Source organism: Oryctolagus cuniculus, chromosome 15 (genome assembly GCF_964237555.1).
Source record: "Oryctolagus cuniculus chromosome 15, mOryCun1.1, whole genome shotgun sequence".
Lineage (NCBI taxonomy): Eukaryota > Metazoa > Chordata > Mammalia > Lagomorpha > Leporidae > Oryctolagus > Oryctolagus cuniculus.
The window spans coordinates 79,383,675-79,453,594 of NC_091446.1; the positions used below are offsets into that span (position 1 = coordinate 79,383,675).

The 69,920-nt window shown below is 51.8% G+C and overlaps 2 protein-coding genes across 6 annotated transcripts; one reads left to right on the plus strand and one right to left on the minus strand.

Moving 5' to 3' along the window:
* Positions 1 to 19,552: 19,552 nt before the first annotated feature.
* Positions 19,553 to 38,758, minus strand: LOC138843058 (TBC1 domain family member 26-like). Of its 5 annotated transcripts, XM_070058078.1 has the most exons (12): positions 38,575 to 38,754; positions 38,003 to 38,072; positions 37,761 to 37,846; positions 36,246 to 36,288; positions 35,765 to 35,845; positions 35,243 to 35,350; positions 34,048 to 34,157; positions 32,054 to 32,163; positions 31,402 to 31,494; positions 30,957 to 31,022; positions 29,470 to 29,622; positions 19,553 to 19,833 (listed from the first exon to the last, which is right to left on the minus strand). In XM_070058078.1, exons 2-12 carry the CDS (start codon positions 38,063 to 38,065, stop codon positions 19,727 to 19,729), a joined length of 1,020 nt encoding a protein of 339 aa, XP_069914179.1. In that variant the 5' UTR covers positions 38,066 to 38,072; positions 38,575 to 38,754; the 3' UTR covers positions 19,553 to 19,726. The 5 variants fall into 5 exon arrangements, with proteins under 5 accessions (XP_069914179.1, XP_069914176.1, XP_069914178.1 ...); XM_070058075.1 differs by having other exon boundaries at positions 37,761 to 38,072; positions 38,575 to 38,758; XM_070058077.1 differs by having other exon boundaries at positions 19,553 to 28,307; positions 37,761 to 38,072; positions 38,575 to 38,757.
* Positions 28,117 to 55,340, plus strand: LOC138843167 (uncharacterized). The gene is made up of 14 exons (XM_070058074.1): positions 28,117 to 29,380; positions 30,232 to 30,350; positions 40,154 to 42,387; positions 42,553 to 42,638; positions 43,894 to 43,933; positions 44,372 to 44,446; positions 44,888 to 44,995; positions 45,126 to 46,306; positions 48,673 to 48,793; positions 49,377 to 49,520; positions 49,906 to 49,971; positions 50,622 to 50,720; positions 51,095 to 51,247; positions 52,782 to 55,340. The coding sequence occupies exons 8-14, from the start codon at positions 46,034 to 46,036 to the stop codon at positions 53,135 to 53,137; spliced, it is 1,212 nt and encodes a 403-aa protein (XP_069914175.1). The 5' UTR covers positions 28,117 to 29,380; positions 30,232 to 30,350; positions 40,154 to 42,387; positions 42,553 to 42,638; positions 43,894 to 43,933; positions 44,372 to 44,446; positions 44,888 to 44,995; positions 45,126 to 46,033; the 3' UTR covers positions 53,138 to 55,340.
* Positions 55,341 to 69,920: the final 14,580 nt, after the last annotated feature.

Here is a 69,920-nt window from a genome sequence, read left to right on the forward strand (position 1 = left end):
TGGAATGCTGGATTGAGTCCTGGCTACTCATCCAGCTTCCTGCTAATGTGCCAAGGGAGGCAGCAGCAGAAGGCGAAGATGGCCTAGGTGTTTGGGCCCCCCACCAGCCATGTGAGAGATCTGCATAGAGTTCCTGGCTCTCAGCTATACCCTGGCCCACACTTCACTTCTGTGGCCATTTGAGGAGTGAACCAGTGGATACAAGATCTCCCTCTCTCTCTCTCTCCCTGCCTTTCAAATAATTTTTTTTTTAAATAATCTTTAAAGAATAAAAATAGGCTGGTGCCGTGGCTCACTAGGCTAATCCTCTGCCTGTGGCGCCGGTACCCCGGGTTCTAGTCCAGTCGGGGTGCTGGATTCTGTCCCGGTTGCTCCTCTTCCAGTCCAGCTCTCTGCTGTGGCCCAGGAGGGCAGTGGAGGATGGCCCAAGTGCTTAGGCCTTGCACCCACATGGGAGACCAGGAGGAAGCACCTGGCTCCTGGCTTCGGATTGGTGCAGTGCGCCGGCCATAGCAGCCATTTGTGGGGTGAACCAAGGGAAGGAAGACCTTTCTCTCTGTCTCTCTCTCTCTAACTCTGCCTGTCAAAACAAACAAACAGAATAAAAATAAAGGATAGGCAGTCTTAGGACTTTCTGTTTTAAATCTACTCATTATCAGATCACTCCTAAAAAGGTTATGCTAACTTTGCCTCCTGCTAGGAGTAACCGATTCTGAATGACATTGATGACATTGATTATTGTTATTTTTAGCTTTGCTTTTTTTTTTGGATCAAAAGATACAATGTTTAACATTTAAATGTCTATATTTCTATTTTTTCTATATTATATTCCTTAACCTGTTGATAAATTTGGTATCTTTTGTTTACAAGCCATTAACATTGGTCTCCTTGGGGATTTCCTATATTTTTTTCTTCTTTTTTAACTCAGATTCTGTTTGGTTTGCTGTGTATACTATTAATATTGCATTAATAAGTATGTATTATGAATAATAGCACATATTAGTATATTGCTATGTATTAGATTATTTTTCATATGTATTTTAATTTCACGAGTTTTTCATGTGACTCTTACCTGTCCTTTAGATGCCAAGCTCAGAATGTTCTTATCTCTAGATTACAGTTTTTAAAATTGTATTTCCATTATTTGAATCTTGATTTTCTCTGGAATCATTTAGATGGAAGCTAGAGATCAGAACCTAATTTTGGGGGGCATTTAATTGACTAATTTTATTGAAATAAAGATGTGTCTGTTTATGTTGAAAAAAAAAGTTCTCGTTGGCACTTTGCTGGGGACAGCACCTTTGAAATTAAGGCCGTGGTGCTGCTACTCAAACAGGCAGATCACAGTGCCAGCCTCCTTCTCAGCACAGGCCATGAGGATGGCAGATGGGGAGTCCTCTGTGCTTCGCAGAAGCTCCCACTTGTGCTCTGGCTTCTCGATCCTCCTGGGAATGCCAACTCTACCCCTAGCTCTTCAAATCTGGAGGGACAGTTTCTTCATTCAACAGTTATTGAGGTTCTGACTGACTCTTTAGTGTTAAAAAGGAGTATCTCAGGTGCCCTGCCCTGAGATAGTTTACCACGGAGAAGGTATCATCTCCACCAGCTCACATCCCAGTGCAGGCAATAGGTATATGACTGACAGCACTGACTGGCACTTGTCATCAGGGCCAAACTAATAGCTGCACACAACTGTGGGGTGCATCAGTACAAACCCCCCAAAACAGGGAAGGAAGAAACTGTGTGATAAATGGAACATTCTTCCATTGGATGAATCTAGGTCTGCAGTGGAGACATGCTGAAAATGAGGGCAATCAGCAGGGCAGCATCGTGCAGAAGCACTCCGTAATTCCCTAGCTCCTTCGGTCCCTTCACTACAGTGAAGATATCATTCAGGAACACAAAATACAGCGTCCAGGTGAAAGGCACCAGCAGAGCCTCTCTGTGGCCCTGCCCCCACCCCCATTGTGTTGAATGGTTAATCAGAATCTAGTTTCATTTTGTCCAAATTTAGCCAGTTTTCCTGTCACCAATTATAATAAATAATACATTGTTTATACATATGAGATTTGCCTGTATCGTAGACTACGTTTCATTTTGTCTGCTTTAGAAATCTGAGCTCAGGATGGCCCAGGTGCTTGGGCCCTGCACCCCATGGGAGACCAGGAAAAGCACCTGGCTCCTGGCTCCTGCCATCGGATCAGCGCGGTGTGCTGGCTGCAGCGCGCCAGCCGCGGCGGCCATTGGAGGGTGAACCAACGGCAAAAGGAAGACCTTTCTCTCTGTCTCTCTCTCTCACTGTCCACTCTGCCTGTCAAAAAAAAAAATTATGATGAATTTATAGATTAATGTAGGAGAAAATGACATTTTTGCAATTGTGTCTTTCCTTCCAGGAACATGTGAGGTCCTAAAATTACATTCGTTAGACATGTGTCATTTCTTTCAGGTAAGTCTTGTTAAATTTATATTAGGCCATGCTATTTATTGCATAATATCAAAATAACTTGATTCTTAATAGCACCAGTTTGTGAGTATTGATATAAAAGCGTTTTCTTTTGTAAAGATTACTTTTGTAACCTAAAATGATTCTTAATTGTCGTCATACATTTTAACATGCTCTTTTCAATTTTTATTTCTTTTTTAAATTAAAAAAATGTTAAGGTAAACACATTTCATGTATTTCATGGATACAGATTTAGGAACACAGTGGTACTTTCCAAGCATGCTCCCACCCTTCTTCCTCCTTCTTTTTTTATTTCCTCTCTTAATTTTTATAATGATATATTTTCGATAAGTGAATAGTTCAGCAAAAATACGAATTACACAAACGCTATTCCTCAACAGTAGAGACAAGGGATGTAGACAATTATCAAATCTTAACATGTCAGTTTCACTCCTACACATTACATTTTTGGTACACAAATGTACACAGATCTGGTAAAATATATGATATTTGTCCTTTTGGGACTGGCTTATTTCACTAAGTATAATGGTTTCCAGTTGCATCCATTTTGTTACAAAAGGCAGGATATCATCCTTTTTATGGCTGAGTAGTATTTCCTAGTGTATATGTACAACAGTTTCTTTATCCAGTCATCAGTTGATAGACATCTGGGTTAATTCCTAGTAAGCAATCATACTTGCAAACCATGATGATTTGGGTCAATTTAGCTTCTAATTATACATTTTTCCCCTTTGAGGCATTAGGTAGAGGTTCTAGGACAAAAAAAATTCTGGTGATGCTAGGGTTCCTTCTTCCTTCTTGATTTATTAGCATGCTTCAAAATATGAACAACATTTTCTATGGATTCTGATTTTTTCATTGACATTTACCTAGTACTTTCCCAGAATCTACTAAGAGATTCATGCATTTTTTCTTCCTCTTATGTGATGAGTTAAATAACGTATATTTCTATTAAATTATTGTTGAATTTCCAGATAAAGTCTTTATTATTTTTTGACTCTGTTTTATATTATGCCACAGGATTCAATTTTATCAGACTTGGTTTATGATGTTACAATTTACAGCCATTTCAGCATTTTACTCCTCCTCTTCTTTCTCCTCCTCCTCATGCATGAATAAGCATGATCAGACATAAGCTGAATGCATAAAATATCTTAAAATGTACTTACATAATTTTTACCTTTAACATTATTCTTAAGGTATGTGTCATTATTTTACTTCAGGAAAATGATTTAGAACAGTTAAGTGTCCGAGTCATAAAATATTTCTTTGCAATAGAGCAAGAATTTTAATGTAATTCCAATTAATTTCTAAGCCTCTGATTTTAATCATTTCATGTATCCTTTATTTTTAGTGGAAAGATTGATACATAGATTATTTCTTAGTGCTCTCTTTGTCACATTTTATTATCAGGGTTGGGCTCATCTAGTAAAACAAGTTGAAATCTTTCAGTCTTTTGAAATGTTATTAAATATTTTAAATATTAAATTAAAAATTTCCCCTGTATCTGAAAATATGTTTACTTAATTGTTCCAGAAGTGTGTATTTTCATTTTTCCTGTATCAAACTTGCTTGTTTTTACACATTTTATTGGCTTTGTAAAAGAAAAAGTACTCTATATATCAGTTATAGTGTTTTTCTCAGTTTGATTTGGTTTAAGAATTATGTCTTAGCTTCTTGGATTAAATACCCATCTCAATAACTCTCTAATATGATCATGAGACCAAACAAAGCTCATGTTTTTATCCTTCTTCCAATGTCCTACTGAAAAGACCTTACTCCTGTAGCAGGGATAAATGCGCACAGTCAATAAAGCACAAAATATGTAAGAAATTCAGTAATCAAGGGAGCATGTGACAGTAGGGAAGGGTTAGTGAGTAGGAAGGAAAGCCCTCTAGGAGTTTAGAGGAAGGATTCTACCCTACCTTACACAACTGAGCATGGACTACAGAGTAAATGCATTAAGCCATGACAGAAATGTTCTCACAAGTACCACAAGATCTTTGACAATTCATCTGTCCAGCGAACAGTATAAACAATGAGAAAAGTGAACTCAAGAAAACAGAAATTGAAAAAAATACATTAGTAAATTTTAAAGATTAAAAATATTTGAGAACAACAAAAATCCCACGGATAAAACAATGATCACTAAACTAAATTAAAATTTCAGCAGAAGTAGTGGGTATTACATAACCAAACCAAACAAACAAGAAACAAAACACAAAGGATAGAACTACATATCTAGCCTAATGTTTTGTTACTCCTATGCCAAATATCCTCATTCCTCTCCCCTGGGCCCTCTGCAGATTACTTATGTAACTTGATAATACTTTGCCTGTCTGACGAATGCCTCTCTGACACAGACAGGCACTTGATGTACTTTGGTCAGCAAAAAGTGAGTGAGTGGACTTAATGAGTATGATGCTGAACCGGGACTTTGACCACCTGTTGGGCCCCACTCTCTTCTCTTTGCTTCTCTCTGAAGACAGTCATGGAAAACCATATGGGGCTGCTCATTCAGCCCAGGGCCTATCTACAAGTAACCTGGGGCAGGTGATGCCCACATAGCACAAGGGAAATAGAATCCTTTCTAATTAGAAGCACTGAAATGTCAGGATTGTTTGTTATCACAATGTTTGGTAGTCAGCTGGCTGATTCCACAAGCTTGAGTAATTATCCCAAATTCGGGGGGAAGCATAAGAATGAGTGAATATGAATTTTAAAGATAAAACTTGAAAGACAGGTGGAATAAGAATCCAGAACACATGGGGAAGGAGTTCAAAAGCATATTGTGATTAAATTGGAAGCACAAGAAGGGCATGAGTCGATCAGGGAATGATTACATTCTATAGAACAGTAAATATTTCTGTTGTGAAATGTGTCACTATTGTTCCCTTATTTTTTATTCAATGCAACTTTGCAGATTTCTTCTTTCAATTCCAGGACATTTTTTCTGATTACCTCTGATCCTGAAGTGTGTAGAACAATGAGTGATACCAAGTTAGTTCTTTTTGAAGCATCTAAAGGAAAATGACTATTTTTCATGATAATTCATCTCCTTTCTGTCTTATTGGTCCCTTGTTCCTGGCAGAAAACCAAAGGCCCCTGCTCTGTCCTGAATGTGCACCCCCCCTACACACAAGTTCCCCTCATGGTTCCCATGTTGGAAGTTAATTGCCGATGTTGTAGTGTGAAGAGGTGGGCCCTTAGGGTGTGGTTAAGTCCTGACAGTGAGGCCCTCACAGATGATGGACTGCAGGGGTTGAGGGAGTGGGCGCTGCCTTTCCCTCCGCTGAGGGCACAGCAGTGAGGCATCGTCCTGCAAGCCCGCGGCAGCCCTCACTGGACACGCCAAACCTGCACTGCCCTCACCGGTGCTCCCCACGCTCCAGCACTGGGAGGAGTGAATTTCTATTTTTTGTGAATCACCCACCTTCGGGCATTTTGTTAGACCAGCACAAGCAGACGAAGCCATCCTTGGTTTTCTGAGTTGGAAGGGGTATGGGAAGATAGCTTCAGAGCCTTGACTTTCTCCAGAGAAACAGGCAGGTTCTCTCTCTCTCTCTCTCTTTTTTGACAGGCAGAGTTAGACAGTAAGAGAGAGAGAGAGAGAGAGAGAGAAAGGTCTTCCTTTTGCTGTTGGTTCACCCTCCAATGGCCGCTGCGACTGGCGCGCTGAGTCCAGCGCACCACACTGATCTGAAAGCCAGGAGCCAGGTGCTTCTCCTGGTCTCCCATGGGATGTAGGGCCCAAACACTTGGGCCATCCTCCACTGCACTCTCGGGCCACAGCAGAGAGCTGGCCTGGAAGAGGGGCAACCGGGACAGAATCCAGTGCCCCGACCGGGACTAGAACCCGGTGTGATGGCGCCGCAAGGTGGAGGATTAGCCTATTGAGCCACGTCACCGTATGAAACAGGCAGGCTCTTCTTCACTCCCTGCTGTTGAGGCAGGAAAAGGGAAAGCTCATCCAGTGAACTGTGGCTGAGAAATCAGTTCTTTTGCTTTCTGTAGATCTGTTGTAATACATATTTAAAAACTAGTTATTTAAAAGTAAAATCCAAGGCATACTGGAGTTCTTGTTTCTCTTATTTCAAAGTGTAGCATGGTCTGTGCTGTGGTGTAGCAGCACCTCCTGCAGTGCTAGCATCCCACGTGGGCACCGGTTTGAGACCTGGCTGCTCCACTTCCAATTGATTTCCCTGTTAACATGCCTGGGAAAGCAGCAAAAGATGCCCCAAGTGCTTGGACCCCTGCCACCCACGTGGGAGACCTGGATGAAGCTCCTGGGTCCTGGCTTCCGACTGCCCCAGCTCCAGCCTTTGCGGCCATTTGGGGAATGAACAAGTGGATGGAAGACCCCCCTCTCTCTGTCTCTCTCTCTAACTCTGCTCTTCAAGTAAATAAATAAATCTTAAAAAAAAAAAAGACAATGTGTCATACACCATCATCTCTCAGTTGATAAGGAGAAAAAGAGCACTTGAGTTTTAAGATAAAAACACATTTTCTCCTAAGTAGCAAGCATTTGAGGGTGCTTCAAAAACTTCATTGAGGGCCCAGCACTGTGGCGTATTGGGCTAAGCCTCTACCTGCTGTGCCAGCATTCCATATGGGTGCCCATTCATGTCCCAGCTGTTCTTCTTCTGATACAGCTCTCTGCTGATAGCCTGGGAAAGCAGTGGAAGACAGCCTAAATGCTTGAGTGATCAGAAATCTGTGAGTGATCAGAACCTGTCACTCCAGCCTCTGCCTCACAGGCAACAGTTGATGACTTGGGGAGAGAGAGCTCCGACAGTGAAATGACAGTGAAATTGCAGACAATGCAGCAATGCCTGGTTAGCCACCCCCCAAATACCCGTAGGATGAACACAGATGACCTCAAGGTAATAACCCACATGAGGTCATCCCATCCGCACTCAGTGAGAATCCCCATGTTTGTGGCAGTCCCCAGGCACCCCAGACTCTCAGGGCAGGCACTAGACCCCATCCCACCTGCATGTTTGCCGTTAATATAGGAGCAGACACAGAATTCAGACCCTGGATTCCAACACCTGTAAAAAGTCTTCTGCTAACCAAGGGCCGAGGATATGCTTGTATCTTTCCAGAGAATGTGAGACAGCCCATTTGGGTCCCAGCCAGAAACATCAAGCCTGCAACTGACAGTCAACCAGAACCAGCTGAACAAGACTGAGAGCCCGCCTTGTTAGGGGACGCACCTCCCCTATCATCCTACGCTGAGGAACTGCCCATAGCCACATCCATTACTGTTTTATACCCACTAGCTCTGGTCAGCCACTCAAACGGCCCACAGCCTGTGTGCAGTCATGCTATTCCTGATTACCATTGTTCCTCATTCCTACCCCTTCTGAGCAAGCACTCCTGTGGTCTCCTGTTTTGAGCGCTGGTTAGTCAACGACGGGTAAGATCTCCTGGGGGACAACCTAAGACAGGCACAGCCGCATACGGAGACCACATCGAAACAGGGTCAACAATGGTATGGCCAAGATTCATGCCTCCCGTTGCTCAAAAATAAACGAAAAGGGGGGAATATTGTGGAATGAGGTGAGAAGGTCATGCCAAGATGGCTGCTGGCAAGTGAGCATCAGTTACTCAGGAATGGCTTTGAAATCCACCTGGCAAGGGAGCCTGCCTGGTAACAGGCTGTGATTGGATGGCTTTGGAAACCACATGGCAACAGGTTGTGATTGGTTAGGGCATAAACCGCCCCTTGACCAGATTGGCTGCCTTAGCTATTTAAGCTGCTGTACCAACTGAAATAAATGAGTCTGCAGGCTGCTCACCTCTGGCCTGCTTTCACCCATCTCTGGGGGTCTGTGTGGTGACTCCGTGCCTCTTGCCCCCACCATGCTCCTCCTCTCAGAACGAATCCAAAGCAACACCTTCCTACTGTTTACATGTCTCAGTTGGACATCGCTGTGCTTGAAATCAGACTCCTCCTTGATAAGGTGTTAAATGGAAGAATCTATGAGAAGAAAACTGAGAAGAAATTTGGGGAAATATCTAGCAAGCTAATGCTCTGGTTTTATTTTACTTTGTAAGATTTATTTTCTTTATTTGAAAGATTGCAATGGAGATCGGGAGAGACAGAGAAAGAGATCTTCCATCCACTGATTCAGTCCCTAAATGGCTACAATGGCAGGGGCTGTATGAGGCCAGAGCCAGGAACCCAGAAACAGAGCTTCATCTGGGTCTGACATCACAGCAGGTACCCAAACATTTGGGCCATCTTCCACTGCCTTCCCAGGGGCATTAGTAGGAAGCTGGATTGGAAGTGGAGCAGCTTCGTCATGAACTGGCACTCTGATATGGGATGCCCATGTCGCAAGTGGTGGCTTATCCCATTATACCACAGTGCCAGCACTAAACTAATGCTCTGTTAAGGGCAAGATTTTCCTTTCTGAAAATGAACTGAACTTTGATTTGATGTAGGATATATGATATTGAAATCTGAGGAATGGTCTCCAAAGATGATCAGGCCCTAATAGTTGGAACCTGTGAAGGCAGTCTTACATGGAAGAGGGAAATTCACACATGTGATTGAATTAAGGGTCTGGTGTTGGGCAGATTGTCCTGGATGTTCCTGGTGGGTCTTTGGAAGAGAAAGGTGGAAGGAAACTCTACAATAGATGAGGAGAAAACAATGCCATGCTAGAAGCAGAGATTGGAGTGGTGCATTTTGAAGGTGGAAGTTAGGGCCCAAACCAAGAAATACATGTGACCCTTAGGAGGAGCAGCAAAAGTCATTAGGGAGCATGTGGCCTCACCAGCACCTTGACTTCAATCCAGTGAGACTCAGTTCAGACCTCTGGTCTCTAGAACTGTAAGATAATACATTGCTGCTGCATTAAGCTACCAAATATATGCTGATTTCTTACAGTAGCCTTAGGAAGCTAATACTGATAGTACCTGGCAAAATTGTTGTAGTTTCTGAATTGCCCTACATATTGGAAGACTCTGCTCTGAAAAAAAAAAATCCACAAAATTTTGTTCAATGTGCAACATTTGGTTTATTAGATTTTTATTTATTTATTTACTTTGAGAGGCACATAGAAAAAGAGAAATCTTCCATCAGCTGGTTGACTCCCTAAATGTCCACAAGGTGCTGAGCAAGAGTTAAAGTCAGGAGCCAAGAACTCAATCCTGGTTCCCCATGGGTGGCAGGATATACAATTATTTAAGCCATCACTACTGCTTCCCAGGATCTCTATTTACAGGAAGCCGGAGTCAGGTGCTGGGGCCTGGGAATCCACCACAGGTATGTGATTGGAACCCCAGGTATGCTTACCCCTAGCCAAACATCCACCCCCAGTGAGTTTCTGTAGACCTAAATGTGCCCTAGGCACTATTCATTTGTGGAAATTATTTGGGATGAAGACTAGGAATGAAACCTTTCAGTTTTTTAAGGATTGAACTGTGGCCGCCTCGAGGTTGTTGATCTTTTAACCTGGAGTGGCTGTGAATGCAACCTTATTTGTGGTGGGGTCTGGTTAGATGATATAATTAAGATAATGCCAGAGTGGGCTCTAATCCAACTGGACTGGCATCTTTAGAAAAGGGGGATTTTTGGATATGGAGGCAGACACATACAGGGGAGGATGAGACAAAGACACAGGACGACACGGTCTGCAGACGGGGAGCACCTGAGGCTGCCCGAGCTAGGAGAGGGGCAAAGAACAAGTTCCCCTCACAGCTCTCCAGGATCCAGCCCTGCAGACACCTTGCTCTCCACCTCTTAGCCTCCAGAGCTGGGATAGTGCACATTACACCCCTGATGCTCCAGCCCGTGGTCTGTGGGACTTTGTTTGGGGAACCCTAGGAAATGAGTACACAGCTATCACCAAGGTTTGGGCATTGCTGCTTTTTTTTTTTTTTTTTTAAACAAAACTCCCATGTGCTACTGCATTCTCATGCCCTCTCATTCATTACTCCTATAGGCTACAGTCAAGCCTTCCCACTAGGAGTTGTTTTAATCAGGTTTTGTTTTATTTTTTTGAGTTTACATTTAAATTTTAAATGAATGAATTTCTAGGTAGCTAATTCTATGTTTACATTGGCAAACTGCCTTACTTACAAATCTGAGTAACTCTCTGTCCCTTGCTATGCTTCTTTTATTCTTTCTCAGCTACAATCATAAAGCCCACATTTCATGGAACATGGCGTGGACAGGATTGCTAAATGGATTGGGATGGTCTTGAGCTTCCAGGACCCAAGGAGAGCAGAGTTCTGCAGATAATCTGGAGATCAGGAAAGACTGGGTAGAGAGTGGGAAAGTTCTTCACCCCTACCCCCAGTTCCCATTCATCTGTAAATGAGTCCAGAGGCCAGAACCCAAGTGTGCTTTTCCACTTTAAGTGGCTGAGGGCTCCCTGAGGGTTAATGCTCTTTCTGTGCTTAAGCATAACAATGCAAACCAAAGATTTCACTCCTTGGAGGTCTTGAATACAGCTGCTTGCATAGTAGCTGAAGGGATGCAGGGTTCCTGATAGGGACTTCTCTCTGGGTTATGCATCTTGAGTCTGTTCACATGCCCTTTTCTCATCAGACACCTACCTTCTAGGGAACTGGGCAGGGCAAGAGAGTGGGTGTGAAAGCACAGTGCTCAGATCTGTTTCCTCCCTGTGCGGTGTTGAATGGAGTCAGGTCCCAGGACCACCAGTCAGGGCAAGGCTACCTGCAAGTGCTGGCTTTCCTTTAGTCCTAGGCTTGGAGAGTTTATTTCTGACATGGGAGCTGGTGAGATGATCATGGATGCAGTGGAGCTGAGCTAGCTGAGCTAGCGCGTGAAGGAGAGGTGCGTCTTAATTTGGACTTGGAGAATTGTAGATCGGAATATTGTAAAGTTATTGACACCAGTTTTAGTCACACCTATTGCTGAGAAGTGACATTTGGGTAGAGTTTTGTAAGGTGTCCAGCGCGTAACAAATCTTCCCAGGCAGACGAATCAATTAATTCACAGGCTTTTATTGGGGTTCCGCTCCCGGGCGAGGTTCCTGGGTCCCAATAGAGCAACAGAGCGGGGGTGGGGGGTGGGGGGGTGGGGAAGTCGTGCTTCAGAGATTGGGAGAGCTCCTTTTATAGATTCAGGGCATGGGGGTTAAAGGTTGAAGCAGGTCTGATCCTCATTGGTTGACCTTTAGGCACCAGCAGTGACCTTGACAAGGACTGTCTTCCCTGCAAGTACAGGTAGGAACTTTACATTCCTGGAAGTATAGGCCTTCCTTCCATGCGGATCCCAAAGCTACCAAGTTTCAAGACTAATTTGATGGGAATTTAGAACAGAGAAATAGTCACATCACCTTGCTAATTCTACCACTACTCAGAAGTCAGAAAATCATAATAGGTAATCATTCTCTAAAAGTTTACTGTGTGCAGATCCTATTCTATGCATTTTTTCCTGCAATAATTCATTTAATCCACAGAACCTTTTACAGTGAGAAATAGAGTGGAAGGTTCGAGTAATCACTGAGCCAGCACATCAGAAGCAAACATGTTTTAACAACTTGGCAAATAGGAAAATGATGTTCACTTGGCTTTAAATGCTGGGAACTGGTTTAGAATATGTTTAGAATATGCTGAGAAAGAAGCCTGCAGAGAGCGCTCTCCCTGCCTGCTGGGGAGAATACTCCCTAGAAGTTGCTTCAGGACCTGAAACACTGTTACATGTTTCCCACACCTAGAACTCTGAGTGTGTGTGTGTGTGTGTGTGTGTGTGTTTGAATCTATTCATGATTAGTATTATAACAAGTTTGTTTTGCTGTTTATGTTTTTTATATTGAACCTCTTTGTGTCAGTAGGACGATTGGTTGATTGATTAGTTCATTATTTGTTGATTGAACACACCTGCTCTGTACCAGACCCTGGGCTAGGCACTGAGGACACACAGAGAACCATGTTCTTTGCACTAAAAATATTTATGATCTAGCTCAATTTTGACTGTGCCTGCTACAATATTGAGGCAAAAACCAACATTTAAATTACCCAGAAAAAAACTAAAAAGGAAAGGTGGGACTAAAGGGGAAACAGAATCTTTTAGGTGAAGGGACTCCCTAAACCCCAGAAATTAGGGGTAGGTTTTGCATCCCAGTGGGTTAAGCCACCACTGGGGATGCCTGCATTCTATATCAGAGTACCAGTGGAAGTCCAGGCTACTACGCCTCTAATCCAGTTCCCTACTAATCCTTGGGAAGCAGTAGATGATAGCCCAAGTAACATGGGTCTCTGCCACCCAAGTGGGAGATCTGGATGGAATTCCTGGCTCCTGGCTTCAGCCTGGCTTAGCACTGGCTGTTGTAGCCATTTAAAGAGTGAACCAGCAGATGGAAGATCTCTCTCTCTCTCTCTCCACCCCCACTTTCTTTCTGGTATTCTGCCTTTCAAACAAATATTACAAAACAAACCCAGAATTCAGGACAAGGGGCTAACCTTGGTCTGTGCCAATCTCAACTGTTCTTTCTTCTATTTCCTTCTCCCTCTTCAGAACGAATAGGTGCCAGTAGTCCCCAGTTAGCCTGGCTGGAGGAATCCCCTAAAATCATGCTGGGGGGAGCAGAGGCTGTGCCTGTCCATTGGTCACACACTTCATCCTCAGCTGTAACCATTTGTTTGCATGAATGCAGTGGGGAGATTTGTCTTTGTTTTTTTTTAATTTTTTAAAAAGATTTTTGTCTCCGTCCTCCACTGAAATAAAAAGGTCAACCAAGGATCATGAACAAATCATGCCTGGAGTGGTGGAGAGAAAGCAAAGGGAGAGGCAGTGCTTTGTCTATGGATCAGCCTGTTTAGGACAGAGCTAAAAACATTTTGTTTCAAGCCAAGTTTTGTGCATTTGTCAATAAAACCAGGCTTGGAAAGGGCAGAAATCAGCCCTGCTTGTCACAAAGTCCCCCATGGGTAAGAATCCATGCCTAGCAAAGGGGCTTGCAGATGGCAGTGTTCTTCATCCTAATAATAGTCCTGCTCTGGCCACCTGGAGCTGGGCCTCAGCAGACCCGGTGGTGAGGACTTAAATACAAGGTATGGCCCCAGGATGCTGCAGTACGTGAGTGAGGAGTGCACAAGGACAGGAGGGAGTTGATGTAGGATGCGTTGGTGAGCAGGCTGCTTTCACGGGCAAGTGGAGAAGTCAGAGTTTCCCAGAAAGTGCGTGGAAACTTTCACATTAGTTTTCTTAGGGATGTGGGGAGCTCACAGCTGGGCAGTGCCAGGAATTTGTAGTTCAATAGTTTAGTTCTCAGAGTGGTTGGGAACATTGGTTATGGTGAGATCAGAATCTTTGCATACAGATATGCTTGCTGGAACCTTCAAACATAGAGCAAGTGAACTTCACGATGCAGCAGCCTCCCTTGCTTATGGAGAGCCTGGACTGTGTTTAGGCCCTGACAATGCTCTGCAGGGCTAAGCAAGGCCCTTGCAGCTCAAGGATGGAGGACAGGAGCAGCAAAAATAGAATGTTCCCTTCAGCCATTAGGACCCAATGGGGCCTCCAGATTCTCCCAGGCTTGGGGTATATCTTTTATCTTGTGCAGTGAAATAAAAGGAAAAGACTGAAGTGAACTGGGAGGAAAAAAGAGGACTCATTGGGTGTGAAGACAGTTGTGGAAGATGGAATTCTGTTCAGCTTAGCAGGTGAAGAAAGAGGTGCGATTGAGACCTGATGTGTCCAGGGCTCCGTGACTTGGGGCCTGCATGGTCTACTTGTGTAAAGCTGTTGTTGAAATACTGCTTATACTGCAAGATACAACAGCACCCCTGATTGTCAAATAGCCACATCCTAGGTGGGAGGGTGTGTGCTCAATGGGGCACATGTGGGAAGCTCTTTCCCCATCCTCTCCCACACTTTTAATATTTTCCCAAATTGCTTGATGTCAACCGTGCTGTAATTTTAATCTTCTTGAAATTAGCATGTTTCACTTTGTTTTCTTTGCTCACTGTTTTGAAGACAGCCTGGTTAAATCCTTCCCACTCATGAAATCGCTAGTCAAAATATTTTAGGAAGGAAGCAGAAGCATTCATTGTTTGCCTTATTAAAAATTAACACAGGCAGATGGAGAAAGACTACAATGAGTGTGCTTGTCTTAGTCCTACTTGTAGTCTGTCCCTGTCCTCATCTGGCACATGAAGTCTCAACTCATTATTCTCACCCCACAAGGTTGCAGGAATACAGGAATGAGACTGAGGTTAAGATATCTTAGGGACACACCAGGGAAGGAAGTGGAGTCAGAGCTGGAGCTGGAGATGTTTGGGCCAGACCCATGTTGCCCCTGAAGCACTGTAATAGGGCAAGAAGAAGGTGTCTGTGTTTCTTGTGCATAACATAGTGAGAAAACTTGCCTGCTCTGAACTCCAAGCAGCACTTCCCAAAGAGAGCAGAAACTGTTTCTGCATTTCTGGATACTCTGCCCTCCAGTTATTTTTGAGTCTCTTGCCTATGAACTCCCTTGGATTCTTTGAGTCAGCCAGGCATCCGTGTCTGTGAGCACTCTTTGAGTCATTCCCCTGTGCCAGATGCTCTCTTCGGTGGTGTAACAGAGAGAATAACTTGCCTCCTGCCCTCTTCGAGGCCGCGATCTTGTGGGGATGTGCTCCATAAGAATCTTCGGCAGTAGGGGAAGTCCTCTGATGAGGCCAGTGCCCAGTGTTCTGGGGATCCATGGGAGGGGCACCTGGTGGCCTAAATTATTCAGACAGCTATGTTTGGGAGCACAGCTTTCATCCTTACCTCTAGCAGTTTTCCACTCCAGGGACAAACAGCCCTAGGAAGGGGGAAAGCCTGGTGGTAAACAAACCTTCTTTCTCTAGCCAGGGTTGGGTAAGCTGCCTCGGGTCACTCCTCACTTAGAACAGCACAGTCTCAAAAGTGGGTCACAGCTGAGAGCCGTGAAGTGAAATGTTTTGTAGGGAGATCAATCATGAGAAGAAACAAGTGGTCCTTATGGTTTCACTGTAACCTACAACTTTTGATCAGAGGGGCCGTTCTCCATTTTTTATTATCTGAGACAGCATTTAAAATAATGTTTAATGTTTTTGTTCAAAAGCAGAGTGTTGGGGATAAAAGTAAGGGGAAGGGTGGGGTAGTGGAAAGATTATCCATTCTCTGGTTCACTTCTCAAATACATGCAACCTCCAGGGCTGGGATGGGCCAAGCCAAAGCCAGGAACCAGGCACTCCATCCAGGTCTCCTACTTGGTTTGCAGGTGTCCAGTTACTTAAGCTATCACCTGCCGCTTTCTAGGGTGTACCTTAGCAGGAAGCTGGATCAGAGTGGGGCTTGATCTTAGGCCCTCTGATATGTGAAATGGGCATCCCAAGTAGCAGTTTAACCCTGGGTTAACCCACTGTGCCCAAATGCCAACCTCAAGGACAACATTGCTTTTAGGTGCAGTATTATGTCAGGCATCTCAGCTCTGATTGGGTTGTAATGTGTTTCCACATTGCAGACAAAGAACTTGAGACAGCAATTTGTTGACTTACTCAAGGTCACACTGCTTACCAACGTCTTGACTGAGGGGTGGAAGAATGTGCAGGATCTCATGGGGCCAAGAGCAGGGTGAAACCTAAGACAAGCCAGAGCCCACTGAAATTGACTGCAGCTCAAACTGTATTGCCTATAAACACCAAGGAGGCACTGTGCTGCCATGGGTTGTAGTTGTTGAGCAGAGCATGATGCAGTTGTTATGAGCATAATAGCAGGATCCCTAGAGTGTGGGGAAAGGTGGCAAGAAGAGGTGGAGACTTGATCCCACAAAGTCTGCTTCCATCAGAGAAATATGGACTCAGGCTTGCCGTTCTGCTGGGTCAGCAGGATGGGGAGTGCAGTGAAACTCAACAGGACAAGGGGGCTTGGCCAAATATTCAGAGCAGGGAGTCAATACCAGGGCACAAACCTGGGGTGTCTGGTCCTTCTGTCTGCCACAGGCCCAGTAGGAATGAATCTAGCTCACCTGTTCACAGTGAGGAGTCTCTAAACAGACAGCCATGCCTGCCCAGAAATTCATTTTAATCTTTTAGATGTGAAGCAGAACTTGAACTTTCCATTCTGCCATGGAAGCAGGCTGGGGCAGATTACAGGTGCCGGGCCCTGAACTGTTGTGAGGCAGAGCTCAGCATCCCCTTGTAGGCAATGACCTTGGCTGGCCACTGCTTGATGGTTGGGATCCCTTGTGGCACAGTCTCCCATGGCAGGGGCTCTCCCTCTCTCAGACCCTCTGCTTTACCAGAGCCATGGCCTCAGTGCCCCTCTGGGTTCCTCACGGTGAGCCAGAAAACACAGATTTGCAGTTGGCTGTTTTATACCCTGTCAAGCTCCCCAACAAGTCTGCTCTACATCTCTAATCAATAGGCTGAGCTGTAGCACCACTTCCCAGCTGTGGTGGACCATGGGCTGTGAAAGGCTCACTCTAGGACTTGGAGTCTGTCACTCAGGTGTAGCCACATAGACCTAAAAATCAGGGAAAGACACTGAGAAATGATGAGAAACGGGGCTTTGAGCCTGCCTGAACCCCAAGGCTCTAGTTCTCTGCCTGCTCTGCCCCTCCTGTGTGTGGACACCAGGGAGGACCCCACAGACCCTAGTCCAGGGACATGCTGGACCTCCCAGCATTGCAGGGATGTCCCTGTGCCAAGCAGAGAATGCGCTCCAAGACTGCCTTGGAGAACTGGCCCCCCTGTCATTGGCTTATGTTGTCTTCAGATGAAATTCCTCTCTAGTCGCAGCTTTTCTCCACGCTCCTCTCCTCTGTGGCAGTGAGTCCCAAATACTCACTTACCCTGTGTGTGTCCTTCAGGCCCTTGCTGCCATTGCTCACATTGTCCCCACTGCTTGGAAGCCTACACATTGCCATTTCTTGAAATTGCCCTTCCTTCAGAGAGCAGCCTTCACAATAAAACTTTCTTCTATGCCTCCCAGGAGACCAGGAACTTATTGTCTTTCCTGCTCATAAATCTCTGCAATAGCTTTTATTATGCCCCTTCTGAGAGTTGGCTTTCTTTTCCCTCTAGGAGTCTCTCTCCTTAGATCAGGAGCTCCTGGAGGGCAGGGGCAACACTGATTTATTGTGCGTCCTGCCCAGGGCACTCATGGTGGCGTCCCCACACAGAAGGACCCAGTAGGTATCTCGAGACTGCAATGATAACCTACAGTCTGTTTTCCTCAAGCAACTTCCCAGGCTGCAGCCAGGGCATCACTAATTTCATGCTAGTGATCTCTCAAAACCTTCTTTTTCCTCACGTGGAAGGTAGGATTATAATTACTTGATGAAAGATAATGGCAGAATCTAGATGTCTGCCTACTTGATCCCAGTCCCCATATACTCCCCACTTGGACAAAAGAGCATAGGAAGGACCTACGTACCATAGGGAAAAACCCAGGATACAGTGTGCACTTTGCTTTTTTTTTAAGATTTATTTATTTATTTGAAAGAGTTACAGAGAGGCAGAGGTGAGAGAGAGAGGCAAAGAGAGACAGAGAGATCTTCCCTCCACTCGTTCACTCTCCAAATGGCCACAAAGGCCAGAGTTGGGCCAATCCAAAGCCAGGAGCCAGGAGCCTCCTCTGGGTCTCCCACATGGGTGCGGGGGCCCAAGGGCTTGGGCTGTCTTCTGCTGCTTTCCCAGGCCATAGCAGAGAGCTGGATCAGAAGTGGAGCAGCTGGGACTCAAACCAGCATCCATATGGGATGCTGGCACTGCAACACTCGCTATGCCATAGTGCTGGCCCCAGGAACACAGAATTTCAAGAGCTTGCTGATCAACAAGGAATTCTGCTGGTCCCTCCACTCTGTTTATATTGAGCCTCATTTGTGTGCTTTGCCCTGATGCTAACTAACCTCAATACTTTAGCCATCTATGTAGTATTCTGCTGTGTGATTATATCTGCATTTATTCAGCTCAATACTAATTAAGATGGCCCAAGCACTGGGACCGTCTTCTACTGCTTTCCCAGGCCATAGCAGAGAGCTTGATCAGAAGTGGAGCAGCTGGGACTCGAAACGGCACCCATATGGGATGTCAGCTCTGCAGGTGGCAGCTTTCCCTGCTATGCCAGCCCCTGTGGGCTTCTTGCAGAGGTTACACTTCCAGGTGCCCCTGTGGGTCCTACATATGGACTGAGCAGGGGAGCTGTCCTCTGTCCAAAATCAAGTTAGAGGCAGCCTTTAGAGGCTTATTGCAAAGGGTTTTTTTTCTTCAAAGTCTCTTGACTCTCCCTGGTCTTACCAAGACAAGGTGGGAGATTGTCACAGGTTCTACCTTGCTTACTAGATTCAGGGAACAAGACTCCTCTCTCCCCCACCAAAGGAGGCTTTTCTGAGTCTGGTTTTGTTAATGCACTGTTCAGTTGTTCCACCAGGTTTCCTTTCCTGCTGGACCAGCCTATTTCACTAATTCCATCTTCCTGAGTGTGCCCTTTTATCTTCCACACACTTCAGAGTTCCTCCATGCTGGTGAAATATTATGCATGCAGCTGTTTGGGGGGATTCCATCTTTGTAAACCCATTATTTGAATAACAACATCATGGCCTGAATTAGGCAGAAACAGAGTGGAAACATTATATACTGATGTTGGTATCAGACTTTTCCTTCTACCTGGGAGCCATTTTCCTTTGAGCATCAGTCATAAGATAGAGATGATCTTACCTACCCCAGATGGCTGCTTGAACATCAGATACCATGGGGTGTGTTCAGATCCTGCCACAGAGCCAGTGTTTGGCTCAATGGGTTAAGCTGCCTCCTACATCCATCAGAGTGCCTGGGATGGAATCCTGTTTCAGCTCCCAGTCCAGCTTCCTGCTAATGTGCCTGGGAGATAATTGATGATTCAAGGATTTGAATCCTTCCCAGCTATGTGGGAGACCTGGATGGATTCCTAGCTCCTTGATTTGGCCTGTCCCAGGCTCAGCTCTTGTGGACCTTTGGAGAGTGAACCAATGAATGGAAAATCTCAATTCTCTCTCTCCCTCTCCCTCCCTTTCTCCCTCCCTCTCTCTCCCTCCCTCTCCCCCCCTTTCACTATGCCTTTCAAATAAATAATGGTTTAAAAATCCTATCACAGTAAGTGGTTTAAAATAGGTCTTTGGTAGATGTTGGTACACTTTTAATTCTCTCTTGAAGGTTAACCCAAGATCCTTTCCCCATTTGACTACCTGAAACTTTTCCTAGGATGGAAGACTTGGGATTCAGGCTTGGCCAACATTACCTCATCACTTTTCTGTGAGCAAGAGAAGAACAGTGTCCAGTGCAGTGCAGTTATTGAGGATATGGGTTCTGGAGTCGGTTCTCCATAGCTGTGTTTCTGAATCTGCACAGATATATATCCAGGGTCCAGATGCCAAGCTTCTCCCTCATCCATTTGCCTATGGACATAATATTTCAGTGGTCATAATAGTATTCAGTCCACATAACTCTGCAGATTAAAGAAGAACATGTGTGTGAAATGGAAGTATAGATTTGATACTACACAATAAGTGCTGCAAACTACTTATACTTGAGTAAAAAACACTTTCAGTGGAAGTGAATAATGAAATTCATAGCAACCAACCATGGAGTGAATTTGCTTGTCATCAAGATAATCAAGAAGAAATAGTGACCAAAATACTCTGCTCCATTTGCAGACTTCTGGAATGCTAGGACTGGCAGGGCCTTTGGAATTCTAACACATCAGTATTTCCCACATTGTGATCCACAATGATTCATCAGTTTTCTAGGGAAAATAATACCCTGTGATCAAAAGAAGTCTGGCAGACATGACATTCAAATCCTTCCCATGCTTTGGAGTTTTAAGTCCACATTAGAATGTTAAAAGCTATGCAACTCCATAGTTTGATAAACTCATTTACAATTGTTTAGCCAGTCTTCACCCAACCTTACTTGACAATAAAACCGCATAGTTTACTGAGCACCATTTGAGTTATCTAATGCTACACAACAGATTGCCCCCACATTTAGTGGTTTCAGGTAACAGTGAAGATGTGTATTTCAAAATCCCATGTATTTCCTGTGCTGGAAGGTGGAAGATGCTGTCGCAGTTGGTGCTGTCTGGGGTGCCACTTCTCTCTCATATGATTTCTTGTTTCCAGATGGTTTTCTTACAAAGGTGTGCTCAAGACAGTGTTTCAGTAGGGCCAACAACAGAACCATTAGGCAGCCAAAGGCCTAACTCCTGAAAGTTGGACAACAGCACTTCTGTTGCATAATATCAGGTAAAACAAGTCACAAGGCCAGGCTGGAATCCAGGGATGTGAACACTTCTGTTCCTCTTGGTGGGAGGCCGAAGTCGCATTGCAGAAGGTCACTGAGAGTGGTACAAGGAAGTGCCATGGCCATCTTGGAGTACAATCTACTACTACACAAGGAACATTTTTTGAAACACAGTTTAGGAAATGCTAATATAGAACAAGTCCCACATTTTCTGGGTTTAGATACTGAGATTCTTGGGCATAGATTGGTTTTCCCAAGGATACATAGCTGGTAATCCACAGAGCTGAGGTTACGCTCTGGTCCTCAGACTCCAAGTTTTCTCACTTTACCATGTTGTTCCAGAGGATGACTGATTCTGAATGATTTCAGTGTTGTCCAAACACTTCCTCCCTAAATTTTCAGGGTCCAAGAACTTGTTGTTGGCCTTCTAAGCCAGTCTGGTTTGACTGTTAAAACAGGAATAACTCAATCCACCAGGGACTTGCTTCCTGTCTGTCCCTTCCATTTAGGATAGGTTCTGGTCAAACTTGGTGGTTTTGAATGGCATGTGCAAGGTGAGCTGTCTCTCAGAAACCTCTCGTGAGAACCACGTAAGCAGGTTTGCCAATACTTTTGCTGTGTTTCCTGGGTCTCTATTGAGTCCAGCATGTTTACAATCCACAGTCAGATCTTCACCTAATCCCCCATGTCTCTTAAACCACAATCCACCCCGGGCTAGTCACATCAGTGAATTTACTTAATGCTTATCTGAAATGGCAACTTATCCTAAACATGCCTTTCATGTTATTAAAATGTTTAAAAGCAAATCCAGAAATAATAACCCCTCTATGAATTTTCCCTGAACTGATCAAGACAAGCATGAAAACCTAACCTGATTTTTATGTCTACAAATTCTGTTCAAGCCCCTTCTACTTAATTTTTATGAAGACCCCTTATTTTGCATGCTCTGTGAGATTTTTATTGACTCTACTCAAAGCATGTTTGGGGCTTGGACATTTTCTACCTAAGTACAGTCTTCTGTTTATGTATAATGTGTTTGAATTTTATTTTATTTTATTTTAATGCCAGCACTATGACTTAGTCTTGGATTCTGTGCTTTCCAATGGAGGAAGACGCATCTGAATTGCTCTTTGCAGAAGCCCAAAGTCACATCTGCTGCCGCAGTGCCTGGGGAATACTTGGTGACAACAGCTTGGTCAATGTCTCCATGACACGGACCCCTAGCCACATTGCTTAAACATTTGCATGAACTTGACTTTAAATGTCCTAGCTTGCTTTGCTCAGGAAAAGACACATTAAACAAAGGCACGCTTTGCAGACAGGACACGAGACTGTGGCTTTGTATTCCTTTTGTATTAATGTTTATTGTGAACAGAACCCAGCCTCTCTCTAGATGGCATTTTCTGCTCATGTGTCACAGCGTGACAGGCTCTGAAGGCTGCATCTCCTTCCCATTCTTAGCTCATTACAAGGTGGGGTGAACAGAAGGATGAAGGGTTTTGTGGCTGTGATTTATACATGAGGAACAGAGGTAGATGTTAAGTCCCTCGCCTGATATTTAAATCTAAGGCTACCAGGGAACTAAACAGGAGAAAGAAAATAACAGGTGATGTTATAAACACAGCCAGTATCAAATAAACTTTGAAAGATCTCTCTGGAAATGCTGTTAAAATGCAGCTCAACTCTTTGTTTATTTGGTTGATTTTCTCTGAGGCTGAGGGTGCAAGAAGCAGGAAAATAAATACATCATGTGATGCCTGTGTTGGAGAACTACAGAGAGGCAGGTTAACTGATGAAGTTCAAGTGTCAAGGAGAAAATCCCCTTTGAGCCACTTTAGATCTCGGGAGATGCCAATCTTCCTGGGCCCTGATATTAAAGTCCTCTTAGTGTGAAACTAGGTCCAGTTGGCAGAAGAGAGCAGCAAATGACATTTTGGAGGCTGGCCTAATCTGATGAACAATTAAATCACATTTCCCTGAAATCTGCCTTTCCAAATATTGTCTGTGCTCATGTCAAGATGGAAAGTCACTTTGTGCAAGCATGTTGGTTTAGAAATGAAATGTCCTCTAACATAAATTGAAACAATTTCTCTGTTCATCAGGTCACCTTTCTAGAATTCTCCAAGAGTCACCTGCAGCCACAGTCTTCCATTTAAGCATCTGCCCTCACATCCATCCACTCCACTCCCTACCTTTCTTTCTACTTATTGACTCACCAGAATTAGTAACTCATTTTGGTGCTATTTCTGCTGTAGGGTTACCCAAGTTAATATGTGTGTAACTGTGGCTGACTCATCATTCACTGGAGTTTGAAACATCAGAAGCAAAGAGTTAAGGGAATGGAGAAGCAGGCAGCAAGGTCATTGCAGTCTCCTACCAAGCAAGCTTTCTTTTCCCTGGGGACTGGGACCAGTTTCCTGTGAAAATGTCAGGTATCATGGAAGCGAGTTCATGAAGGAACTAAGATCAAAATGCTCCAATGTGTTCTTTTAGAAAATGAGAACATTATAGGAGAGATGTGTGCAGTCCTCAGAGAGGAAGGGTTATTCAGAGGTGTGTGTGCGGTGGTGGTGGGGCAGGTAGATTGATGCAGGAGACTGTCACAGCCTAGGTATTCACTGTAGGGACAAGAGCCACTAAGCCAATTCATCTCAAGACAACCCTGGGAGCATTTGTGGGGAGGTCAGATAGTTAAAATGAGGGTTCATGAATCATTGATATAAGATTTTTTTAAAGTCAGCTTTGCTAACACTGAAATGGAACCATCCAACTTTGTCAATAGAGTGAGCAGTCTCTTAAAGGCCAGTTCCTCTGATGGACTGCATGCTGGGGAGATACCATAACTTGTATCTGAAGCTATATCATGCATATTTTCTCCCACCCAAGCAAAAGTAGAGTCAACTCCTCAGTAAGTAATAAAGTAGTACATGTTTTGTTTAAAAATATCTTTTTAGAGCTCCTGATTCTGGAATGTGGAATAGGTATTTCTCTATTGCTCCCACTAATGATCACTGAAAAAATTGGCTATTATTTAGAAAACAAGGATAAGAATACTGAAAGGTATAGAAATGAAGGCAGACCAACTAGGGACTTTAGCACCCAAGAAATCACACAGTGGTGAATTTCCTGGCTTTTCTGTGTTCTTACATATTTCAGACTGAGAACTCAAGAAGCCAGCATTTCAGAAGTCCCAACAAGTGTAGACAAAATAAGCCATAACCAAAGCCTGCTTTCTCTTGTCAAAGAATCAAGAAAAGTACAGCCAAGCAAGACAGAAATCACTTAGTCAACAGTCATTGGATTGCACATAAAGACCCTAGTTAGTCCCACCCTGTCACAAGACAAGGCCAAGTGTGGAGCCTACACTTCCAGCTTCTTGATTCAGAAACGAAGAACCGCAGCACCCTCCTTGGGATGGTGTCAAGGCCCAATAGGGAACTTAGATTTTTCATCTTCACTTGTCTTTAGAGAGACCTGGCTTGTTGTCAGTGGAGGCCATATGGAATTCCTGTGTGTTCACCCCAAAGCAAGCCACTCATTGCAGTAATGAGACACCTCTCCTCCTTTGTACTGGGGTAGTGTCCTAGGAAGCATACCAGAGCCTTCTAGGACACTTTTGTTTTGTTTTGTTTTGTTTTACTTACGATGCAGGGAGGCACCATGGTGAATCTAGAGGAAGGAAAGAGGATGTGTGTGTGTGTGTGTGTGTGTGTGTCGAGAAAAAGATGAGCAAGTGCATGAGCAAGACCAAGTCAGAACTAGAGATGTGTAGAGCAGCATGTAAGAAAAGAACTACACTAACATATGAGGGCTCTTGGAAAATGAATCTAATGAGAAAACTATGCATGGAAATTTAAAAAAAAAGTGTTCTGTAGCAAAACAAATGAAACATCTGGGTATACTTCCAACAAAATATGCAAAATCTCTATGTGGATCACCACAAAGCTCCTAAAAAAGTCTCAAGGAAGAACTAAACATTTGCAGACACATTCTATGGTCATGGATTGGAAGACTCAATCTAGCCCAGATATCTGTATTTCTTCACTGAATAGACCAACACAGTCTTAATAAAAATCCTATCAATGTGGCCAGCACTGTGGCGTAGCGGGTGCTGACATTCCATATAGACGTTGCTTTGAGTCCTGGCTGCTCCTCTTCCAATCTAGCTCTCTACTCTGGCCTGGGAAGCAGTAGATGGTGGCCCAAGTGCTTGGGCCCCTACCATCCGTATGGGAGAATCAGATGAAGGTCAGGGCTCCTGGCTTCAGATCAGCACAGTTCCAGCTGTTGTGGCCAATTGGGGAGTGAGTCAGCAGATGGAAGACCTCTCTCTTGCTCTCTCTCTCTTCCTCTTCTTCTCTGTGTAACTCTTTGAAATAAATAAATCTTCAAAAAATCCTATCAAGATGTTTTACAGTTACCAAACTGATTTTAAAATGTATGTGGGGATGAAGATACCCTGAAGATCCCACTGCCCATAATTGAAGATGAACACACTGGAGGACTGACGTGTCACAGCTTCACTAACTTATGAGACAGCCAATCATGGCAATGTGGGATTAGTGAGTGTCAGAATGGTAACCCCGGAAGAGACCTTCACGAATACAGTTATCAGACTTTTGACAAGAAAGCAAAGTGATACAATGGAGAAAGTCTTCTTAAGAAAGAGCACCAGGTTTGTGAAATCTCCATTCCAGGGAGGGCAAAGGACTGTCCAAAGGCAGGTGGCTTTCAATGGAGACAGATGCCTGCGGGTCACCCTGCACATGGCTGACCAGGGGTGGATGGTTCGAGGCCATAGGCACCAGGAAAGTCTCTAGGTGTGCGTTCCCATTAGTAACACTGTTTAGGGCATGCAGCTGGACAGGTGGACTGCCTGCACATCTCTGAGTACACTGCGGTCCACCCAGGAAGCCAGGGCAGAGCACAAAGCACAGCACAGGCTTGACCTGGACAGAGGCCTTCCCATCCACTTCACCTGCCCTGTAGCAACCTTGCCTGCAAGCTCATCATCGGGCTCACATCTTCCCCCAGATAAGGAGCAGAAGAAGCTGGTGAAGACTCCAAAATATGGCCTTATGGTTCCCAGGAACAAGAGGACCAGCCTCGAGCACTGGAGAACAGGAGCAGGCTCAGGACTGGCCCATGGCTGTGGCTCCCCAGCCTGGAGAGATGAGTCATCAGCACAGTAGCCACTTGTCACCCTCTATCTCGTCAGCTTCTGGCCTCAGCGTGATTCTGCAAAAAGCACCCTGTGGGGACCAGCGATTGTGAGCCCTTGGGGTCCTGCCACTGACACAGCCATGGCTCATTCAAGAATGGAGTACAGACTCAACAGCTAGAGAATCCTGGGCCTTCCAGACCCAGGGGAAAATGGCTATGGCCTAACCTGCCCCATTGTGATGACCCAGGTGGCTTCTGATGAACAGGGCCTAGTGGCCCTTTGGAGGTTGTATGGGTTGAGGAAGGGGCTACAAATGTCTGGGACCCTTGGAGAACTGGGATGCTCTCTCTGCCCAAGGTAGGGTTGCAGACTCCTTCCCTGTGGAGCCTCCAGGCCAGGAGCCTCTGAGCCAGGATTCTCTTCTCCCAACATCAGGGGACACATTCTCCATGCTAATGACCCCTAGTGACAGCATGACCTGGAGAAGCTGAACCCACTGTGACAGCAGCCCAGGAGGCCTGAGCTGCCAGAGGGCATGTGGGCATCTGGCCAGCCAGGTGTGCCACCAGGACTACCTGGACATTCTGGGGCTGCCTCCACCCACTGGCATCCTGGTGTGTGGTCAGAAGTGCCCTGGGGGTCCTCTCATGGGCTCAGGCCATGAGATGCTGGATTGTGAGAAGGGGCAGAGAGGATGGAAGCAAAGAGGGAAGAAGAGTGGGAACCTGGTGCCCACATACCCAGGACAGTGCACAGAGGTGATCGTGGGCCTGGTCCCTTGGCTGGACCCACACTCCTGAACTGTCCCAAAGGCCACATGTACCCAGCCACTGCTGCTCCTCCAGTGCTCCCCTGTCCATGCTGGGCACAGGTCAATCTCAGGAACTGATGGAGCACCCTGAGCCAGGTCTCTGCCTGCATCTGGTGGCTGTGGCACCTCCAGCCTCTTGCAAGGGACTCAGGGACCCTGTGTGGCAGCTCGGCTCCAGGGGTCACAAAATCAAATACATTCTGAAATAAACAATTTAGTATACAATCAACAAGGGGGCAGAAGTTCCCGGGTTCCCTCACAAAGGCCAGAGGGGTATGTGGCAGCCCACAGGAGCCTGGGTCTGTGTCCTATCTCATCTCCTGCTCTGAGGGTGCCCATAGCAACTGTGGCAGTGGGTTGGATCCTTGGCTGAGATAAGCTAGGGTGAGGCCACTCAGGGAGGGGGAGAGGAGCTCCAGAGAGGAACCTTGTCAATCAGGGAGTCCACTGGGCATAGAGAAGCTAGATTCTGGCCGAGTTGAGCTAGAGTGAGGCAGCTCAGGGAGGTGGAGAGGAGCTCCAGAGAGGAGCCTTGTCCATGGGGGAGGCCGCTGTGCTCAGACAGGCTAGGCTTCTGGCCCGTCTGAGCTGGACACCTGGTGGGCTCTTCTTCCCCTCCAGGTGCCCACACACATCCAGCTCCTCCATGGAATGGGCAGCAAGGAGGCCTCGAGCCAGGGAGGGCACACAGGCCTGGTCTCCCAGCACAGGGCTGGCTCCTGCAGGCTCCAGCCCATGAGTATCCCCAGAGTGCATGGGGCTCCCAAGCAGGGTAGGCGTCTTCAGCCCTGCTCCCAGGGCTGGCACAGCCTGCATGGGCCCAGGATCCAGGGGCTTTGAGGCAGGTGGGGGAGGGGCCCTGAGATCCTGCTGGCCACCCAGCTCCAGGGGCCAGAAATCAGCGCCTTTGACAGGCGGGCTGAGATGTGGGAGGCCCCCCCATTGGGACAGGTCTCCCCTGCTCTGCAAGCTCTGTGGGGCCAAGAGGCCCGGGCCACGCAGAGACTCTGAGGGCTTCACAGACAAGGCTGGGGATGAGGGCTCCGGGGAGGCACCCTCTTAACGGCCTCCCTCATCATGCTCTTCAAAAATCGTCGCCAGCAGGAGGAATCACAGGTTTCGCAGCAGCTTTGGCCAGGGAGATGCAGGGCACTCAGCAGCCTGGTCTTTCTCCTCTTCCTCCTCCTCCTCTTCCTCTTACTTCTCCTCCAGGCCGCTGTAGTACTCCTCGTCGTCAGAGTCGGAGTCATCATCTTTGAAGGTCACGTTGAGTTTGGTCAGGGAAGTCCAGCGCCGGAGGGGGCCTAGCTCATCTACCCAGGAGCACTGTGGGCCCGAGAGGCTGGTGGTGCCCCCTGACCCTGAGGCCCCCGTGGAGGAGCCTGGGACGTGGGGCTTGGTGCTGCTCTTGCCATGACTGCCCTTCTCCTTGGCGTGTTGCTTGAAGTCGGGCTGAACGGCAGATCCGAGAGGACTGGTCCCCTCAGGGACAGAAGCTGAAGCCCATGCTGGCTCCTGGGGAGTTGCAGCAGCGGGGTGGCACCCTTTACTCTCCTCAATGATGGTCTTGCGCTTGAGGGACAATGATGGGGGAGCGTGCTCCTGAGAGCCAGGTGGCACCTACAGGGCCAGGCTGCCATCTTCCATTGGTTTTGCTGGAAGAACAGATGGGTTTTGCTTCTGTATGGCCACCATCTGGCCTGCAGGGTGCCTGCCCTGACGTGACCCTTGGGGTCCCCATCACTTGGTGTGACGCTCAGGACACCTCCAGCCTTCTGGCCACAGAAGGAAAAGTGCTTGCAGCCTGGGCCATGGGAATGACGGGGACACTTCTGGTTCTTCCTGCAAGGCCCCACATGCTGGACACTCCTTGAGCCCCCCTCCTCACTCTCTCATCTCTGGGGACTGCTGGCACCAACTCAGGACCCCATCACCTACCCCACCTGAAATCCTGGGCCCTAACAGTGTATTGGCTGAGTTACCCGCATCTGAGTCCCTCCTGAATTGTAGGAAGGGAACTGAGCCTAAGATGATGGGGGTGAGAGCTGGGCTGTGGGGCAGACATGGAGTCTGGTTCAGGCCCTCAGGGACAGGGAATGCAGTTTCTAAAGAGGTGGCAGGAGTGCCCTGTGTTATCTGCCCCTGGGCCACTGTGCCTTTCCTGGTGAGATTGGGCTGTCACTGCTTCTGTCCCATGAGCACCAGGGTAGGCAGTACCTAGAAGCACAGTGGGGCCTCCCCAGTGCCTGAACAACCTGCACCTGGGCCCCCACTGCCAGCCTCTAGAGCTGGGACAGACCCATCTCTGCTCTTCATGGGGACCCAGGCGCTCAGGTCCTTGATGGCAGCAGCAGCAGGGACGAGTACGGGGACCCCTGCCCACCAGAGCCCAGAGGCCAGTGCTGCTCCGGATCCTGCTGACTTCTGTTTGCTCAAGGCTAAGACTGCAGAGCCCACACTCAGCTGCACTTGGCTTCTGCCGCGGGGGCCCCCAGCGCCTGCCTCTGCACCCACCCTGCTCACAGGAGTGGACTCAGCCCCCACAACTGGGCTCAGGGCACCTGGGCCTTCCAGGGGTCCTCAGATGGCTGAAGGAGATCCAGTGCCAGCTGGACCATCCCGCAGGAGGATCCAGGGAAGCTGCCCGAGGCCCCACCAGGCCATGCTGTCAGAAGCTCCTGAAAGCAGAACTGCTGAGCCTGGGGAGGTCAAGGAGGACTAGGAAGAGGTGAGACCCTGGGCAGGGCTGCCAGGGCTGGCACTCCCACTACTGACTCCCCCAAGGGAGCATGGGATGGGGCCGTGTGCTGGATTCACCTTCAGGAGGCAGGAGGCACTGGAGCTTCCCCAACTCACGCATGGAGGCCCGCAGCTGCCTGATGGCCGCATCCTCGCTCAGTGACCAAGCCTGCTTCAGGGTCACCTGCAGGAACTCCCGGATGTGGTCCCTGGACATCTTCAGCAGGCACTCTAGACATGGGGGCGGGCATCAGGCTAGGTGGAGCCCTAGGGATGGTGCAGCCACCATGGCTGCTCCAATCCTTGTTCCTGCTCCAAACCCTGACCCTGGCCCTGTCCCCCACTTGCTGGCCCTGAGGCTCAGCCTCAGCTTGGACCACCCTCAGCAGGACAGGGCCTGCCTGGTCTGCACAGCAGGCTCCCTCTTGTGTCTGCTGGGCCTGGGGAAGCTCAGCCCTGCTCAGAGTCACAGGCCACCAGGTCAAGAGAGCCAGGCACTGGGAAAGGAACACATGCAGGGACTCCTGAATGTGGTCCCGGGACATCTTCAACACAGGCTCTAGACATGGTGGTGGGTGTCAGGCTGGGAGGTGCCATAGGGATGGCACAGCCACCATGGCTGCTCCATCCCTGTCCCTGCACCAGACATGGGCTGCAGACCCCCTTGGACACCCATGAGTGTCAAGCACTAGATGAGACTGATCAGGGGCCACTTTTCCTGGGCAATGACCTTGGCCACTTCTCCCAGTGGACTTTTGAGTTTTTGGGGTTGGAAATGAAATGGGATTTGCAATGCCCCCTAAGCTGACCAAGAACTCAGAAAACTCGTCCCTCCCCCAGGTTCTGCTCACCCAGGCCAAGTATGAGACCCCCCCAAGTCCTCCATCCCCAGCACCATGGCCTCTGATGGCCCTGAGGACTTACTTCGATGGACCTTGAGGACAGTGTATACCATGATGGTGAGTACGTGCGTGCCCTCAAGGATGTAGATGTCCCACATCCTAAGTGCCAGGGGGAACAGCAACTGGGGACAGAGGCATTGAAGGACCCCGTGTGTCAGGGCCTCAGCAGGGCCCACAGTGGGTGGGTGTGCAGTGTCATAGGGCATCCTAGCTGTGCCCTAGAAGCCCAGAGAGAAAGAGCACCAAGACCTATCCAGGACCCCGGGGCCACCCAGACTGCTCTGCACACTTTGGAAGCCACACTGGAGATGCCAGACACACCAGGGACCTGGGGGATGGGTCAGCCCTTGGGCTGTGCTGACACCAGCCTCTGCCACTGGGGGTCCATGGATCTCCTGCCTCTCACTGTAGGGCTCTGGCCTTTGCCAGGCTCTCAGGATGGGTCCTGGTGGGACCTGTCCCCTCCTTGCTGTCCCTGAGGCTCAGCCTCAGCTTGGACCACCTTTAGCAGGGCAGGGCCTGCCTGGTCTGCACAGCAGGCTCCCTCCTATGTCTGCTGGGGCTGGGGGGGCTCAGCCCTGATCAGAGTCACAGGCCACCAGTACAAGAGAGCCAGATACTGGGCAGGAGCTTCCCTGGGCAAGGGGTCCCTGGGGCACTTACCCCATCCAGGAAACCCTGGATGCACCAGTGCACGGTGTAGTCCTCCAGGTACACACCCTTCTTCTCCTAAGAAGAGGCAGAGGGGGCTCAGGGCCCAGGGCCCAGGCCTGACTCCCTCTAATCTGTGCCCTGTTGCAGAGCCCCTGGGTGCAGGAAGCCCAGCAGCAGGTGCATCCCCTCTCCCAGCCATGCAGATTCCTGAAGGGACACAGGTCCCTCAGTCCACTCTGCCCTGGGGACAGCGTTTCCCTTCAATCTACGCAAACTCTGGGGGACCAAGTGCAGGAAATCAAACCAGCACCCAAGCTGCCGCAGTCTCCAGTAACCAAGAAAAGCCTTGGTGAGGATGTAGCCTCCCCTGGCCCAGGAAGCAGTCAGGACCCCTCTCTGTCCTCCCCTCCCTGAACGCAGAGCCCCCGAGAGGAGAAAGGAGATGTTTACTTACCAGGTGTTTCTCCAGGGAGGGCAGCACGCGATGCATGATATCTCTCAGGTGGTGCTTGAATCACTCCAGTTTTGGGGTCTGGTGTGTAGAAATCTGAGTAATAGCAACCCCCCAGTCCTCATTCAGGGTGTATTCCCAAGAAAGCTGGAGAGCCAAAGGCTTGGGGTGGGGTCTTTCTGAACACGGAGGGTCAGGGGAGGCTCTAACAGGCAGGGGAGCATCAGGGGAAGGGGGGTACAGTTGACAGCCCAGGGCAGTGTGCCTTAGTTGACTGCTGGGCTGACTGCAGTCACACTGGGTGCCTAAGGGCCATCTGGTCACTTGAGGTGTGGAGGGGTCACCATAGAATGGATGCTCCTTCTGCAGGTGTGTGGCTCACTGGGTGGAAGTCTCGGTAGAGAGATGTAAAGCAGTAAGGCCAGTACGGACCTAAGGGTCATTTGTCAAAGACAAGGCACAGGACCTTTGTGTGATGGCAAGTGAGGGGTATGGCTTGGTATTGGGCCCTCTGCCGGCCCTGGCTTCTAAGGAAGTATTCTGAGGGAGACTGCCCTATGCACGCAGCAGCCAGCGAGGGACAATGTCCCAGTCACTTGTCTGCATGCCCATCCCTGCACTTGCACGGTCCACGCCCACCACACCCATCACCCACCATGCATCGAGTGCTGGCTGTCCCCCATGAGCTGGACTAGGGCCCAGAAGGCATCCTCTTCACTCAGCCACATCAGCAGCAGGGCTGCCACATGGCTTCCAGCCCAATTCCTGGAAGAACACAAAACACATCAGAGGGACTTCTCCAGCTGGGATGATCTCACATGGCAAAGGTGACCTCTCCTGGGAGGGCTGAGCGTTACCACCAGGCCCCACTGCTGCCCCTTGGGTGTCAGGATCTCAGGGACTGGAGCACATGCCAGCTCTCAAAGTTCCTGGAGAGAATCCTGCAGGGTCTGAGCGCAGGCTGTGCAGGGTTAAGAAGAGGTATGAGCCCCACCCCAGATGTCAGGAAGGGGAAGACTGTTGTGGGAGTGCAGACTGCACACCCGTGATGGCCTCTGGAGCTCTCTGCTGCACAGGTGCCCTGCTGGGCCCCACTGCAGACGTGAGGAAGAAGCACCATAGTAAGGCCTGCCTGGGCCAGAACAGAGCCCAGCCCAGGAGAAGGCTTCCGTTCTGCCCCCAGAATTGAGGTTGGGGCCAAGGAGGCCATGAGCCTGAACTCTACCCCTCAGTCTCTGCCTTGTGGATTAGAGAGGCCCCCTCAACACAGGCTGGGATCTCTGTGACCAAGGGTGCCCTGCAGGGACTGCCGGGATAGCACCTGCGATATGATCCCAGAATATTCACGGGGTTGTACATCGAATATGTGAGGAGCACCTCGAATAAGGAGCGTTGTCTGGAAGAGAAAGGACAGAGGCTATCCGTGTGGCTCTGCCTAACACAGCCTGACAGCTACACGCAGGGCCCGTGATACTCTGCTCATGAGCAGTGACATCATCAGGGCACCTGCATGTTGTCCACCGTGTGGGTGAGTGCTGCCTGCAGGGACACCAACATCTCCCAGGGTGCAGTCATGTGCAGTTTCATTTCCCCAGGTGGGAGTTCATTGCACAGGTGAGCGTTCCACTGTGGGAGGTGCAGTCCCGTGGGTCTAAGCCATGGAGAGTCAGCCTCCCATGCACGTTCAGCCTGGTAGGGAGCAGCTCCTGTGGCCTATGTGTTCCCCATGAGCCTCTGTGGCCAAACTCCCCACCTCCCCCAGCCCGTGGCCACCACTGCCCTGTTGTGTGTCCCAGGGTTTGGCCTCTTGCAGATGTCCTGTGAGTGGATCATAGCGGGTGTAGCCTTTGAGGGACACATCCTCTCTTAGTAGAATGCACCTGAGATGCATCCAGGTGAGCCCAGGGCCGAGTCTCGTCCTGCTTCTCACTGAATCCCATTCTCGGATTCAGCTGTGACATGGGTTGCTTATCCGTGTCCCCATTGAGCATCATGCAGTCCAGTGACTGTGAACACAACCCTGAATCCTGGGTGAGGGTTTTCTGTGCGCTCAGCTGTTCTGGTGGTTGTGTAAATGTGCGTGTGTGCTGGGGGTTCGTGTGGAATGTGTGTGTTTCTCATTGTGAGAAATGGCCCTGGGTGCTGCCGGTGGCCTGGGCGCTGTGCTCTGTTCCTGCAATGAACCAGAGTGGTGCTCACCTCACATTGTCCCCAGCACCCGGGGTCCTCAGTGGTCTTAGTTCCCCCATTCTCACAGCTGTGCACTGGTGCCCCGTTGTGCTTTAGGTGCTAAGTGTGTGTTCATGCGTTGAGTAGAATTGTGTGTGCCATCATGCAGGGGCCCTCCTAAGCCTTGGCCCGTGTCAGGGTAGGGAACCCTGATTTGCTTTCTTGTTATTTAGATTTACAAACTTCATTTTATATATTTTGTAAATACTGTCTCCCCTTGTGTTCCTTTTCATTTCATTCCCACCAAAGTGTCTTTGGGAAAGCAAACTGTTCAGTATAAATAGAAGGCCATGGATCCATTTTTTTCTGTCCTAGAGCAATTACGCTTTAGGTTTGAGCCCAAGTCTCTCCTAGGACCCCATGTGTACCAGGACCCTTGTACCTCCCTCCCCCGGGACCCCTGCAGCCCAGAGGCCTCACTTGGCTCCGTATCTCTCTCGAAACATGATGTGACTTCTGAACGTGCGTGCTACCTCTTCATCGATCTGTTGGACTTGATCTGAGCACAACCTGGCCCGTTCCTTCATCTCCTGCAGGACAGGGCCGAGGGGGAGGGGCCAGCCTCAGGACGAGCCAACCCCCACTGTCACACAAGCACCCCAAAGCCACATCAGCTCTTCTGGTTGGCAGGGAGAGTTTTTCTGGGGGCAGCTCATTCCCCTGATCCAGGGAGGGTCAGGGGTTCCCCACTCACCTTAGGCCCCACGCCACCCCCAGTGCCCAGCAGAGGGGCCACTGCGGACCCGCTACAGTCAGCCTGAGGCCAGGGGCTCTGCCAATGTCCTTCTGTGCTACCTCTGCCTTCCCAGAGCAGGAGAGACCCAATCAGGCCTCCGAACCTCCTCACTGGGCTCTCAGGCCCCACAGGACAGGAGTCAGCCTCACCCTGACCAGCCTTCAGGGCTGCCCCCTGCAGGAGAGCCCCAGCTCCATCAAGAGAGTGGACACCCTTCTTGGACTTGGAGCTGGCCCCAGGGGCATCCCCCACTTGAAGACTTGGGCGAGGGCGGGGCTGGCGGCTCAGTTGCTCCTTGCTCCCTGATGTCAGCCAGGGAGGTGACAGTCAGCCCGGGGCCAGCCCTCTGATGGATCAGCCCTCATTCCCAGAAGCAGTTGAGAGCTGACTCTGACCGATGGAACCAGCAGGCCAGGTGGGGGCTGGGTGAGCTGAGGCCAGGCCAGGCATGAGAAGGCCCAGGTGAGGGCAGGGCCCGGTGAGCATAAGAAACACGCAAGCAGGTGTGGGGAGGGCCGTTAGGGACAGAGCCAGCTGAGGGCCCTAGCACACAGGACTTCCACCTCATTCCAGGCCTTCTCTATGCATTCAGAACCCAGCACAATGGCACTGGGCAGTCCTGGGCCTAGAGGCAAGGTGGAACCACAGGGATGAGGGCTGTGGCCCTGACCGGATCCTTGTGTCCAGGCCCATTTGTGTGTGGGGAGACATGGAGGAGGCCTCTGGGGAGACATGGATGAGGCAGAGGGGAGGGCCGGGTGGGGGCCCCAACCGAATGACCACTCCTCCTTGGCATTACTTGTCCACCACGCGGGAGCCTTGGGCTCCTGACCAGGCCTGAGCAGGCCGGGCTGCCTCGGGTTGCGTGCAGAGCCATACCTCGAATTTGCCAGGGTTCTGGGCCTTCCTGGTATCCACGGAGAGCATCATGGCCCACACCTTGCCGCGCACCTGGGTGGGGATGCCTTTCTCAATTCTCCAGTGGAACTACAGGAGAGAGGAGGCTCTGGTGAGACCCGCCCCAGGCCCTCTGTTCGGGGGGAGCGTAGGGTGAGGCAGCAGGAAGGGGAGCCCTGGGCTCTGTGCTGTGTCCCCAGATCTGCCTGGACCTGGGCCTCCTGACCCAACAGTGAGAGGAGGGCCGAGGGCTCAGTGCAGTCTCTGTTGTGTGCTCACTGCCCCCACAGGGCACCAGGAACTGTGCCTGCCCTGCATCTGGGAGTGGCCCCAGGGGAGACTTTGGATCTTCTACTGCGACAGTTTCTTGGGTGTAAGGGCATTGGGCTGAGATGACCTGTGTCCTTTCAGGGCAGGACAGTTGTGTCTGAGAGGCACAGCGATGGGCACCATCCATTGTAGCTCTGCCCCCAGTGGTCCCCAGGGGCCCTCAGGTCCAGGCACCTTCTCACTGCTGTGGTACTTGGTGAAATTTCGCAGCATCTTGTTCCATTTTTGCAGTCGGCGGCCCTCCTGATGTTTACGCTGGGAATGGAGACAGGATGGTGTGAGCCCAGCAGTGTCCTCTGGAGAGGCCACGGATGCAGCTCAGGAGGCTGTGGACAACTCAGCTGGGAGGAGCCAGCAAAGGGGCAGACCACGGCACCCAGACCTTCCAACTAGGGGAGCCTCAGGGGCTTGGGCTCTGCCTACAGGACAAGCCATCCTCAAGCTAGTCCCATCTCATCCAGCAAGTGGGCCATAGTGGCCCACAGGCGGGGACCCCAGAGCTGCAGGCCTACACTGGGGCATGTGGGCCTCAACAGATCTTCTGGGGACTGCTGTCCCTGGAGGACCATATGGCACTCCCCTAACCACTGCCCATACCCAGAGGCCTGCTAGTTCTGCCTCCTAGTTGAAGAGTCCATGGCCAAGGTCAGCTTACCCCTTGCATTGCCAGGCATCCAGGCCTGGGTGGCTTCTGCTTACTGAAAGGCAAGAGAGAGAACACCATGAGAATGGGCACTGAATCTCGCACGGTCCACTTCCCAGCAAGGCTGGGACAGGACCTGTGTCCTCCTCACCCTGCTGAGGCACAGCCCAGGGGACAGAGAAGGGCAGGGAGGGGGCAGCCATGCTGCAGGCAGACACCCAGCAGGGGCTGGACCGTGAGCACAGGGAGCCCAGGGCCAGGCAGGAGCCCTTGCTGCCAGTGCTGTGAGTGTGCAGCTGGGGCTCAAGGCACCTGGGACCACCACACCCCCAGGGTCCCCTGCACCCACCCTCCCCACCATGTACTGGCCACCTGAGTTGCCTGATTCCCACCTCACCCTCCTCTGTCAGCCGGAACTGTGGCCATCTCTCCACCACTCGGCTCCTGCTTTTTCTCCAGGTTCTGGCACAACATGGAGGCAGAAACCCCTATCCCCGAGCTAAGTTGGGCTACTGAGTCACGCCAGAGATGGCCTGAGACGGATCCATGCCTCTAGGTCACCGGAGCCCACCTTCCAGCCACGGGGCCTCTCTCTCTGACATCTGTGGGAACAGCCTCCAAGTCTGCCTCCTGCCCCCAGGCCCACTCCTCCCAGCATAGACCCAGGGGCCGGGCCCTCCGCTGCAAACCCCTCTGCCCCGGTCTGTACTGGGGAAGTCTGCAGGCAGGTTCGGAGCCTTGAGGTCACACCCCTGGCCGTCCCTCAGGCCAGTTCTTTAAGCCTTTAGCTTGGCTCCTGAGACCCAAGTACCTCCTGGACAACTGCCCACCTTCTAGGATGGTGCACCAACCCTGTGGACATAGCTCTGGAATGCTGATGGCCTGGTTGTGTCCCCTAGGAGCAGGGCAGGACCCTCAAGCCACCCCCTCTACTTAGCATGAACAGAGGCCTCAGAAGCAGAGTGCCCCGTGTTTGCCCCATGTCCAGCTCTGTCCCTGCCTACAGTTTTTTTTTTTTTTGACAGGCAGAGTGGACAGTGAGAGAGAGAGACAGAGAGAAAGGTCTTCCTTTTGCCGTTGGTTCACCCTCCAATGGCTGCTGTGGCCAGCGTGCTGCAGCCAGCGCACTGCGCTGATCCGATGGCAGGAGCCAGGTGCTTCTCCTGGTCTCCCATGGGGTGCAGGGCCCAAGGACTTGGGCCATCCTCCACTGCACTCCCTGGCCACAGCAGAGAGCTGGCCTGGAAGAGGGGCAACCGGGACAGAATCCGGTGCCCCGACTGGGACTAGAACCCAGTGTGCCGGCACCGCAAGGCAGAGGATTAGCCTAGTGAGCCGTGGCACCGGCCCCTGCCTTCAGTTTTGATTCACTCACTGGGTCATCAGCTCTGGCCACACGCTGACCAGTGCCTGTACTGTGACAACAGATTGGATCAAGGAGGGGGCCTGGGGACAGGTGTGCTACCTAATGGCAGGGTTTCTGACCCTGGTCCCTCCCCTGGGTGTATCATAGTGCAATGGACTCACTGCAGGAATCTAAGTTTGTCTGGGACGAGCGCTCCACTCTCATCATCCTCTTCTCCCAGATGAAACTGGGCCTCTTTATGGGGACCCTGCAGGGAGAGTGGACCCAGGTGAGAAGCCTGGGTCTCAGTCACTGGGGGACCTGAGCCACCCTCCCCATGTCCCCAGGGAGGCAGGGTCTGGCTCTCACAGGCACAGTGCTTGAGGCAGGGCCCCACCTCCTCCCCCAGCACCCTGGCCTGTACCTGCTCATGTTTCGTGATGATCGCTGCTTGCTCCTGGCCCCTGCCGGACCTCAGGGTGTCCATATCCAATCTGTAAGACACACACACTTGTGCGCTAGCACAGGGAGCCCACGGGAACTGCTGCCCTGAGGGCTGTCCCCCTGGTCAGAGGGGGGACAGTCACACAGCCAGGTGGGCGGGCACCTGGTGGTCAGGTCCCAGGAGGATGACTTATGCAGAGCACAGGGACTAGGGATGGTTGGGGAAGGACAGCCCCCACATTGTCTCCCCTGCCCTCAGAAAGGATGCTCCTCCCCCAGCCTGGCATCCATGTGTACTCCAGGGAGCCCAAGTCTAAGGGTCTCCCTGGCCTGCTCCCAGCCCCCGCATCTCTAGGGCTCTCAGAGGTGGACTCACTGCCCCACCTAACACCAGCTGATCTGACACAGACTCACACCAAGGCCCATTCGACACTGATGCCCAGCAGAGCGGGAGGAATGAGACGACTGTATACACGCTTTGCACACAGGGGCCCACTGAGAGCTCAGTCACATCACTCATGGAACCTGGCATGGGAGACCAGTGCCACCCACCTGGCGTGACCTTCCCCACGTCACAGCTCATGCAGAGAGCAAGTCCCACGCACCTCCATCGAGAATCCATTCAATTCTATCAAATGTGCCTCCTGCCTACACTACCAACACCTGGTCAGTTGGGCAGTAGATGCACTACTGACCACTGGTTGCCGACAACCCAGAGTGCACAGTTCTCACTGACTGTGACATAATGGGGCTGCCAGCCAATCCCAAGTGATGCACAGCTGTGGCATGGGTCAGGGTCCTCATATCGGCTTCATCAAAAGTCACCAAAAATGGAGCCTGTGTTCTCCCTAGGCCCGAGGTGAAGAGGGCAGGGCTCTGGCAGAACTGCCCCAGAACCAGGGGTGCCAGGGCCTTCTGCCACCTGCCATAACGGTCCCAAGTCCCAGGCAACCTGCACCTTCTGCCCCTCCTTTATTCCTCTGCAATGTTATTGCAGCACAACTGTGAAGGTCTCTATTTGAACACTAGGTGGCACAGCGAGCCTCACATAGACCTGTTCCACACTCGGGGGCTGCCCCTGCAATGACCTGAATGGAGACTCCCAGGGCTGCAGCCTCCTGTCCTACCACAGGCCCCACCCCAGCACTGCTAACCCCTGCTGACACCCCCTGCTCTGTTCCAGCCCCTCTTCCCAGGAGTTGTAGGAGGTGGACACAGGGGGTCCTCCTGGGATGGAGGGCAGGGAAGCCACCCGCTGAGCACCACCTGCATAGGACCTCAAGCCAGTGTGGCCGACTGTCCAGAGCAGGAGCCAGGGCCCTGTCCTGACACTGACCAGGGCTTCAGGCACAGAGCGCTGAGAACTCCTGGGCACCAGCTCCTGAGCCGCATGCTGGTAACACCTGGCTGTCTTCTACTGTGGGGTGCGCATGTATTTCTCTATGCATCATACATGTGTGCCCAAGATGGGTGTGCTCCAGGCCTCCCCTGGGACTAGAAGCTCCGTGCCTGAAGCACCCGGTCCTTGTCACTGTCACCTCATGGCATGCAGGCTACCCCTCATGGCATGCAGGCCCTCAACTCCACACCGAATGTATGAGAATGCCATGTTTTTCAATTTATTGGTATTTATTTGCATTCTACTGTTTGCTAGCAAGTCTGCAGGGCAGGGAGACTAAAGAGAAACTGCCCATGTCCGTGACCTTCAGGTGATGAGGCGAGCAAGGTTGCTGTGAGGACTAGAAAGAAACTGACAGGCAAGACAATGCCATGGCCACGTGGCTTTAAGGGGTGCAGGGAGGCCTCCTGCCCCCGTGTCTGGGGAGAAGTTTCTCCAGGGGTTGGTGAGTGCTGCGTCAAGGTAGGGCAGGACAGCAGAGGGGAACACTTGGGTGGGTTCCTGGGCACAAGAGGGGCCCCTTGCAATGAGGAAGTGGAACAGAGAGTGCTGTGGTGCATGTGCAGGGGATGGGGACGCTGGACTCTGTGGTACCGGGCAGGCTGCAGATGAGACTTGGGTTGTCACTGCCCTGACCATGATGGGGTGAGCAGGAGAGGCTGTCCTGGGGCCTGAGACAGGGCAGGGAGGGGCTGGAGACAGGTGTATCTTTTTTTCCTTATCCACCTCCAGGGTCCTGACAGAGGAGGAGATGGCCAACAGGTGGGATCGTCACCTGACAGTAGGGGACAGAAGCCACGTTGCAGAGGTGAGTTCATCCCTCCCCCCGGGCGTCCTCCATGCTGGGCCAGGTTGGCAGGGGCTGTGCAGCCAGCTGCCTTGTCACCCAGAGCAGGATTCATCCAGGAGCCTCCTAAACCCATCAGCCTGGGGCCATCGTCTCAGCCTCACCAGTGAGTACTGTACTGAGGGCAACAGGAGTTCTTGAAGGAGTGTAGATTCCTGCCTTGCCATGGGGCTGTGCCCACTGCAAGCCCACCTCCACTGAACCAAAGCAGCCCAGCAAGGCTTGGTGGGAAAATGGGGGGACACTTGGTGCCATCTCAGTGTAGCCTGCATGCCATGAGGTGACAGTGACAAGGACCGGGTACTTCAGGCGTGGAGCTTCTAGTCCTGGGGGAGGCCTGGAGCACACCCATCTTGGGCACACATGTGTGATGCACACAGAGAAATACATGCACACCCCACAGTAGAAGACAGCTCCCCCCCCCGGAGTAGGCAGTGAGGATGCAGCAGGAAGGCAGCCTAAGCTGGAACCCTTGAGGCTGGGCCAACCCTGCTGGGGTCCCTGGGCTCTGCAGAGCCCGTGGTGACCATGAGCAGCCCAGGGGCTGGAAGGGCTGAGCTGCTGCTGGCAGTGACCCCTGCATCCCTCAGGGGTGTGTGTCCCGGAGAACAGCACCCCGGGTAGCTGCGGGCCTGTGACTGTTCCTGCCCGATGCGTGCTGTCCCTGTCCTTATGGTCAGCAGCAGCTTGGTGTTACCAGCATGCGGCTCAGGAGCTGGTGCCCAGGAGTTCTCAGTGCTCTGTGCCTGAAGCCCTGGTCAGTGTCAGGACAGGGCCCTGGCTCCTGCTCTGGAAAGTCTGGGCCACACCGGCTTGAGGTCCTATGCAGGTGGTGCTCAGCGGGTGGCTTCCCTGCCCTCCATCCCAGGAGGACCCCCTGTGTCCACCTCCTACAACTCCTGGGAAGAGGGGCTGGAACAGAGCAGGGGGGGTTAGCAGGGGTTGGGAGTGCTGGGGTGGGGCCTGTGGTAGGACAGGAGGCTGCAGCCCTGGGAGTCTCCATTCAGGTCATTGCAGGGGCAGCCCCCGAGTGTGGGGACCTCAGGAAGAAGGACTGGCCATGATGGGGCTCCCTGTGCCACCTTGTGTTCATAGAAAAAGGCCTTCACAGTTGGGCTGTAATAAAATGGCAGAGGAAGAAATGAGGGGCAGGAAGTGCAGGTTGCCTGGGACTTGGGACCATTACGGCAGGTGGCAGAGGGCCCTGGCACCCCTGGTTCTGGGGCAGTTCTGCCAGAGCCCTGCCCTCTTCACCTGGGCCCTGGGGAGAACACAGGCCCCACTTCTGGTGACCTTTAATGAAGCCAGGGCTGAGGACCCTGACCCATGCCACAACAGAGCCACTTGGGATTGACTGGCCAGCTTCTGTGATGTTACGGTCACTGAGGATGCGCACTCTGGGCTGGGAGGCGACTAGTGTCCAGTAGTGCATCTACTGCCCAACTGACCAGCTGTTGGTAGCGTAGGCAGGAGGCACATTTGATAGAATTGAATGGATTCTCGACGGATGTGAGTGGGACTGGATCTCTGCATGACCTGTGATGCGGGGAAGGTCACGCCAGGTGGGTGGCACTGGTCTCCCATGCCAGGTTCCATGAGTGATGTGGCTGAGCTCTCAGTGGGCCCCTGTGTGCAAAGCATGTATACAGTCATCCCATTCCTCCCGCTGTGCTGGGCATCAGTGTCGAATGGGCCTTGGTGTGATTCTGTGTCAGACACGGGTTCAAGACTAGGTGTCAGATCAGCTGGTATTAGGTGGGGCAGTGAGTCCACCTCTGAGAGCCCCAGAGATGCGGGGACTGGGAGCGGGCCAGGGAGACCCTTAGACTTGGACTCCCTGGAGTACATATGGATGCCAGGCTGGGGGAGGAGCATCCTTTCTGAGGGCAGGGGAGACAATGTGGGGGCTGTCCTTCCCCAACCATCCCTAGTCCCTGTGCTCTGCATAAGTCATCCTCCTGGGACCCAGCTGACCAGGGGGACAGCCCTCAGGGCAGCAGTTCCCGAGGGCTCCCTGTGCTGGCTCACATGTGCATGTGTGTCTTACATATTGGATATGGACACCTTGAGGTCCGGCAGAGCCCCGGAGCGAGCAGTGATCATCATGAAGTATGAGAAGGTACGGGCCTGGGTGCTGGGGGAGGATGTGGGACCCTGCCTCAAGTACTGTGCCTGTGAGAGCCAGACCCCACCTCCCTGGGGACAAGGGGAGAGGGGGCAGGCTGCTCAGGTCCACCAGTGACTGACACCCGGGCTTCTCATCTGGGTCCCCTCTCGGCTGCAGGGACACCAAGGAGCGGCACTGTTGGAGCCTGAAGAAGAGGACAATGAAGGCGGCTGAATTGTCCCAGACAGGCTTCGGTTCCTGCAGTGAGTCCTCCACACCCCAGCCCACCCCACGGCAGGGACTGGGATCAGAAACCCCAACATGAGGTGCCACACCTGTCCCCAGGCCCCCATCTTGAGCCCAGCTGTGGTCACAGGCAGGCACTGGTCAGCAGTTAGCCAGAGCCTAGTGTCCCTGTGACTGAGGACTACAGGCAGGGACAGAGCTGGACGTGGGGCAACCACTGGGTACTCTTACTCTGAGGTCTCTGTTTCTGTTAGGTAGAGGGGGTGGTTTCAGGGTCCCCATGCTCCCAGGCAACACAGCCTGGCCATCAGCATTCCAGAGCTGCGGCCACAGGGTTGGGGCACCAGCCTAGCATCTGGCAGTTGTCCAGGAGGTGCCTGGGTCTAGGGTCCAGGCTCAAGGCTTTTGAAGACCTAGTCTGAGGGATGGCCAGGGGTGTGGTCTCTGAGGCTCTGAACCTGCTTGTGGGTTCCCATAGTACAGACCACAGGGAGGCTGCAGCTGAGGGCCCTGCCCCCGGGTCTGTGCTTGGAGGAGTGGGGCCTGGGGGCAGGAGGCAGACTTGGAGGCTGTTCCCACAGATGTCGGGGAGAGAGGCCCCATGGCTGGAGGGTGGGCTCCAGTGACCTAGGGGGATGGAGCCATCTCGGGCCATCTTTGGCATGACTCAGCAGCCCACCTTAGCATGAGGATAGGGGTTTCTGGCTCATGCTGTGCCAGAACTTGGAGAATAACAGGAGCAGAGTGGTGGAGAGATGGCCACAGTCTGGGCTGACAGAGGAGGGGCAGGTGTGGAGCCAGCACCTCAGGCTGCCAGTGCACAGGGGAGGATGGTGGGCAGGGGGGGACCCTGGGAGTTGTGGTGGTCCCAGGTGCCTGGAGCCCCAGGTGCACACTCACAGCACTGAGCATCTCTCAGGCAGGCCACCTGGACTCAGTTCCAGGGTGACTTCTTGGGGAGAGTTGATGTGGGGACACTGCTCCCTCCCCCCCGGGCAGCCTGGCCCTGCTCAGGACAGCAACCCCCCAACCGCTGTGGGGGTGCTGCCACACACCCAGGAAGGTGGACCTCTGACAGGCCTGGAGACCCCCACTGGCAGCAAGGGCCCCTGCCTGGCCCTGGGCTCCCTGTGCTCATGGTCACCAGCCCCTCCCTTCCCGTCTCAGTCCCCTAGGCTGAGAAGTTGAGGCTGGTACTTCCCTGGCCCATTAGGGAGGTAGAGGTGCTGGTTGTGGTCCTGTCCTCACCTCTCCACCTCCCTTGCTTTCCAGTGAGCAGAAGTTGCCCCAAGACAGCACCCTGGGGGCAAAGGTAAGGACAAGTCCTTGGCCATGGGCCAGTCATCTGGGAAGCAGAGCTGGGTGGAGGGGGCATGTGGGGCTCGGCAATGGTTAGTGGGAGTACCATAAGGCCCTGTGATGGAATACTTACATGGCACCTGCTAACATCTTAACATACTTGCCTGTGCCAGAACTGAGCCACAGCTCAGGGGCATCTGCCTGTCGGCCGCCCTGACTTATTGGCATGCTAGGGAGTGACCTGGCTAGAGCTCAGGGGCTCTGCCTTTACAACAGGGCAGCTCGGATCAGAGGCCATGCCGCCGACTCTCCCCAGACAGAATATCTGGGGCTCACAGTCTGTGCCTTTTCTGGCTCCTTCCTTTGAGCACACACAGAGCTCCTGAGCTGCATCTGAGAGCCACTCTCAGAGCCTGAAGCTGGGCTCATGCCATCCTATCTCATTTTCCAGTGTAAACAGGTGCGCAGGATCCAGAAATGGATCAAGATGATAAAGAACCACAGCAAATATTGTGGCAGCGAGAAGGTACCGTGGAGCTGAGGGCCCCTCGGGAACACTGAGAGCTGAGTTGGGGCTTGAGCAGTGCCCATTCCTGTGCCAGGCACCACCTGCCTCTCAAATGCCCAGGGGCAACTGTCCAGCCCTTAGAGACATAGGTCATCTGCACCCCTTCCCCATACACACAGGACACTGTCCTGGTAGAAAATCTGAAGTCACTGCTGAAGACAATCCCGGATGCAGGGCAGGTTTCCAGGTGCCCTGTAGGGGGCAGTCAGTGCAGGGCAGAGCCGGTGCCCCTGAGCCCTTGGCCCCCAGTCACTGTGGGTCATAAGGCCCCCATCTGGGCAGATCCTCCCTCTGCCAATACACAGGGAGCCCCTGGCTTCTCCCTCCTGCTGTCTCACCCTGCAGTCCCTCCCTGAACGGCCATGTTCACCACTCACCAGAGCCTCCTCTCTCCTGTAGTTTCAGCACAGAATTTATAAGGGGATCCCTGCCCAGGTGCGCAGGAAGGTGTGGGCCGTGATGCTGGAGGTGGACAAGAAGAAGGCCCAGAATCTGGGCAAATACGCGGTACGGCTCTGCACTCAGCCCAAGGGGGCTCAAGCTGCTCGGGTCTGGTTAGGAGCCTGAGTCTCCGTGGAGGACCGTCCCTCACTGAACCCTCGGGAGCCTCCTCCCCATCCTGCCTTCCTCTCTCTAGATCCTAGTCAGTGCCTCCTCCACGTCTCCTCAGACTCAGCTGGGACTGGACATGTGTGTTTTGTGCCAGAGGCTTTAACCTGCTCTCTGCTGAACTCACCTGGGCAGCTTGGCATAAGGCCAGAAGAGAGGAATTGCTGTGCCCATGATGGGTGGGGGTCTCCCAGTATGAGATCACAATGGTGTGAGGTCGGGAGCCCCACAGGCTCTGTGCTAACAGGGCCTGCCCTTCGCTGGCCCTGCCTTCACATGCAATTGCACCCCTGGCATTGCCCTTGCCTGGAGTGGCTGGTCCGATGGTCAGACAGCTCTCAATGCTTCCGGGAAAGGAGGGAGCAAGGACTGGTGTGAGCAGAGGGCTGGCAACTGCAGCTGACTCTCGTGTCCCTGGCTGCCATCAGGGAGCAGGGCCCAGCTGTGTGGCCCACCCTGCCTCCCCCAAGTCTGCATTTTGGGGCTACCCTGGGAGCTGGGCCTGGAGACAGTCATTGCCCAGACTCAGCTCCAAGCCCAGGGTGGCTTCCAACGTCTAGATGGAGATGGGCCCCTCCTGCAGGGGGCAGCATGGAGCAGTGGTCAGGCTCTGGCTGACTCCTGGAGGGCAGGGCCTGAGATGCCAGCGAGGAGGATCAGAAGCCTGGCTGGGGTCAGACCGCGTCTATGCTGAGAGCTGAGGGCAGGCAGGGGTAGTGCACAGGGACCTTTCAGAGCCCCTGTCTGATACTGACCATCGGGGTCCCAGTGGCCCCCTCAGCAGGGATGCTGGCAAGGGGGTGACATGGATGCTGAGGCAAGTAGGGAGCCCATGACCCCCCCTCAACGTGGGACCCAGAAGGGAATGAGCTCCCTGCAGGGAACTCTCCCTGTCAGCCAGAAGAGCTGACGTGGACGTGAGGTCCTTGTGTGGCAATGGGGCTTTTGCTAGTCCTGAGGCTGGCCCCTCCCCCTTGTCCTCCCCATCCTGCCTTCCTCTCCCTAGATCCTAGTCAGTGCCTCCTCCACGTCTCCTCAGACTCAGCTGGGACTGGACATGTGTGTTTTGTGCTAGAGGCTTTAACCTGCTCTCTGCTGAAGATGAAAAGAGCAGGCCAGACTGGGCGCCAGACACTTCCATCACATCGACTCCGCCATCACATGGGCTTTCAGAAACCACCTGATGTTCCAGGAATGTTACGGAATGAAGTGAGGCCTCTGGGCTGGGGAGGACCCGGGGGTGGGAGGAGCAAGGGTCCTGGGGCACATGGGGTCCCTAGGGAAGACTTGGGTGCAAACCTGAAACAGTTCACTTAGCACAGAAAACAAAATTGCCTTTTATATATTATATAAACTTTTTTATATTATATAAACTTTCCCAAAGACACTGTGGAGAGAATGAAATGAAAAGAAACACAAGGGGAGACAATATTAGCAATCTACCTTATTAAGGTATTATTTCCAGAATATTCAAGGAGCCCTTCAACTCAGTAAGAAGGAAGCAGTGGGCAGCCTCCTAGTACCCCAGGGACACAGGCTCAGGAGGGCCCCTTCATGATGGCACACACAATTCTACTCAACGCATGAACACATGCTTAGCACCTAAACCACAACGGGGCACCAGTGCACAGCTGTGAGAATGGGGGAACTAAAACCACCGAGGACACCGGGTGCTGGGCAGAACGTGAGGCGAGCGCCACTCTGGTTCATTGCAGGAACAGAGCACAGTGGCCCAGGCCCCCAGCAGCACCCAGGGCCATTTCTCACAATGAGAGACACACACCTTCCACACAAACCCCCAGCACACACGCACATGTACACAAGCACCAGAACAGCTGAGTGCATAAAACCCTCACGCAAGATTCAGGGTTGTGTTCACAGTCACTGGACGCAGGACTACCCTGCACGATGCTCAGTGGGGACACAGATAAGCAACCCGTGTCACAGCTGAATCCGAGAACAGGATTCAGTGAGAGGCAGGACGAGGCTCGGCCCTGGGCACACCTGGATGCATCTCAGGTGCATTCTGCTAAGAGAGGAAGCATCCCTCAAAGGCTACACATACTGCGATCCACTCACAGGACGTCTGAGAAAGGCCGAACCCTGGGACACACAACAGGGCAGTGGTGGCCATGGGCTGGGGGAGGTGGGAAGTTTGGCCACAGAGGCTCATGGGGAACACATAGGCCACAGGAGCTGCTCCCTACCAGGCTGAACGTGCATGGGAGGCTGACTCTCCACAGCTTAGACCCACGGGACTGCACCTCCCACAGTGGAACGCTCACCTGTGCAACGAACACCCACCTGGGGAAATGAAACTGCACGTGACTGCACCCTGGGAGATGTTAGTGTCCCTGCAGGCAGTGCTCACCCACATGGTGGACAACACACAGGTGCCCTGATGATGTCACTGCTCATGAGCAGAGTGTCACAGGCCCTGCGTATGGCTGTCATGCTCTGTTAGGCATAGCCACACTGAGAGCCTCAGCAGCACAGGACGCACAGCCTCTGTCCTCTCTCTTCCAGCCAACGCACCTTATTCCAAGTGCTCATGGCCTATTCTGTTTACAATCCCGTGAGTATTCTGGGATCATATCGCAGGTGCTATCCCGGCAGTCCTTGTAGGGCACCCTTGGTCACAGAGATCCCAGCCTGTGTTGAGGGGGCCTCTCTCATCCACAGCTCTGGGACAGAGGTGTAGAGGCCAGGCTCTGGGCCTCCTTGGACCCAACCTCAAGTTCTGTGAGGAGAAAGGCAGCCTTCTCCTGGGCTGGCCTCCAGACCCCAGGAGCTTGGCTGAGTTGGGACACCCCTCCCAGGACTAGCATTCCACACAGTGGGGTGTGGGGCGAAGGCAGGACAGATCAGGTGTATGACTTTGCTCATCAAAGTTGAGTCTGGGTCCCACTGATGCCATTACACCCACCAGACATGTGGTTGGACCCATGGGCCTGAATCCCACTCCACACAGCACCACTGCCACAACCACCCACTCAGACCTTTCCCATGCATGGAGCAGGTGCAGGGCTCCATGGGTGACCCAGCAAGGCCTGGACATCCCCATCCCCTGACCTGCCACTGGCCAACCCTGCCTGGTGCCCTGGTTCCCAGGGGGCCTGGCACGCAGGAAGCCCAGGCCTGTACCCATGACAGAGGCACACCTCCTATTTTGGTCCTGGTAGCACTTCCTGGCTTACTTCTTCCTCATGTGAGAAAGGGCCACCACGTCACCTGCAGAGCTCAGGGGTCCAGAAGCTTCCATGGGCATGGGTCTGGATTCCCACAGCAACCTGGCCCATCCTGACATCTTGTGGGTAACAGGTCCCCATACTTCAGGTCTCCCCGCTGTGCTGCCTAAGCTCAGGCCCTGCAGGATTCCCTCCAGGAACTTGGAGAACTTCGATGGGCTCCAATTCTTGGGCTGCTGACACCAAATGGCAGGATTCAGACACAGGGGCTCCCTCCCCAATCTTCCTAGACCCTTCAGTGGGTGACCTTGATCTCCCTGAGAGGTGGGCCATCCCAGGATATTATTCTTGCCAGGGGAGGTCTAAAGGTATTCTGGGATCTTGCAGGAGGTGGGCTACAGCCAGGGCCTGAGCCATGTGGTGGCGCTTCTGCTCATGTATATGCCCAAGGAGGACTCTTTCTGGGCCCTGGTCCAGCTCATGGAAAACAGTAAGCACACGATGCACGGTAGGTGGATGGCGTGTGAGGCCCAGTGCATGCAAGTCCATGCACAGCCCTCACTGGCTCCTGAATGTGCAGGACAGTGTCCCTGTTGGTGGGGGGGGTGCTCTCCCTAGAAGCCAGGGCTGGCAGAGGCCTCCCACACTGAGCCAGCCCCCTTCTTTCACCACCATCCAAAGGCCCAGCAGCTTGGCCATGGCCATCCTGGGTGTGGGAACCTTCAGAACAAGGGGTCCTGTCCTTGTCCAGTGACTCAGGTTGTTTCTGGCTCTTCTGCCTCACACTTCTCTACGCAGACTCTCAAGCAGAGAGCCACACCCAGGGAACTTACAGAAGGCAGCATCCCCTGTACGGTCACCCCTTCATCGCTCCTGAGTCTTGGAATGGTCAGGAGGCACCCAGTTTGACAGCATTCACCCCAGCAGTATCCAGGGGGCAGCCTGGCCTGGGCTGCACACAGTCACCCACCTGCACCCACCTCCCAAGCAGGTCCTCTGCCCTGGACACATTCATTCCCACCTGCCCCTGGTCGAGCCTCCCCTGATTCTCAGTGCTCAGAAAGACCCCACCCTGGCCTTGGGCTCTCCAGCCTTCCTAGGAGGAGGCTCTAACATGGGGATGTGGCTGATACTATTCGGGTTTCTACAAACCGAACACCCCAAAACTGGAGCGATTCCAGCACCACCTGAGAGATATCATGCATCGCGTGCTCCCCTCCCTGGAGAAACACCTGGTAAGTAAACATCTCCTTTCTCCCCTCGGGGGCTCTGTGCTCAGGGAGGGGAGGACAGAGAGGGGTCCTGACTGCTTCCTGGGCCAGGGGAGGCTACGTCCTCACCAAGGCTTTTCTTGGTTACTGGGGGCTACGGCAGCTTGGGTGCTGGTTTGATTTCCTGCACTTGGTCCCCCAGAGTTTGCGTAGATTGGAGGGAAACGCTGTCCCAGGGCAGAGTGGACTGAGGGACCTGTGTCCCTTCAGGAATCTGCATAGCTGGGAGAGGGGATGCACCTGCTGCTGGGCTTCCTGCACCCAGGGGCTCTGCCACAGGGCACAGATTAGAGGGAGTCAGGCCTGGGCCCTGGGACCTGGGCCCTGAGCCCCCTCTGCCTCTTCTTAGGAGAAGGAGGGTGTGTACCTGGAGGACTACACCGCACACTGGTGCATCCAGGGTTTCCTGGATGGGGTAAGTGCCCCGGGGACCCCTTGCCCAGGGAAGCTCCTGCCCAGTATCTGGCTCTCTTGTCCTGGTGGCCTATGACTCTGATCAGGGCTGAGCACCCCCAGCCCCAGCAGACATAGGAGGGAGCCTGCTGTGCAGACCAGGCAGGCCCTGCCCTGCTAAAGGTGGTCCAAGCTGAGGCTGAGCCTCAGGGACATCAAGGAGGGGACAGGTCCCACCAGGACCCATCCTGAGAGCCTGGCAAAGGCCAGAGCCCTACAGTGAGAGGCAGAAGATCCATAGACCTTGGGTGGCACAGGCTGGTGTCAGCACAGCCCAAGGGCTGACCCATCCCCCAGGTCCCTGGTGTGTCTGGTATCTCCAGTGTGGCTTCCAAAGTGTGCAGACCCCCAGGGTCCAAGACAGGACATGGTCATCCTCTCTGGGTCTGGTTCCCTGAGTGGGCGGGGATGTGGCTGTGAGGAATGGCCTTACCTCCCAATGAAACCAGTCCCCCACCCTCACCTCCCCTCCCAGGAGCAGCTCTGGCCTTCTTGTGTGATGCAGCCTCCTGGAGTCTCCCTCTGTCCTAGGATAGTGACACTGCACACCCACCCCTGTGGGCCCTGCTGAGGCCCTGATGGGCAGGGTCCTCCAATGCCTCTGTCCCCCAGGTGCTGTTCCCCCAGCTCTGAGGATGTGGGACATCTATATCCTTGAGGGTGAGCACGTGCTCACCACCATGGCATACACGGCCCTCAAGATCCATCACAGTGAGTCCTCAGGGCCCACAGAGGCCCAGGTGCTGGGGACGGAGGAGCTGGGGGTCCCCCTGCCTGTGTCTCATGAGCAGGGCTTGAGGGAGGCATGAGGGGGTTTGCGAGTCCTGGGTTCTCTTCAGGAGGGCACTGAGAATCCCCTGTTGCATCCCCAATCCCAGGCCCCCACAGACCACAAGGAGAAGTGGCCAGGGTCCTTGCCCAGGAAATTGGCCCCTGAGCAGTCCCTCCAGTGCTTGGCTTGACACCCAAGGGTGTCCAAGGGTGTCTGCAGCCCATGTCTGGTGCTGGGACAGGGCTTGGAGCAGCCATGGTGGCTGCACCATCTCTAGGGCCCCTCCTAGCCTGACACCCGCCCCCATGTCTAGAGTGCCTGCTGAAGATGTCCAGGGACCACATCCATGGGTTTCTGCAGCTGACCCTGAAGCAGGCCTGGTCACTGAGTGAGGATGTGGTCATCAGGCAGCTGCGGGCCTCCATGCGTGAGCTGGGGAAGCTCCAGTGCCTCCTGCCTCCCGAAGGTGAGTCCAGCACACGGCCCCGTCCCATGCTCCCTTGGGGGAGTCAGTAGTGGGAGTGCCAGCCCTGGCAGCCCTGCCCAGGGCCTCACCTCTTCCTTGTCCTCCATGTCCTCCCCGGGCTCAGCAGTTCTGCTTTCAGAAGCTCTGACAGCATGGCCTGGGGGGGCGTCAGGCAGCTGCCCTGATTCCTCCTGTGGGGGTCTGCTCTCCCCCAATGACTCTGGGGCTGGGATGTGGAGCTGTCCTAGGGCTCTGTGGCTCTGGCTCCTCAGCTGACCTCCACTCTGGAGTGGATTTGAGGCCCCGCCTTGAGCTACCCTGCCCAGGTCTGGAGCAGGTACCCTGGCTCAGTGTCCCCAGGAGCCTGGAGCACAGCTGGACTCCCACTCCAGCAAGATGAGAAGTGGCCCTGCCTGCCCAGGGTGCATCTCCCTGACTGACCCCACACAGGCTCCTGGCACAATGACCACAGCTGTCTGCACACAGGACCCTCCTAGGACAGGGGTGGGTGGGGCTCCCACCTGCATGTAGGCAGGGCTAGAGGAAGGTGGGGCTGTGGGAGACCCTGCACAGTGAAGGCCAAAGCCAGCCAGCACTGCATCCCCTTCAAACATCTGAGGATCCCTGGAAGGCCCAGGTGCCCTGAGTCCAGTTGTGGGGGCTGAGTCCACTCCTGTGAGCAGGGTGGGCACAGAGGCAGGCACTGCAGGCCCCCACAGCAGAACCCAAGTGCAGCTGAGTGTGGGCTCTGCAGTCCTAGCCTCGGGCCAACTGAAGTCAGTGGAACCTGGAGCAGCGCTGGCCTCTGGGCTCTGGTGGGGAGGGGTCCCCATACTCGTCCCTGTTGCTGCTGCTGCCATCAAGGACCTGAGTGCCTGGGTCCCCATGAAGAGCAGAGATGGGTTTGTCCCAGCTCTAGAGGCTGGCAGTGGGGACCCAGGTGCAGGCTGTTGAGGCACTGGGGAGGCCCCACTGTGCTTCCAGGTTCTGCCTCCCCTGGGAGCTTGTGGGACAGAAGCGGTGCTGTCTCACCAGGAAAGGGACAGTGGCCCAGGGTCAGAGGACACAGGGCACCCCTGTCACCTCTTTAGAAACTGCATTCTTGTCCCCAAGGGCCTGAATCAGACCCCATGTCTGCCCCACAGCCCCAGCTCTCACCCCCATCATCTTAGGCTCAGTTCCTTTCCAGCCATTTAGGAGGGACTCAGATGCGGGTAACTCAGCCAATGCACTGATAGGGCACAGGAGGTCAGGTGGGGTAGGTGATGGGGTCCTGAGTTGGTGCCTCGATCCCCAGAGAGAGTGAGGTGGGGAGGGCAGGGCCATCCACCCTGTGGGCCTGTGCAGGAGGAGCCGGAGCTGTCCCAGGGCTCCCCTGGCCCAGGCTGCACACACCGCCCCTCTGGGGCCAGCAGCCTGGGAGAGTCCTCAGTGTCACATGGGATGATGGGGACCCCAGGGTGAGGTCGAGGCAGGCACCCTGCAGGTCAGATGGGGGCTGTGGAGAAGCAAACCGCGTCTCTTCTTCTTCCAGCCAAGGCCATCAAACGGTGTGGCAGGCCCCTGGGGCAGGCACACGTCCCCCAGAAGCATGTTCCTGCCCCCAGTGCCATGAAGGCCAAGATCGCCATTCAGGACACAGTGGCAGTGTGGGAGCAGACCAGGGGTCCCGCTGCCCGTGCAGTGATGATCCATCCTCCAGAAAGCTTTGGCCTCCGCATTGCCGTGAGGGAAGGCATCGAGGAGGAGGAGAGCTGCGAAGGCAGCCCAGAGCCCCTCGGCCTGGGCTCCCCTGTGTGGACCGCAGAGTCCACATGTGGCCAGCCCCACGGAGACTCCAGAGAGCTCATGGGGGAGGGGAGGGCTGTGCCAGTGTGCCAGTCTCCCTAACCTGAGCGGGCCAGGACAGAGGGAGGACGACTCTTCTGATGCTGGCAGCCGGGAGGGCCTGTGGATGTGGGCTCCTCCACAGGCCTTGGAGCCCCTGGAACCAGGGCCCATGCAGCCCGTCCCAGCCTGGGGGCCATGGCTGAAGACTCCCCACTACTGGCATGGCAGCCCCATGCACTCTGGACAGCCATGGGCTGGAGCCGGCCAGAGCCAGCCCTGGGCTGGGAGACCAGGCCCGTGTGCCCTCCCTGGCCCGAGGCCTCCTTACCTCCTACTCCATGGGGCACCTGGATGATGGGTGCCTCCTAGAAGAGAGGCTGAGCCCACCACGTGTCCTGCCCAGGCTGGGCAGCAGCCTTCCGTGTGTCTTCACGGCATCCTATACACTTGATTGAGCCCCGACCCCCCAGGCTCTTCCTGGGGCCAGGATACCCCGTTACTGCAAGACAACAGCAGTGCTGAGAGCCACTGTACTAACCCCTGCCCCCTGCCCCTGCCACCCTCAGGTGGTGCTGACCCTATATTAAATGGTTACAAGGAAACGTGTTTGCTCCAGTTTGTGACCCTGGTGTCCATAGGGGTCTGGGTCAGGGTGGGAGAGCAGCAGCTGTGAGTGCCCGTGACCTCTGGGACAGATCGGCACAATAGGAACAGTCATGGTGGGAGGGCCTGAGTCACCTCTATGCTCTTGTAGACCTGGGCAGCCGTGTGCAGCATCCCTGGCTTGCCCCCACATGTCTCTCCCTTCTGTCCTGTATATTCTGGAACCCAGCTCCTCTTCACCCTGACACCGGGAGAGGGCCCCCAGCATGCTCGGCTGGGTCCTAGGGAGATGCCAGCAGGGCCTTTCTGTACTACTGAGCCCTGGTGTCTGCACTGAGTTGCTGGGGGGAGGGCTGCCATGGGTGCTGTGGGCTGGCCCCGCTTGCCCCAGGCCCGGCCCTGGTCTAGTACAGCGACCTGTTTTGAGCCCATCCCCTCTGCCCCCACCTGTCCCAGCTCCCCACGGCCTCCTGTGCCACAGCTGTCTGCTGCTGCCTGCAGAGCTGGCTGCCTGGTGACTCCAGGTGCCCTCAGGGATGGGGACGGGGCCTTTCTCTGTGCTCTTCTGGGTCTGTAGGTCAGAGCCCTCGGGTCCCAGCCAGGCCCACCTGAGCCCACATTCTGATGAGGGAGAGATGTGGCCTTTGCCCCCTAGAACGTGAGCCCTGGCCCCGGCCTCGGCTGTGCTGGATGGGAGTGTGCGTCTGTACCACACCCCGTTTGTGAGCACAAGGCAGAGGCTGCATCACAGAGACGTGGACTCGCTCTGTGTGTCTGGCCCCACCTGCTTCTCCTGTCACAGGTGCTCAGGGCAGGGGCCCAGCCTTCTTCCACGCTGTGTGGTGTCTCCCGAGGCCATGGCTGAGGCTATTGCTACTGTGTCTGGGAATCAGCCAGCCCTGGGAGGCACGGTCTGTTCCCAGTTCTTCAGGGGCTCATGCGTCAGAGCATCAAGAATACAAAAGGTGAAAGTCACAGTTAGTGAACGTGGCTCTGGGGTGAACAGACAGCAAATAGACAAAATGCAGAGTCCAAGAAAATATGGTTAAAACTCACCCTGCCCCCACCCAGACACAAAGCCACCTTCCACATCCTCTTGTCCATCTCACAAAGGCCAAGCAGGTCAGGTGAGAGTGAGAGGGCTGCAATCCCACCTGCAGGAGGCTTGCAGGGGACACAAGGTGTCCAGGTTTTGTCCAGCGTCCAGCATGGTGGGGGAGAGGAAAACCTAGAGAGAGACAGACCTGATTCCACAGCGCCTCTGCCACTGGACAGCTGAGCCATTGGCAAAGTCCCTCACCTTCCTAGCTTCCATTTGCTGTCCTGTGAAATGTCAGTGACAGCAGCACCTGGACCAGGCATCCTAGAGACACACAGGCTGGTGTTGTGGCACAGCGGGTTAAGCCGCTGCCTGCGATGCCAGCTTCTGTGCTGGTCCGAGTGGCCGCTCTTCTGCTTCCAACCCAGCCCCCTGCGAATGCGCCTGGGAAGACATCAATGATGGCCAGAGTACTTGGGCCCCTGCCTCCCAAGTGGGAGACCTGGATGGAGCTCCAGGTTCCTAGCTTCAGCCGTTGTGGCCATTTGGGGAGTGAACCATGAAATGGAAGATTTCTCTCTGCCTCTCCCTCCCTCCCTCCCTCCCTTTCTCCCTCTCTCCCTCTGTCACTTTCAAATAAATAAAAATATTTTTAAAAATTAAATTTTAACAATGTTTATTATAGTGTTTGTCCTAATACATGATGCTATGTATCCAAAAAGCAAAGGATCCTTAAGGGAAAATAAAGTGGTAGAGGAAGAAGTGGAATTGTGCCCGGGGTCAGAAAGGGAAGTCTCGCAGAGCTGGGGAGGCCTGGGCAGGGCCTTAGGAAGCATGCTATCGTGTGTGCAGATGGTAGGAGGAGAGTGCTGGGGGGCTAGGGGTAAAACACCATCAGATGTCCACGTATCGCTCCTCTCCCCCATCATTAAGACCCCATAAGGGATAAGAAAATGGCAAAATCTGTGCTAGGAGATAGCCAGGGTCCCAGCTCCCAGATTCTGAGAGCACACAGTGACATGGAGCCACACCCAGGCTGGAAAGAGACCCTGTGCAGGTAGAACAGCACTCACTAAGGAGCTGCTCTAGACAGAGACTCCCCCAGCACTTCAAGGTCAAGGGGAGGGGCTCTCACAGTGTCTAGCAGCCCTGCTGCCACTGCTCTGTAGGTGCCCTGGTTCTGCCTGCTGTGTGCTCCTGGCTTTGGCCTGGCCCAGCTCTGGCCAACATGGCCATTTGGGATCTCTCTCTCTCTCTCTCTCTCTCTCTCTCTCTCTCTCTTTTTCTCTCTCTCTGTCTCTCTCTCTCTCCACCCCTCTATTTCAAATCATTTTTAAATACATAAAAATCAGCCTTACATTCCCAGGTAGTAGGTATGATTTTTGTCCCATTTTACAAACAAGCAGAGACAGATGAAACAACTTGCTCAAGGTCACAGCTGAGCAATGGCACTGGGATGGGGCCCGGATGGCTGCCACTTGAGCTGAGCGTTTGGTTTGCACGTTGGGGAGTTTGCTCTTGGAGGTGCACAGGAGAGAGGGACCCAGCTCTCACGGGGCTCCCATTGGCAAGGACTTTCATGTATTCATTCACGCGTCTATGCCTTACACAGCCTCATTATCTTGAAAACCACATCCTGCTGCCCGCCCTGCATGCGCAGTGCAGACTTCGGAGTGAATTCCAAGTGTGACCCTCTCGAAGGCTGACACCATCGATCAAGCAGCCGGGGTGTCACCAGATTTAAGCCTTTTGCGTGGTCTACATCAGTCCCTTTGGCTTCCCCAGGACTGAAGCCCCTCTCCCTGGACAAGAGCCCTGTGTCTTGGCCTCAGGGCTTCTTTGCTCCCTGGAGGGGACTAAGGGGTGGGTTCCCCTCCAGCTCTGACTGCCTCTCAGGGGATCTGGGCTGTTTCTTCCCCAAGGCTACTCCAGGTGTAACTGCAGGAGGTTCTTGTCTTTGCACAACAGAGTTGGGGGTAGGGGGTGTGAGGCAGTGTAGCAGCAAGCAGCCAGGCATGTTTCATGAATCGAATACACCTGCCAGGCCAGGCAGGCATCTGGGGAAGAACTGAGGGCCTGGTTTGCATTCAGACGGCAGTTTTCATAGAACATGGGTGTGGGCCCCTGTTTCTCCTCCCTGCTCCCTCTCCAGGATATTGCTGGGTGGAGGGCTTCCTGGGTGTAGAATTCCTAAAATTCCCCCCAGGATCTTCTCAGCAGGGCACTACTGGACCCGATAGCTCTCTGGGTATAGGGCGGGAAATGGTCCCCTAAGCCGAAACCCACCCAACAAAGCAGTGCTTTAGGTATGGACTTCCTGGACAGGCACAGAGGTTTCCATTTTCTTGAAAAATTCCCACTTTCTTCAGCCTCTCACACACATAGGCTAATGTCTATCTAGCTACCAACACAAGGTTGCTTGTATTTATTTATTTTTTAACCAGCATCAGAGCGACTTGGAGCCCCCATCCCATGCTGGCTGGGTTGATCCCAGCTGATGGCCTCAGAGCTGTAGCAGAGACAGCAGGCCCTGCCAGCCCCCACTCCCCCACACCTCCACACCTGAGGCTCTGAGCTCCACTCTAGCACTGCCCCCTGAGCCATGCCAGCTTGCACTTCCTGAGTAAAACAAATGGAGGCCCTTGTTTCAAGCCATCGCCCTGGGAAAGTTGGTTACATGAAACAGATGACCAGAACACAGGCAGCCATAAGTGCTAATGTTCCTGTGGGAGACCCCTTGCCCAGGCATCCAACAGAATGAGACTCCCATCCCTTCACAAGGACCTTAATAAGTGACAACAGGAAGGCAAGAACTTCAGCAGGGTCACTAATCTGTCCAGAAAGACAACCAATGCTATGGCCACACAGGCACTCACCTGAAGGGGGAAAAGCCATCAGCATTCCAGAGAGCATCCTGGAAGTCTGAACCAACACATGAAGTGGGGTGGGGGGCAGAACTGGAAAAGAAAGAAGAGATTGAATTAACAGTATTCACAGGCTGTATGGTCGTGCACCTCAAAAACTTAAGGAAATAAAAACATTCTGGGGAAAAGACCAAGGGCACAGCTAGTTAAAAAAAAAAAAAAAGTAGAGCTTTGTGCCCTCCCCTCCTCACCAGAATTAGACTGGGACCTGTCACTGAATCTCACAAGTACCAGGCAATGCTGTCAGCCCAAGAGCTGGACTCACTACTCCTGAGACTAAACCTCGCTGTTTGGTCACACAGAGGGCTCAGCTGCAGTGCTCTGGGGCTGCACAGCCCAGATCCCAGCCCCACTCACAGTCCCATGGCCCTGGGTGTGTTATTTAAAGTCTCGTGCCTCAGTTCCCTCAAATGGAAGTGTTACTAACCACACCAAATGCACATGGTTATGAAAAGAAGTCAACAGTCGTTTCTAGAGGCCAGTGCTGTGTGGTATAGCAGGTAAAGCCACCAGCTGCAACATCAGCATCCCATATGGGCTCCGGTTCAAGTCCTGGCTGCTCCACTTCCCACCCAGCTCTCTGCTATGGCCTGGGAAAGCAGTGGAAGATGGCCCAAGTACTTTGGGTCCCTGCACCCGCATGGCAGACCTAGTAGAATCTCCTGGCTCCTGGCTTTGGATCAGCCCAGGTCCGGCTATTGGGGCCATTGGGGAGTGAACCAGCAGATGAAAGATTCTCTCTCCCTCTCTCTATGTAACTCTGCCTTTCAAATAAACAAATAAACTGTTGTTTCTATGTAAAGTTATCAAACCAGTGACTGCAGATCATATATGTAATTATTAGTCATTGATGTTAGTTGGGGTTCTCCAGGGAAACAACCCATAGAAGATACACCAGGGGACTTCAAACAGTTATTTTGGTGCAAAACATTTCAAAATCTATGAAGAGTTTTTTCATAATAGGCATTTTTCATGAGCTTTTTGAAGAGTCCTCCTATGCATAGATTTAAAATATTTTTGCACTACAATAAACATCATTTAATTCTGATTTCCACAAATTTTTTGAATAGCTTTGTATACAAAAGGAGAGATATTATGAAGAACTGGTTCCCAAGAAATGTGAGGCTACGAAGTCCCTCCATCTGCAGTCTGCACGCTGAAGTCACAGGAAAGCCAGCTGTTGTAACTGAATCTGAGTCCAAGGCCTGTGAACCAAGGCAGCCAGTGGTGTTAATTCCAGGTCCAGGGCAGGAGAAAGTGAGGTTAGATGTCCCAATTCGATGATGAGGCAGGAGACGGGGGTAAAGTCCTTTCTCAGCGTTTTGGTCTGTTTGGGCCATCAATGGGTTAGGAGACGCCACTCACCCTGGGGAGGGGTTCTACATCACTGAGCCCCCTGACTCACACAAACTCATCCAGAAACACTCTCATAACACACCTACACATTATGGTTTGTTTTATTTTATTTTAAGATTTATTTGTTTACTTGAAAGGCAGAGTTACACAGAGAGGAAGAGACAGAGAGACAGAGATCTTCCATTCACTGGTTCACTCCCCAAATGGCTGCACCATCCAGGCCTGGGCCAAGCTGAAGCCAGGAGCCAGGAGCTTCTTCCAGGTCACCCACATGGGTGGCAAGGCCCCAAGTACTTGGGCCATCTTCTGCCACTTTTCCAGGCCATCAGCAGGGAGCTGGATCAGGAGTAGCAGAAATGCACATTGGCACTCACATGGGATGTCGGTATAGCAGGCGGTGGCCTCATCCACTACACCACAATGCCAGCCCCTAGACATCATGTTTAGGGTACCCCATGTCCCAGTCACAGCTCCTCAGCACAGATGTTACTATTGGAACACACTCCCAGGCTGCAATCCCAGCATGGCTCAGGAAGAGGGTAGTTGTTTTCTTCTAATCACAAACACTTTGTAATCAAACTATATGTAAATATAACTATGTGTAGAAAAATGTATAGAAAAATTTCATAAAATGTTAAGCTTTCTGAATTAGGCATTTTTTTCTTATTAAGGTTACCAAAAATATCCATTATGCTATAGGTATTAAAATTTAAAATATACATAATCTACATTTAAGCACTCCAATTCAATAAATCCAAATGTTTAAAAATTAGTTAATACAAAGTGATTGATTCCAGCATGGCTTATAATAATGAAAAATAACCTAAAATGACTATCGGTAGTAGACTGGTTAAATAAATGATAGTACATTAGAATGTGTTACAGACATTAAAAAAAATGTGACATAATTTTTGTGCTACTACATGGAAAGTGCTGTAATTTACATTGATATAAAAAGTTTCAAAGTGATGTACATAATATTCTACACTTTTGTAAAAATTAAAAATAGTGTGTATACATTACATATGTGTTCACGTGTGTGTTGTGGCTTACATGGATGTACAACACTCTGGAGTATACTCTAACAAATAGGCACATGTTCTCATGGCAGGGCACCCTGACCCAGCAGAAGGGCAGGAAGCAGTCTTAACCATCACCATATGTCATGCTGTTCATTTTGAATGTTGTGCCTTAAGCTGACAGTACCTACATAACAATAAGTATTTTGTAAAAGACATATGCAGGACCTAAATAATGAAAATCATAAAATTCAATCTCCCTGGTGAAAATCAAAGAAATGATGGTGCAGGTGTTGTGGCACAGCAGGTTAAACTGCCACTTGGATGCCCGCCTCCCACATCAGAATGCGTGGGATCAAGTCCCACCTCGGCTTCTGATCCAGTTTCTCACTAACGTGCACCCTTAGGAGGCAGCAGATGACTGTCTCAAGTACTTGAGCTCCTGCCACCCAGGTGGGAGATCCAGACAGAGTTCTTGGCTCTTCTTGACTTTGTCCTGACACACCCTGGCTGTTGCAGGCATCTGGGGAAGTGAACCAGTGGATGGAAGTTCTCTCTCTCACTCACTCACTCTTGGTTGCTAGACCTTTCAAATAAATAAAAACAATTTTTTTAAAAAAGCAAAACTATAGCATCATAAACTATTTGTCCATAAAAATGACAAGGCCCTTTTTTGTTTTTGTTTTTTATAAGATAAACAGTTTGCTCTCATGTTCACAAAGTGACCGAGAAGGGCAGCCTTGTGTGCGGCTAGTGGTAGGTAATCACTCTCAACACTGGCAAAGCAATTAACTCATGGTTCTGGATGAGCAGCCCACTTCTAGAAACCTATCCTAAGGAATTAACTAAAGTCGAGGCAAAGATTTATGTACAAATGTTAAATCCATATGACTAAATAATGTAGAGCCATTAAAGTAATGTTTTTGAAATACATATAGATTATATATTATACATATAACAAAATGGATATCGTGCTTCTGGATTTTTTCCACGGCAGTAATACTTTTTTAAGTTTATTAAGCATATTTTTCAAGATGAAAGCAATACTTGAACATTTGAAATAATGGATATTATAGGAGAACCTCAGGAGATAACATGAAATAAATGAGTAGTATTCAAAGTTATGGGTGCATTTCCATCCTGGTTTCTCATATATTTTAATGCAAGGGTTGTTTTGCTTGTGTCATGGCACCAGGAGATTTTATCCATTACTTTAGCCTCCCTAGTCCCTTCTGAATGTGCAGCAGGTGGGAATCATAGCAGAGTGAAGAATCATAAGCTTATTCTATTAATAGAGACACTGGAGTGGGCTCTGCCCCTTGTCAAGTCTAATGATAAAAAGGACACCCGTGGTCCCCAGAACAGCCCTGCCCTCTCAGCACCTTCCAGGACTGTGGGGCTGAGAGCCTGGGAACCACACTTCCAGGACTCCCCTGCCTGCAGGACTTGTGTGAGATGCAGCTACTGTGAGGTTGCAATGACAGCCGGAAGGCAGAAGTGGGGGAGGAGCCACGATCTCCTCCCATGGCAGCCACAGGTGTCACCAAGTGGCAGATATGGGGCTGTGCCAACAGCTTCCAGGGTTCATCCCAGCTACCACTCATGTACCCACTGCCAGCTGCTGAGACAGTCTCTGATCTCCTGGAGAGCAGCTCTCTGAGCCTGCCCAGAGCCCCTAGAAGTCAGCAGCACCTCCTGAGCCCAGCCTCCTGCCCAGCTCTTCCTCCTAGTTTCCTGAATCCACTCCTTTCTGATTAAAACTCCTGAATGGTTGCTCTGTCCCTAACTCCTGGCTGATGAGCCTTCCAAATCCAGGCCTCTGGTGTCTCACCAGAAAAAGACAAGTGGGATGGGACCAGCATTGCAGCACAGTGGGTTAAGCCTCAGCCTGTGGATGCCAGCATCCCATATGAGCATTGGTCTGAGTCCCAGGTGCTCCATTTCCAATCCAGCTCCCTGCTAATGTACCTGAGAAGGCAGCAGGTGGTGGCCAAGTGCTTGGGCCCCTGCTGCCATGTGGGAGACCTGGATGGAGTTCCCATCTCCTGCTTCAGCCTGGCCCAGCTGGCTATTTGAGGAGTGAACCAGTGGATGGAAGATTGCTTCTTATCTCTCCCTCTATCTATCTGTCACTCTGCTTTTCATATGGAGTCCCAGGAGGGCCAGGCCCAGCCACCAGACTGGATTGCTGGGCTCTGAGCATGGAGTCCCATCGGCTCCAACTTATGAGCCTCCAGTGGTAGCAACACCTGGCTGAGCAATGGTGTTTATGACTGGAGTCTAACTCCTAATCTGTGTGCTTCAAGGGTGTTCCTCATGGCTGAAATTTAAACACAAAACATTGATTTTGCTATTTTCCAAACACGTGAATTATTTAAGCACCATGGGGCTATACCTAGAACTAGAGCAAAAGACTCCCTCTCATTTCTTCCAGAAGCTTCCTCCCCACTGTGCCAGGGAGAGAACAGTGCAGAAAGATGGCTGGGTCATGATGTGCCACAAGTACCATCAATGCCACCTTCAGCTCCTCGTGAACAACCATGAGGAGCTTCATCTGTCCCAGAGCTACTGGGCATTGTGCCCTCTGCACCACATGGAGCTTAGAGTGGACTGAGACCCAGGGAGGCCAGCATCTCTGATGAGATGTGTAGGCTCCAGCGTGTGTCCGGACAGGAGAGAACACGTACGGTGATGGGAGACATACTTTGTTAGTTACAATCCTTCTGCTGCCTTCTGCGAAAAATATACTCCCAAAGACTCCATTGGTCTTTTTTTTAAGATTTTTATTTATCTATTTGACAGAGTCACAGAGAGAGAGAGAGAGAAAGGTCTTCACTTCCCAAGTGGTCGCAACAGCTGGAGCTGCACCGGTCTGAAGCCAGGAGCCAGGTGCCTTTTCCCAGTCTCCCATGTGGGTGCAGGGGCCCAAGAACTTGGGCCATCCTCCACTGCTTTTACAGGCCACAGCAGAGAGCTGGACTGGAAGAGGAGCAACTGGGACTAGAACCCGGCACCCATATGGGATGCCGGTGCTGCAGGTGGAGGATTAACTTAGTGAGCCATGGCGCCAGCCCCAAAGACCCCACTGTTAACTGAAAGGATATTGTGTGTGAGGACCCAAGATTGCAGAAACCAGAGAATAAGAGGTAAGCTGCTCTGTTAAGACCACATAGGACAAAAGGAGAAGGAAAAGGAAGAGAGAGAGAGAGAGAGAGAGAGAGAGAGAGAGGAAGAGAGAGAGGGAGAGGGAAGGAGGGTGAGGGAGAGAGAGGGGGGGAGGGAGAGAGGGAAGAGAGAGGGAGAGGGAGGGAGGGTGAGGGGAGAGGGAGAGAGAGAGAGAGAGAGAGAGAGAGAGAGAGAGAGGAGAGCAGCCAGCTCTAGAGGAAAGTCACTGACACTCCACTGCCCACCTGTCTCATGCCCAGCTTGGCCTCTTCCAGAGTTCACTAATGACTTTGTCTTGCCTCTCCACCCACACCCCGCCAGCAAAAGGCCTTCTTTGTGCAGTAGATCCTTGGGCTGCTGTGAGTGGACACCAGACAGGAGTGGAGAAAGTTAACAGATGCTTGTAGGTGAACAGAGAAGAAGAGGTGAAGGCTTGCTGTGAGGGCAGAGGGAGTCAACGAGCAGGCAGCAGTGAGGGTTCGGTGATAAGAAGTCCAGCCAAGGTTGCTGTGCAAATATCAAACTCTGTATGGTTTTCTCCAGGAGCTGCAGGGAGGGCGAAAAAAGGCCAATTTGAACAGCATCTCCAGGGACCACGCCCCTCCGTGGGCTTGCAGAAACACAAGCAAAGAATGCAGATTAGGCTGTGAGTGACGCTGTGTCCCTTTCTCCACAATATTGCTTTGGGGATAAACCTGGGGTGGCTCCATACAGGTTACAAAAATCCTCCCAGATGTCCGCTCAGAGGTGTAGGGGGAGTCCTCTGTGCCCTCTGAGCCACATGGGACGGAAAGCATGCACGATGCACCTGGAAACTCACACACACACACATACATGGTGCACACAAATCCCCGGGCAATGCAGACTCAGGTCAGTGTCCACACACTGGGGCCACCCCACCCCCAGCCTCAGACTCACATAGTCAGGTCCAGACCCAGGTCACGTGATGCCCAGACTTCCACAGGCACATGGAAGCCCTGAGAGGCCTGCAGCCCCTGCAGCCACTGGGAGATGTGCTCCATTGCCTCCACCCCTCCCCACCCCGGTGCTGAGGCAGTGCGAGGATTCCTAGGAGGGAAGTCCCGTGTGGCCCAAGGATGAACTCTGTGGCCCTCAGCAGAGTGGTGGATGGGGAGAAATGGACGCTGAAGGTGGGTGAACAGAGGATCTGGCACTGCCCTAGAAGAGAGAATCAGAGGCGCACCTGCAACAGGGTGGGTTCTGGGCGCACGTTATAGGTCAGATGGAACCAATGGCTCAGTGGCTGCTTCAAAGCATCCAGAAGGGAAGTGAGCTGGGTGGCACTTGGGACTGTGTCTGGGGCCTCGGGCATCACTCACTGGGAGGGGTTACAACAGGGAAGGGGGTGCAGGGTGCCAGAATGGCCCTATTGGTTATGCAAACTGGGGACTCAAATTACCCTGAGCACTAGTTCCTGGGGACACATAGTCTCCAGCCAAGACAGGGGGGCTGCAGCCCATAGCCTGAACCCCAGCGGGCTCTCAGAGTCCCTTCCCAGGCACCTGGCCCTCATAGGAGAACACAGAGGCCAGAGGCCAGAAGAGCAGGGAGCCCCCTGGAGGCCAGAGGAGCTAAGACCCCCTGAGGGTGGCCTCAGGTGTTCCTGCCCCACCCCAGTTCTGCAGTCTCCAGCTGTCAGGGGTACCATGAATCGCAATGGTCTCACCACACAACCCTGGACCTCCCTTCAGAATCAGCCCTGTCAGGAATCAGAAGAGCCCTTCTGAAGCCGATGTCAGCCTGTTCCTCAGCACCAACCACCCCCCACCACCACCTCTGCTTTGGACCAGAGCCGGGTATGACAGCATCCTACCCCTGCAATGGCCTCTACCCTCAAAAGTGCAATCACTTTACTTGCCCAGTGGCTTCTCAGCAGGGACTGAGCCATTCCCAGAAGCCCCTGGGCAGCACAGACACACAGTCTCAGGCAATGCTCTCCTGGGCAGGCACTTCACCGAGGCTGAAGGGGGGCTGGCAAAGGCTAAACTGGCAGCAGGCAGCATTTCCAGCATGCAGTCTCTCCCATGAAGGTGGAGAAGGAACTCCTTCCCGCAGCGGCCCAACTTCCGGGAGCCAGGGGCGACTCCAGCAGAAACCACGACCTCGTGCGGAGGACATGCTGGAGAAGCCCCCAGGGCCCTGGTGCACTGGATTCTTCCTGTGAGAACCTCATTCCTCTCTGTTCCGTGTCTCCCAGTCCACCTCCTGCCTCCGAGTCCCCTCCACACGGGGACTGCAGGGGACAGCGTCCATGGAGCTGCTGGGAACTGCACGTCCGCACCTGTATCCAGGCATCTGTAGGGGGAGCTGCCATGTTCTTGCCTGATCCCTCCTACCTAGACCACTCTGGGCCATTGAGACTCTTCCCTGGAACTGGGGTCTTAGAAGCCCATTCATTTTTAGTGGCTGAGATCGCAGGCAGAAAGCTCAGGCACTGTCCATGTCCATCGTGGAGAACAGAGCCAAAGAAAGGAACGCAGGGAGCTGGTGCCCAGGGAAGAACAGGAACCAGAGGTGGGTGCCCAGCCTCTCCCGAGGGTTCCCGAGGCCACTACAGCCAAGCCTCCCCAGGGATCCTTCCAATACAGCCCTGTTTTGCATAAGCAGGCTCCAGCCCAGTTCTTCCCTCAAAACCCAGAGGATGTGGGTGCATAGGGCAGGGGGGCAGGGGTGAAACAAAGCTGAGGTCAAGAGTGTGAAGCTCTCAAATGCCACCCAGAGCTCAGCCACTCCCCCCACCAAGGCGTCAGTGGGTGTTGCTGAGCCAACCACCCATACATGTGGCATTGCAGGAGCTGAACAGAAGCAGATGCTGCCAGGGACATGGGCCACAAGGTCAGCAGGACTGGCTGGGGCAGCTGACTGGGGTACAGGGAAGAGGGAACAGAGTCAGGCAGGGGGTGGAGAATTAACAAGGGAAGAGATTAGAGCGTTTTAAGGAAAACCTCATTTTTAACCATGCTCCCCAAGAAAAGGGGGCTGGTGGATCAACGGAGGTGACGTCGGCAGTGCAGACTGAGGATGGTGATTCGGGAGCTCCGACCAGACAGCACTGTCTCTGCAGGAAAAACCAAGCTGGAACTGGAAAGATCAGTGCTGACTCTGCATTTGTCTCCACTGTGAGATACCATGTCCAATATTGCCACGATAATTCAGCTGATGGAAGTAAAATGATTCCATCTCTTGACAACAGGTTTATGACTCCTCTATTTTTAAAAACAAGCTAAATATTTTATTTCTTTCAAAGAAAAATGTGATTTTTTTTTCCTTACCAGCCACAATAACTTAAATGAGTGACACCCTTCAGTGCATATATGTATCGTGTTTTTCTCTTTTTGAATAGCTGATACATATATATGACTGTCTTAGAAAACAGAGCACAGAGGGGTGGGTGGTAAAAAGTGAATCTTCCCCTCTCCCACTCTGCATTTAAAGCACTGATACTGGGGTTGGCATCCAGCACCATGGCTAGGACACCACTTGGGATACCCACATCCCAGATCAGAACATCTGGGTCCGAGTCCCAGCTCCATTCTCAATTCTAGCTTCTTGGAAGGCAGCCGGCAATGGCTCCACTAGTTGGGAGACCTGGATTGAGTTCTGGGATCCTGGTTTTCAGCCTGGCCCATCCCTGGCTGCTGTGGGCATTTGAGGAGTAAACTAATAGTTAGGATCTCTCTCTCTCTCTCTCTCTCTCTCTCTCTCACTGCATTTCAATAAAATTTAAAATAAAAATTCAGGAGCTACATGGCATAGCAGATTAAGCTACCACCTGTGAGCTAGCAGATAGATCTCTTTCTATCCTTCTCTCTCTAACTCTGCTTTTCAAATAAATAAATATATCTTTAAAAAAAAAAGTAAAAAATTTTGAAGCCATGGTCCCGAGTCTCTTGCTGCTCCCTCCAGAGGTGGCCGTAGATGCACAGTGACCTAGTTGTGCAGCCCTCCTTCTGTATACACTGTACCACTCCTTGCTCTTCCCCTGAATACGGCATGAGAGTGTTTTCTCTCTGTGTGGGTAGACTGCCTCTCATTTTGAAATATTCCATGGGGGCCGGCACTGTGGCACAGTAGGCTAAGCTTCTGCCTGCAGAGCTGGCGCCTCATATGGTGCGAGTCCTGGCTACTCCACTTCTGATCCAGCTCTCTGCTATGGCCTGGGAAAGCAGTAGAAGATGGCCCAAGTCCTTGGGCCCCTGCACCCACATGGGAGACTGGGAAGAAGCTCCTGGCTCCTGGCTTTGGATCAGCGCAGCTCCAGCTGTTTCGACCATGCAGTGAATGAACAGATGGGAGACCTCTCTCTCTTTGTCTCTCCCTCTCTATAACTCTGCCTCTCAAATAAGTAAGTAAATCTTTAAAAAATAAAAGAAGTGACTCCTTGGTATTTCTGTGTATTATTTTCTTTACCGTATTTTACTTGATAAGATCCCAATGGACGGACTTTTATATAGCTTGCATTCTTTTACTAGAATAATCAGGGCTGTAGTAAATGATGTTATGCTTTTCATGGGGATACACCTAGGACAAATTCCCATAATCGAAACTTCTAAGGTAGAGTGAATGGAGCAGGCTTTGGGCACAGTACTTATGTCACCACTTGGGAAACACACATCCCCTAGCAAAGTGCCTGGTTCAAGTCCTGGCTGCTCTACTTCAGGTCCAACTCCCTGTTAATGTGCCTGAGAAAGCAATGGAAGGTAGCCCAAATCCTTGGGCTCTTTCTACCCACATAGGGAACCAAAATGGAGTTCTGGGCCCCTGCTGTTTACAGCTGTTTGGAGCATGAAACAGCAGTTAGAACATCTCTATCTCTCCCTCTCTCTGTCATTCTGCCTTTCAAATAAATAATTTTTTTTTTTTTTACAAAAAGCATTCACATGCCGGAAGTTCCTCTCCAATGGGATCACACTGCCAGGCAGTGGAACTTTTATCTATGGGGGTCCCAGTGCAAGGTCATCACATCACTGGGAGCCTCACCCTCGAAGTGAGGAATGTAGTCCTGGTGGCACCTGGTTAGTTCCCCAGAGAGGGCTTGTTATCAAGAGAGCAAGCCAGGGCCTTGAATCCCTCAGTCTTCCCAGCTGGCCGGGTCTCTCTTCTGCACCTGCTGCCACCACTCTGATACCATCTGCCGTGAGCCCTGCACCAGAGGCTGAACAGATGGGGTCACCTGATCCTGCCCTTTCAGCTTCCAACATGAGCCAAAAAACTTCTCATTATACATTTCTCAGCTTCAGGAATTTTTTAATAGCAACAACAAACAGACTGAGACACTTTGTTAATGGTACCTTTATCCATGAAAAAATCATTTTATTTATCAGTCACATTTATCCATCTTTTCTCTTTACGACTGCTGGATTCTGTGAAATCCTTTCAAATGCCTTTTCTACTTTAAGATTGAAAAGGTATCTTCATGTTTACTTTTGGTTATTTCATTTTTTCATTTGTAAAATATTTTAGTACTCAATATATCGAGAATTTTTTTTTTTTTGCTTTAAAGAGAGAGGTAGAAATTCAACTTCATTTTTTTCCAGGTTATTACCTGAGTCAGTGCCTAAGTAACTACAGCTTCCACATGGCACTAGGAGGCTCTTTGCAAGCTCTCCCCTGAGGCAGCCGTATTAGGCTCTTGCAATGCTTACCATTCCTCTCTGCAATGCTGAATGAATTACGCCAACAGGCAGCTCCAGACGTCTGAGGCTCTCCTCTACCTGTTTACTAGCCATTTCTAAAGATGCAGGGAGTGAGATGATAACTCAGGCCATCTTCCTGATGGGCAGAGACTGTCCACCAGCCAGAGAAAGGATGAAGCCCTCTCCCGCACACCCTCACTGCACCCTGTGCTGGCTGTGCAGGCTGGAGGGGCAGTCACACTGAGACAAGGAGCAGCAGGCTTCCTTTCCCCATGCAACTGAATCCAGCAATGCTGATTCCCAGCCATGTAAGCCAGAGGTCTCAGTGGGTCTGGTGTTCAACTGTCCACCTGTGCTACAAGACGGCAGCAATAGACATGGGATGGGCTTAAAGGATCCAGCAGATGATGAGCATGGCTTCTGGGGTGGGGAAGGAAGGAGCACCTGGAGCCTCAGCTTCTAAAGAGAGAGGCAAGCAAGAAACACGGCCACCCAAAGAGAGAAGGAAGCAGCGGTGTGCAGGTTGTCCCACCTGAGCGATTGCAAACACAGGAGCATCACACACTGATCAACTTTGGAGTCCTTTATTGCCCGAGATCATGCCCCAAAGAACTCTTGACCCCAAGGCTCAAAGAAACAGGGTTTATAAAGGCAAAACCCACAAAGTTGGGGGAGGGGGAATGCATGGTTACTACGGTCAAGCTGACCTAAGGCCTTTGGGAAGTATCAATTACAACCTTGACAACAAATTGCAATGTTAACATTAATCCAGGTGCATCCTATTTGTTTTATGCTTAAGGAATCATACTAGGGAGCTTCTATGCTCTGCCAAGTGGGATGCAGTGAACTATTATTGCCTGAGTACTGCTATTGTCTAGTTTTAGATAATAGTTTCAGACCAGAATATCACAGTGGAGGGGGTGCTTTCTCAAGATGGAATCTCAGGTGCTCGAAAACAGAGTCTCTACTGTCAAGGTGTTACTTCAAGGGTAGCAGGAAAAATATATTCATAAACTGCAGGCTTCAGCTTCTCACTTAAATTAAGAGAAACACAGGGTCTGCAAACCAAGAGACACAGGG

Coding starts and splice junctions, on each gene's coding strand:
- LOC138843167 (XM_070058074.1), top strand. CDS start 46,034: ATGGGGCTTTTGCTAGTCCTGAGGCTGGCCCCTCCCCCTTGTCCTCCC. Junction 49,521..49,905: donor CCTCCCTGGAGAAACACCTG/GTAAGTAAACAT, acceptor GCCTCTTCTTAG/GAGAAGGAGGGTGTGTACCT. Junction 50,721..51,094: donor GGCCCTCAAGATCCATCACA/GTGAGTCCTCAG, acceptor CCCCATGTCTAG/AGTGCCTGCTGAAGATGTCC.
- LOC138843058 (XM_070058075.1), bottom strand. CDS start 38,065: ATGGACACCCTGAGGTCCGGCAGGGGCCAGGAGCAAGCAGCGATCATC. Junction 31,495..32,053: donor CAGCCAGCACTCGATGCATG/GTGGGTGATGGG, acceptor GCTATTACTCAG/ATTTCTACACACCAGACCCC. Junction 29,623..30,956: donor TCCAGGGTTTCCTGGATGGG/GTAAGTGCCCCA, acceptor CCCCATGTCTAG/AGTGCCTGCTGAAGATGTCC.